Source organism: Nelumbo nucifera, chromosome 3, assembly GCF_055504915.1.
Source record: "Nelumbo nucifera cultivar China Antique chromosome 3, China Antique-T2T, whole genome shotgun sequence".
NCBI lineage: Eukaryota > Viridiplantae > Streptophyta > Magnoliopsida > Proteales > Nelumbonaceae > Nelumbo > Nelumbo nucifera.
The window spans coordinates 14,483,667-14,555,755 of NC_142651.1; the positions used below are offsets into that span (position 1 = coordinate 14,483,667).

Sequence of the window (72,089 nt, forward strand, 5' to 3'; positions counted from 1 at the left end):
TATTATTAAAAATTTAAATTTAAAATAAGAAATATGAAAAATTTCCCATTTTTATATAAAAAAATTAAATTTAAAATATAAAACATTATCATAAATATATATAATCGGATCATATCGATTATACATAATGTATGAATCGAAGCCGACTAAAAATAATTAAAAACCTAATAATTCGGGTCTTACGAACAATCCTAATTCCTAATTCAGGCAGAAACCTGATCAACTAACAAGTTGGCACCTGGCATGCTCATATATATAATCATAATATTAAACTGTTAGCACCCGTAAATGGTGGTCTGGAAATCAAACCATAAAGAAATGCGTCCAGTTGCTAAAGTTTTCCTGGTTGAACTGTACACAACTGCCACAAGACAAAACCACTCCAATACCTTAATCCAGTAAACCATTAAAGAAGGATAGTAAAAGCGTCGAGATGAAAATTGACTAGACTCATTATGGTCTATTAATACGAAAATGCCCTGTTCCATCATAATTTCGAATTTTAAATCTGGGGACCGCGATGTTGGGCGTTGAGAAATAATCCAAAAGAGTCATCGCGATTAGTGTGGCTCGTGTCATTGACTCATTTCAGAGGACTCCTTTAGTCCTTTTTTTTTATTGTGCTTCTTCCTGCAAAAGTTTTTCGTTCGGTGGGTGGGAGCCAAGAAAACTGACAGGGATATGCAACCTCACATGCCCTGAAACCGTACTCGCCATTAATAAGCAAACCCAAAAAGAAAAAAAAATAGTAATATTAGTTAGTGTTTACAGTGGGGAGAGTCAGTACTACTCACTACTCACTCAGTACTCAGTGGTGGTATTGTAATTGGTGGACCAAAAGTCATTGGCGTAACATCAGGATCAGGGGTTGGCGTTAGGGATTGATTGCTTTCGCGGTTACATCAATTCACTTTTCGGGATGGTCTTTTGCATGGAAAAAGATATTCTTGGATTTCTGCCGCTCGCTCAAACGCGCTCGCTGTAACTGCAGATGCGAGACGCCGAGAGGCCCGAGACCTTTGAAATCTATCTATACATACTTCGTTTATTTATCATGGCTGTCAAAATCAAATCAAATCACTTGATCATCCCCACCGCCACCTTAGCGTACGCTTCGTTCAGAAATCATATCACTCGGATCAGAATTATATAATATCAGTTTTTACCTCCTCCCTTCAATTTTTTCAGACTGATAACCGATTTGGGCGCGTCTCGTTCTATATGTTTAAAATGACAGAAATACGCTTTCAAAAAGAAACTGACAGAAAATACTCCATGCCTTATAGATTTTTACCCATAGCTGTCAATGGGTTGCGTCTGCTTCGGTACAGGGTGCATCGGTCCCAACCCGATTATTAATGGGTCGAAACAGGATAATCGGGTTTGACCCATAACACCTGATTATACTTAAGCGTCGTTCGTTTCTCAAGAGGTTATTTACCTGGATAAGTGCATTTATCACTTACTTGGGTAGTCATAGCAAGGTCTGCCCCGTGTTATATTAAAATATTAATATACTTAATATTTCACATATTGGTGTTGGGTCAATACTATACAATACACCACAATATGTGGGAAAATTTTGAACATTGAATATAACTTTAATAAAATCATCAACAGAAAATAAAAAATTGTTTATATATTGATAAAACAAGTGTTTTTAATCAAAATTATCTTATATATATTATATAATAGATTGCTTATATATTGATAAAACAAGAAACAAGTGTTTCTTGTAAATTTTAATTTACAAGAAAACCCAGAGACTTTTCATATATTATTAATTATATAATAAATTCAGGTCTTAATTGGCTCAAAACAACAAAAACCAGTTCCAATCAAATTATTAATCAAGACAAAACCACAGAACTAAAACCAACATAATGGTCGGTTGGTTCGATTATGTATGGTAGACCCGGCCCATGCATTGACAACCCTTTTACCATCACGGAACAGTGGCTTCATTGTCCTATAAACTCATGGATGTGCCCCAATCACTCCCTTTTTCTTTTATTTTTTGTCCAATTGTACAAATGCATCATCTTTCATGGATGGAAATTATGGAAAAAATGATGTTAGGCACCTTGAGGAAACCATCATTCATGGATGGTTATGGGTCTTCTAGGCACTTTCCATGATAGTTTTATTGTGAATTATTGTCCTAGTGCTAAAATTAAATATTGTGTGTGTCAATTAGGCTATATTTTCTCCTTTCCGCCTTTTAATATCTTCCATTACTTTTCCCTTCAAAGTACCTAAATGGTTAAAGACTTAAAAAAATGGTATGGCTGGTGGCCTCTTCATTGGAAGGATGACAATTATAGGTTTAATTTTCTTAGGTTAAATTCATAGGGTTGTATTGTTTTTTGGTTTATCAATCATAGGATAAAGATTAAGGCTTCATAGTTAACATTGGAGAGAAAATTTTAAAACTGGTGATACATGATCTAGTGTTCCTTGCTAGCAGACAACTCCAATGCCGGGCTGATGAGGTTGTCTAATTGAGTTGCAAAAAGATAAAACCGGAGTGTCTGGTTTGCTTTATTCGGGGTAGACACTCTAATGCTTAAGTCAGAGAAGAGTGTTTGGAGAGATAAAAAGCAAGTAAGCTTGAGAATAGTGAGAACTAAATTATGCTTACCTTTCTTAAAGAATGGGGGCTCCTTTATATAGGTGCAACTTACTGTGGGCTTCACGTAGCACGTCTAGATTATCGGCCCATCTAATTTTGAGGTGGTTTTATGCCCGGAAACAGACTTTGCATAAAGCAAGAATACTTATTTGGTTGCCTCCAAAGCGGGTGAGACATGAGTCAGTTCCGCTGATGTGGCGACATGAGCTCAGAAGAATCGGAGATGATAACCCGTTTGTGAGGTTGCTAGGCATGTCATGCAGGTTGCTAACCGGGCCACAGTCAAGTTGACGGAAGCAGGTCACCACTTACGCCAACCTAACACTATTCGGGGCGTTCACAGATTGGCCTGCCAAGGTGGGGTCGAAGAGGTCGAGACGGATGCAATGTGTCGAAGGTTCGTCGAAGTTAATGTTTACATAGCACTGAGGTGTCACTTGACTGTTCTATACTGCTACATGTCACGATGTCATTAAAAGGCAAAATCATCCCTCATAAAAAAATCATTTGCTTATTACAATCATCATACATATAAGGAAAGTAAATCTTCTTGTTTACTGGCCTATGACCCTCACATACCATTTGCTTCTCTCTGTCCATCCTCTAGTCATTATTATTTTAGAGTATAATTAGTGACTGATGTCAAATAGGCAAGTATTGATAACTTCAAAATGAAGTAAAGTTTTTCATACAGCTAAGCAACCTACAACATCAACAAGAGAAGAGAGACTACAATTATGCAGTACTAGTCCTCTCTAAATTGACATATAATGAGTGACCAAAAAATGGTTTCATTCACATTTATGCAGGTTTTGAGTTTAATTACTACGAGAATGGCATCATTAAGTTGGGACCCTCAAAGGAACCAAAGCCATTTGCATTGCAGATCAGGGTATCATGAGAGTGGTCCTAGCAAATTAAATAATGTATACTAGCGAGCATATACGTTATTCCTAGGGAACAAAATGTTTTCATCATCAATTATTAATGTAGACAAGTGAGCTTCTTTGACTTTGCCCATAAGATTATTTCCAATAGCTTGGTTAATTGAACTACTGAAGTACCTTCTTTATGGAGAAAAGAAGGAAAAACAATAAAAAGCAATATCTTCCCATATTAAAGAAACAATCTTTTCAAGAGAGCATATTGGTTCATGAGCTTCTAAGCACCCTGGTTGGAAGGAAAACTTTGTTTTTTATAACAAAAGTAAGTTTGTTCATAACCTCATACATAGGGGTGTCAATTGGACCAGGTTTGGTCCAATCCAATCCAGTCCAATGTAAGTCCATTATAAATGAATTAGGTCCAGTCCAATCCAATGAATATTTTGAACCGGTCCAATTCAATGTTGGGACTGTTCAGTAAGTTCAAATTCATTTTGATTTAGATTGGTTTTAACTCAAACCTAGTCCATTGACATTTATATTCTTATCTTATATCAATGGACCAAATATTGGCTTAATCTAACCCAATCTAATATAAATTTATTACAGACAGACCAGGTCTAATCCAATCTAATAAATATTTTAGACCATATTGGTCCAAGTAAATGTCTTATTAATCCATCCAATACATACAAATTGATTTTGGACTGCACAGGATCTAATCCAAAACTGGTCTATTGACACCCTTACTCAAACAGCTAATGAATGTTCACAATGATTTCCTTAGGCTCAATTTGGAAGGAGTACAAATACAAATATGTAGAGTGCAAAATCATATATTTTGTATGCATTTGCACTATACATATTTGTATTTATACTCTTTCCAAACTGAGCCTTGGTTTCAATTTCTACCACGCAAAGGGCTGAAAAAAGGCAGCCGGCCTTTGTCACCCTATCTCTATATATGCAACTGTTGGTAGAATCATGTACATTAATTTATAAGCTCCTCTAATATTTTACCAGAATAAAAGAAAAGCTAAAAACCAACACTTTACAACGCAACAAAAAGTACCCAGAAAAAACCAATACTTCTACTAGTGTTTTTTTTTCCTCCAAGGGGCTATACAACGGGGTTAGTCCATTTCAGATCCAAATTTTAAAACGCATCTGACCGCGTTCAGCACCTGGCTTATGTCTTATTAGTTCAGATGTGAAAATTTATTTCAGATCCAAATTCAAATGCATTTTTAAACAGCTTTGACATTTGAAAAGTAACGTTTTTAAACTTCAGACATTTAAAAAGTGTTATCAAACGTCACCAAAGACTCAGTTTGGGAGGAATACAAATACAAATATATAGAATGAAAAACCTTATATTTTATATGTATTTATACCATATATATTTGTTGTTGTACTCGTTCAAAATTGAGCCTAAAGGAAGAAAACTTGGAATAAAAAAATACGGAGAAAGAGTGGCACTATAAAATCCTTTATATATATAAAGGAGACATGCCCGTATCATTAGGCAAAAAGAACTCTATATATTGATTTCTATTATGAAATATAGGGATTTCTCTGTCTTCTCACTAGGGATGAAGCAAGTTTATTAGAAATTGAGGATGTGCCATCAGTCCCCTCTCTAAAGAATGATAAACCAAAGATATAAAATATTCTATATTTATATCAAATTATATACCACTATGTAACATTACATAATAAGATTATATAAGAAGTCTGATGCCGTACAATAATAATAAACAGGGCAAGAGTTCAGTCAGCAAGATAAGTAATTTGTGGAGAAGTCTAAATAATACAGGAATTATTTGCATGGCAACTTAGTTTGGAGTTTTGTTCCTCTCCAATTAAAGAGGGTGTTTGGTTCTGTTTATGTTTATGGGTAGTTGTTTATTTGTGCTTTTTCACTTTAAACGCTTATTTATATTTTTTAACTTTAAACATTTTTTATTCTCCACCTCAAATTAATACCCATTAAAGTGTGACACAACAGTATTTAGTTTCAAGAAACGTTGGGGCGTTGGGGAAAACAAGAATTTAACGTTTTCCCAAATGCCCCATGCACAAAAATCAAAGCGTTTTAGTTTTGTACCATTTATTTAATAAACGATGAAACCAAACAGTTGATTCATTTTGCTTCATATGCAATAAATGCTAACGCCTATGTGGCGTTGATGTGGCGGCATTTTTTCAATAAACGCCAATGGAACCAAGCACATATTTTATATTCATGAAACAAATTTCTGCTTGAAAGAACCTACCATGTGTTCAAAATAAACTCCTTTATTGTATCTCTTAAATTAAAAATAAATTTTGGTGGCTTTGTTAGCATGGCTGATCCAAAGAGGCAAAGACCAAAGAGTCCCCTATTAGATGAACAGTCTGTATTGGCCACAGACACCTCAGCAATCTGAAATTGTTTGGGTTGTCTAGGGAGCTTCTTTATTTTATTTTTTTGGGAGAGAGACTTTTTTTTTTTTGTTCATGGCCTCATCTATCTTTTTCCATTAGGCTCAATTTGAAAGGAGTATAAATATAAATTTATACAATACAAATACATACAAAATAATATAAAATATAAGGTTTTATAATCTACAAATTTGTATTTGTACTCCTTCCAAACTGAGCTTTAATAAGCAACAAACAACAATATGCAAACTCTGATACAAAAACACACCACTCAACTCTATACCAATACCATGATGAGCTATAAATGCCACAACAAGACATCGTGATGGTGCACCTCATGTATTTGCAATATTGATGTAACAGGTAAGGGTGTAACATCTATAGCATAAGGTGCATTTCATAGTACCACTACAGAAAAACATGTTACTGTACCATACAACTGTTAATGATTAATAATGATGAAGGTAGTATTTTTTTTAAATGCATTATTAGTGCATTTTCTGAATTTGGATTAGTTGAAGGCTTTAACTGTTCAGCAGGCTGTGGAACCAATGATGAGGTTCTACGTCAGTAAAATATTTATGGGCCCAATGGAAAAAGATGCGAGCCTTATGTATTTTAAATCTGACATGAAACAGCCCGCTGAACAGCTAAAGCATTCAGCTAAACTTTGTTTGCATTTTCTATGCCGGGAAGGATATGATACTCCAGAAGTTTGACCAATCAAAACATCCCATGAATTTTGATGAATACCATGAAGTTTGACCAATCAAAACATACCAGTTGATTCCATATCAGACTCCCATTATTAAAGGAGTTCAGATCTGCCCCACAAAGCATGCCTCACACCATTCTCACAGTGCATCGTAGTGATGCATTGGGAACATCTTCCCATAAATGATAACATCATGTGTGCAAAAGATGATATCAACACACTGCTTCGATGGACTGTGAGGTTGATGCAAAGCGCGCGCTCTATGAGGAGCAAATCCAATCTCTTTTTAAGGGTGATGGGGGAAGAAAATCCAGTCTTGGAGAAGTTAAAAAAAAAAAAAAAAGACTTGAAGCCCTAGCATTCCCTAGTAGAGAGGACATGATCTAAGATCAGTTCCAAAGATGCAAAGCTTCCCAATGTAAACAAAAAATTAGTTAAAAGTGAAATTAATGATGCTGCCCAGGATCGAACTGGAGACCTTTAGTGTGTAAGACTACCGTGATAACCACTACACCACAGCATCACATGTGACAGTAGGGGAGTATCGGTTAATATTCTCAGCTCTCAAGATAATACATGTCATTAAGTCCACGGTCAACAAAAAATGACGAAAATTATATTAAATGCATCCCAAAGAGCCAATCCTTCTATCCATTCAATCATATACTGTTGCAGTATTGGAAGGGCCTTCTTGAAGAAGGATTTTAGTTCGCCACAAAAGGATTTTCCTTAGTTTACCAAAAATAAAAAATTAAAAAAACGCCTGGATATCTCTAACTGGTTTACAACTAGGAAAGAGAATTATGGCTTTATAGCCAGATGAGTTGGTAAAAGGATCCAAAGCTTATGCACCTTCTTGGAGATAGATGAGTTGTAGTATGATAGCTTCCATGCTTTGCAGCTGGACAGTATTTAATTTGCACCTGGACGTTCAAAACAGTACTACTAATGGTAGTGACCATTTAGGCGAAGCAAAGGACTCCTTTGCCATGAAGCTGAGGGGTACTAAGCTGATATTTGCCACCTGGAAAAGATGGGGTTTTGCTAAAACAAAGTGTTCCCATTTTTGGCTGGCTACACTGCATGCATCTAAATTGTTTGTTAGTGGAATCTAAAACTTGTCTTGCATTTTTCTTTCAAAAATTCAAATCATACTGCATTTTGATGTGAAGTATTTGTTTGATAGGTATATGTGTACTCAATTTTTTCTCTTTTCTTTGTTCAGTTTACTCAAACTGTTTAATGGCTCCAAATATAAAGGTCGATGATATTGAACCATTATCTGTGAAACTTTAAAATACTAATGATTTTTATTAACTGTTTTTAGAATACTGTACTTTTGGTACTAATGGAAACATATTGCCTGCAATGCACATGCAAATTTTACAAGTGGAAGCCAAACAAATGAGAATAGGAAAGATGTCATAAATTTTGAAGAGTGAAACTTTTGTTTGATTAAGATACACAAATTTTTGAATTTGGGTGTGCTTTAATTATAAGGATAAAAATGTAATTTGAATAACCAATTTTTTCCTTATTCAAAGTCTCTCATTAAGTCATATACTTAAGATATTAACTCCCATTAACATTCATAGAATTTTGTTCTTGACTAGAATGCCCTCATTTTTGAATTCGATCCCTTTATAATTATGGCCATGCAAAATGTAAATTCAACTATTACATTTATTCACATTGATCAAGTCCCTCTCATTAACTTTATGGTATTGACTCTCATTCTTTCATTGAATCCTATATTAATTAACTATGTTAAAGAAAATTTAAGTATGATAAGGAATAAATGTTTTTATTAATGATAGAAATAAAAGACAAATTTAAAACCAACACAAAATGCAGTCATTTTCCCGTTTTGGTGGCTAGTCAACAATTCAACCTTTTGAGTCAAATGTATAAATCCTTGATGTCATAATTAAATAATAATAACAATAATAATTAAAAAATAAAAAACATATAAAAGTATAAAAAATATTTAAAAAATTATAGAAAACATTTGAGCACATCTCTAATATTGTATATTCATCATATTAAACTAAAATAAGTGTGACAAGTAAGAATAACTTTTATATACATAGAAATATAAAAAATTGTAGAAAATTTTAAAAACATATTATTTTCTATCATCATCATCATAAAAAATTGCCGCTATCAAAAATTTCCGCATACAAAATATGTACACACTTAATAGTTTATCTAAATGGTCAAATTAATGTTTCTCATACACATGCAGTTTTCAAATTAAAATGACAATTATATATGATGTGCCAGCATATATTTCTCATAAATTTTTATTAATAACCAAAAATGCAATGGCAACACAACACGAATGTTCCAACACCCCCCCCCCCCCACGTGTGTGTGGGGAGATAAGGGTTAATTGCTATTCCTTAGTAGAGGAACCAAATTTTAAGGAAAAGGTTTTTATATTTATTCAAAAACAAGGAAAAAGAAAGCATTTCTATAAAATAGAAGGAATACTAAAAGCAGGTACATATAAGATCCTTTTATGGAGTTGCAGTTTAGTACTAGAAATTTGCAGACATATAGAAATTAGCTATTCAATTTATAGGATTTATATGAATAAGATTAGTCTGCACTCTAACGTGGACACAATAAATTAGCTTCTTTGTTGGACGCCATGGATCTCTACACATGTAAAGCTAGTGGACTGACAAGATAATTTACACATCTAAAAGCTGGAATGCTCAGCGTAATTCAGATACCAAAAGTGGAGTTATACAAAGCTTTTGAGCTCATAAGCTCTGGAAACTTTGAGCTGTTAGGATAGATAGCTACCAGATCACTACTCATAAATCATGATAGGGTACTTTTGAATACAAAGTTGTAGCCCTACGGACAAAGGCAAGATGGTAATAAAAAGCTATAATTAAAGTGCATGGATAGTTTAATAGAGGTGCCAATAGATTGCATTTTAGGGTTTCGTACATATCGGCCAATACCCAACCTGGCCATATTTTATTATTTTTAACAAGAACCTGGACATATTGTATTGAGATATATAACCCAAATCATGAAATGGGATTAAACAACTCAAAGCAAACTAAACCACCTTGCAGAAAAATAAAAAAAAAGCAAACTAAACCACCAATATATTAAGCCCAATATAAATCTTATGACTTTGATTTTATGATAATTACAGCTAATTTGAGTAATATTAGGTACAAAGACAACAGAATTGTTTTCAAGAAAGATATAATACTTAAAAAATGAAGGCAAACCTGATTAATCACCAAAAATATAAACCTAATTTGTTATTTATGAATTTAAATTTGTTACATCTAATAATCAAAGTGATAGCTTCTTTTAATTTTTCAAAGTTGATGTTAACATAAAACAGAATTATAGTTTGATTTATATTAGGTAAAAATTAGAAATCAAAGCTTTCAATAAAGGGTGTTCAAGCTCCATTAATTAGTCTGAAAGAAAATCTTCATTTACCAACTTAATAATTAAAAACTTAGCCTTTTTTTCCTTGATCAGCAAGACAGCATTTTACCAAAAAAAAAGTGTATATGTAGACATTCTCTAACTAGAAATAAGTAAATAAAAGCACCAGAAACATTATAGTTATGGCATTTAAAATCTGGACCCACTATTCGGAAAAAAGCCAACTCACCCACTGAAATCCACCAAATCCTAACCATATTCAAATTTATTTCAAACATCTTATTTTTGTGAAACAAAGGGAAAATCTAGACAATATGGGGAAAAACTAAAGGGGGAATGATGGGATTCTGTAACACTATTATGCCTATAAATAATAGCAAGGTTCTTTAATATGGGATGCACATGCTTATTGATTTATATTGACCAGTTGATGGACCCAAGCTAAAGGATCTCCCTACTGAAAAATTTAGCAGAACTAGTTGGACCTAATCATCTAGTGGGTGTTTGTAAATGTTTAGGTTATTGTTTTTGAAAACAAAAACAACTGCCATATCAGCAAAATCATATTGTTTTTGATGATGTGGAAGTTGTATAAATTAACAAATAAAGCACTATTACACATTGGCAAACATCACCCTAATTAATGGCCATCATGTCTCCAATTCCTTGGGTTGGCACCTATATGTTTCTCGACCGTTTTGTCCAAACAACCTAATTGCATAGACGGTCAAGATCATCCATGGGATCTTATGAGTTGGGCCTTTCTGTTCAAAAGCTTACACCTAGAACCGCCCATAGCCATGTGGAGCAAATTATTCAAAGCATTACAATATTGTGTCAATCTGTAAAACTGAAACTAAACAAAAGAAAAGAACAATAACAACTTGATAAAAAGTTATTAGATATTTTACTCACCCGTCCAAATTATATATATGATTATGCCTAGCTATAGACACAACTCACATTCTAATACCCTCCAAAAAAAAGCAGTATCTAATCCTCTAGGTGCACTATGTTTATAATGATACTAATGCAACAATTATAACAAGAGTGAGTTTGCTTGTAAAAGCAATCCAGATAGCTTAACACTATAAATAAAGTCATGTATGTTCATCTTCAGAGAATGTAATATATTATATTCTCTGAAAAGAGGTACAGACTTGTAGTCCCTACAAGCTCATCAGAGTACAGGTATGTTGCAGAAAAACGCCCCCTTTGGAGACTACATATACTATTAAGGAAGGCTCAAAAGTTAGCATCCTTCCTCTTAAATGGACACATATATAAGAGAAGAAATAAAATATAAAATTGATATGATAGTTATAGAACTGTCAAAGAAGATGTGTATAAGCATATTTTATGTGTAGTATCCCGTCCAAGAGGAAGAATGCTCCTGATTGGTCAGATGGAGGACCATGTGGAGGGTCAAGAACAGCCACAACCGATCAAGTGTGCCATCAATCACCGTGTATAAAAAGGGAGGAATGATCCTCTTGTTAGTCAGTGACATTGTACATTGGTTTTGACAATAACTAGCAACTGGGGCTCACCATCCTGAGCAACACCTGAAACTGATAAGACGTGGTTCCCACCATCCTATAGTAAATAGACGGACCCACTACGACTCTGGTAGTACCTAAACCACAGCCACAGTAACGTGAGATGCATGGAAGAGATATAGCTAGAGAATCAAATAGGAAAGCAGTACTTGTATAATACAGTGCAATATAGTACTTTACATCTTTCACCCTCTATCTGAATTTCCCAGGTTCAGTGTTTCACCCACCCACACAAAAGCACGCAGGCACAGAGAGAGAGAGAGAGAGATTATCAACTTCTCTTATGTAATGTGCAGGCTAATTAAACTCGTGAAATAAACCCTAAAGCAAGTAAGAATAAGCCTGAAGCATTGCATGCATGTTGAATCATCGAAAGCTTACATTTAATTTGCAATTGCAAGAGTCGTAGAGTGACCTTAATGAAATATAATAAACAATAAATAGTGATAAGAAATTAATGCTGAATAACACCGCAATAGACCCTTAGAAAGAAAACAGCAGCCAATATCCCATTGTTAAATTCTGTCTTCTCATACCCTAGAATAAGCTAGCTAGCTAGAATCCTTACCAGTTACTACTCAAAAACACACACAACTAGAAGAAATAGAAAGGGGAATAGTGAATTCAAATTTCGAGCAATCAAACGGCACGTGTGTTGCAAGTGCATATTATATATTTAAAAAGAAAAAAAAATCAAGCCATACATGTGTAAGTGATCTAGGAATGGTGACCAGGCGTGTCATGTCGTTCACTCCCCCCGTGATGCTGTTGGGACCCACTCGCCTGAGATTCAGAAGCGCCGGTGCCCGGCAACGGCCGATAAGCATTGAGGGCGGCAAGCATGCCCAAGTGTCCCTCGGATGAGCCACCGCTACCACCGATGCCCGAAGGAGATAACTGTTGGCTTGGCAAGAGAGCCATTGGGGTAGGGAAATTCATGAAATGTAGCCCACTGGACATGGACCCTCTATACATAGTAGTATTACTAACCGAAGGGAATGTCCATATGGGATCACCACTCATCACTTGGTTGTTAGGGTTAGTAACCATCCAAAAATTCGCCGGAATCTGACCATGGCTGGCCGGAATTGGGCCTGCGCTTGATTGCAACAGGTAGTTTCCCATTTGATGTTGTTGAGACGAAGGATCCTGCTCTGGTCGACGCTTTCTCCCGCCAATACTAGTATCAGTATCTGACATGTCTAGACATGGGTCACGCAGCTCCTGCTTAGCTTGTATCATGGGGTTTACATTGTTGGTGTGAAAATTTAGCAGTGTAGAGGTGGAGGAGGTGGAGGAGGAGTTATCCGATGACAACCCAACGCCTGGGAATAGAATTCGACGTTGTTGAGACTCGTCCATGATGTTGCGTTCCCATTCGCTTCTCATCCTCAATTGTGGCGTTGTCGCGAAGTTTGGATTGAAGTACGTGGTCCTCAGCTGAGACGGGGCCGACATACTGGACCCCGAGCTACGGAGTGAAATGTTGAGGGACGTGAAATTGGCAGGAATTGTGCCCGTACCCGTGGCGGCAATCACCGCCGGCTCCGCCTGCTGTAGCAACCACTCGATAGTTTCGCCGTCGGACTTGTGGCCCAGTTCTCTGGTGAGCTGGAACACCCTAGCCGCACATGTAGCAGGCATACGGATGCGTCGTCCCCTTCCATCAACCTTGGTGTGTCGATCTTTGGTCGAAGTCCTCTTTGGAGGGGGTTTCTTCGCTGCTGGGTCGACCGTTTGTAGACTGGAATTGGATCGGATCATGCTTGTCTCGGCGGATATAGCTAGAGATGGGTAGCCTGAGCTTGAACAGATATCCTCGTCCTCCTTCTTCTCTAGTAATTGCAGTGGAAAGTTCGGCCTACGGATCTCATTTTCTCCTTCCATTTGATCGATTACATACAGATGAACTACTCCTGCTAATAATAATAACAAGAAGAGGAAGAAGAAGAAGAAGAATACATACAATGAATTAATAATCACCTGTGATTCTGTGACCTGTAGAAGGGATGATTCCCACTTAATTTAATCTCTTCTGGTTGTGGGTCTCTCTTACTCTCTCTCTCTCTCTCATCAACATCAAGTCAGCACTCAGCAGTGAGATGGGATTAGAGTAGTCGCTCTACCGTTAGCCTGCAACAGCTTTCATATTCGTTTGAGAGCTCGGTTGGGTCTCCCTCTAGACTCTAGAAGATAAGGGAGGAGGGCAAGCTTTAAGCAACAAATACAATGAGTGGGAATTATATGGTGGGCTTGAAAAGCAATGTTTTCTGAAAAAAAAAATGCTTTACTATAAGCTTTATTTTCCCCCTTTAAATTTTCATTTTTTTTTCGTAATTTTCAGTTTACACTATAAATTTTTTCCTCTCCCCTTTCTAAATCTTGCTTCCTTTTATTGTGGCTGGACAGGCCCTTGGTTCAGACTCCACGTGCGGTGCTCTTTATCATTCAATCCATAAAGACAGTGGTGGCCGAGGTGGGACCCGATCCCAAGTCAAAAAAAACGAGAGATTAGAAAGAAAAGATAATCAAGTGGGTCCCATCTCATTCAAGTAATCATTGCCTTTTGCCTTTGGCCTTTGCCTTTGTTCTTAACCATGGTTGAGATTAATAAAACACCCCCTTACACCCGTTGGGTGAGAGTATGGTTAGGGTTCAGGGTTTTTAACTTTTTGGTCTCTCCTCCTTGGACTTGGAGTTGGAGAGATGCCCTCTTAGTCTCAGTCCTCCATTTAGATTATTATTCTTACTTCATATTTTTTCTTCTTTCTCTCCCATTCTTATTTTTCCCTTTTTCCCTTTTCCCTGAATAGGTTGTAAATTTAACAGAAAGAGCTGCACCTGTTCATTGTGCAGCAAACTACTTTTCACTGGAGAGTCTGGAGTTAGATATATGGTGTAATTAGTTAACAAAAACTTAATTAAGCTCTTCTTCGATATGAACATAACAGTACTCTAGAGACGGAGGGGAGATGAGGGCCCATTTCACATGATTATTATTTATTTATTTTGCAATTAAGTTCATGCTACGGAATTAACTTGATCACATGATGCTCAGTCATATAACTCGTGGTGGATCGCCATCAACCTGTACTTCTCACCTCTGACAATAGAGTAATTGTCCAAACCTGTCGCATTTACGCGAAGGTATCTTTCTATCTTCTCTCTCTCCTTTTGGCCTTGGCAGATATGGATGGAAACTTGGAATCAAACAGCAGATTGATATATAATCTCATCAAGGCATCAGCACTAGCACCGTCCAAATGAGCCAACGACATAATCACATTCAGTTATAGATCTAATAGAGAAGTAAGAATAGTTGTGCATGAGAATGAGAACAAGGTGCAGGCCTATTAGGTGAAGGGAGCACCCACATATTTTCAGCTTAGATGCCTTTTTTATTGAGGGATAGAGGCAGATACATACCACATTTGTGTCTCTATAAACTCTAGGCAACATTACAACGTCATTGCATGGTACTACCGACGAAGCTGTTGCCCTCGGTGCGCTGTCCCACACCCATGACATTGAGAACCACCTATCAGAATTAAGGGACCCATGGTTTAGCCCAGTTCTGCTAATAGTGAAACCACGGCCTTTGCCGCCTTTTCCGGTGACTAAGATGGCTTACCATACACAAACACACTACATATATGCATATATATATATATACATACTTTTCTGCCCAATTCCAAATCAAATTTTGTTTGGATGCTGCTTCGAATTGGGCCTCAAAACCCTACTTCTTAAATGGTTGATTAAGCTGGTCTATTCTCGACAGAAGATTACAAACTTAACAACCATTTACCTAATCTAATCTGTCGAAATTAGCTAAAAGGGTGCAATGGTAATTGTACTTCTTTCTATTCTAGGAAACAAATAGTCCAAGTGACAATGACATGTACAAAGTAATGTTGTTAATCACAAAGTTAAAACCAGGGAGAATTCTATTTACAATTTTATAATTATTATATAAAGGGAGTTGTTTTATCTCTAAAGAAGGGAGTGTGGTATGTGGGTGTCATAGGGAACATGGATAGAGAGAGGAGAGAGAGGAGAGAGATGATGGGGATGGGGCCAGTAGAGGGTTGAAAAGAAGTTTAGGCGAGAGTTCTCATCAAAGGAGTCTTTCCTTGACAAAACAAAAGGAGGAGGATAATACAAGGAGACTCTCCTCATGAGGAACCCTACAAACATTCAATTAAATATATTTGTTCTGGCGTAGGCTTAATGCGATGTTTATTTAGATGCAGTAAAAATAATAAATAAAAAAAAAGTACACGTGCGGAAAACGGAAACCCTTTCACCGTTCCAAAACAGCCGTCTGATCTTAGTTCGAACTTTTATGCTGCCAGAATATGATGAAGGGATTAAGTAAAAGCTCTCACATTCCCATCATCTGATTCTCATAGTAGCCTAGTTGTTGACCTATAGCCTACAACCCTAGCAGATCTAGTAGGTGGGACTCATTACTTAGGGATTCTCCTTTCCTTCATGCCCGACACGTGTATGGCTACTCTCCGTCATACGGAAATTCCCTACCGTAGGGAAATCAACAAAGTAAAAAATAAGAAAGAGTAATAACAGGGTTGATTCCTCAAGGACGATTGTACCCTTAATGATTCAGTACTAATCACCATATCCAAGGAAAGGGATAAGGACAGTTTCGGCATTGAATGAGGTAAAGTAACTTTTAGTAGGTAGGGACTGAGATGGGAGAGCCGAGCCGGAGTTGGAGTAGGAGCCGTTCCGAGACAAAAGCGGGGGGGAGGGGGCTTGGGCTCCATTTATTCGGGGACAGAGAAGCAGTTAGGGGAGGGACCCACGGTCCAGCTCGCTAAAGGAATGTCCTTCTCGAGTCCCCTCTGGCGAGGATGGTGGGTGGGCTGACAACGCCACGTCGACTCGACAGTTGGAATCTTCTTGCCTGGGGGAACAACCAACCAACTCACACTCTTTAGGGCTTGCGTCATCTAGACTCTCCTCTTAGACTCTACTGCTTAGGGCTGACGTCACACGACTTTAAAACTGGCAGTTGGGTCACATCACTCCCCGACTTTGCCTGCCGCTATTCCGGACTCATATAAGCTGGCGGCCAGTCCCTCCTGCTATCTACTACTTACTTTTTTTTTCTTGTTTTAATCTTTTTTCTCCACATAATTCTATCCATTTCGATTAGTGGGTCGTCTCTGCTCTTGCCCCTCTATTTTTCCATAATTACCAAGCCTACCCAAAGCTTATCTTTAGTTAATCTAGATGCCAAAGATGAAAAGAACGGATTAATACGGACTACGGAGTTGGGAGAGTCAAGCGTGGGGCCACTGCAGAAATTATTAAGACTTGTTTTTCTTTGAAAAAATTTTATTATTATCTAGATTTAACAATTATTTGATAGGAATTGGGTACCACAAATTTCAATAGGAGTCAACATCATGGACATGGACAATTGTAATGGCTCTTTAGCTCTTGATGGGATATTATTATAATAATAATAACAATAAAATTTGGAAAAAATCACTGATACTTGAGGCAGTGGTCCCTCTGAGCAGTAAGCACTGCTATATTTCAAGTAGTAGACACAATTGACTGTCCATTTGATCAAAAGACTTTATGAGATGTCCACAGTGTAGTCGACAGCCAGTTCACCATTATTACTGCTAGTAGTATTCAAGTTGTATGTATTTTTTTCTAATAACTTTTTCAGAGGCCAAACATTTAAAAGAAAGAGAGCAAAAACAAGAAGGAACACAAATATCTCGGCCAAATCTTGTTGAATGATTAAAATTTCTGAGTTTAGAAAGAAATTTGGTGAGAAGGGTTGTATTTCTTTAGATGCCAAGAACAATTTTGGGTTTTTTTTTTCTTTGTAGGAGAATGTTTTATAAACACTGTAATTTTTGGCAGGCAGACATGAAGTGAGTTGTTACTAAGAAAACTGGAGTTGATATGTGTGTCTGTGTGTGTTAACATAACAGAGAAATTGGTTTATCGAAGGAAGAATTCAAGCAATTTTCTATCCAAAATTTTGCGTGAGCTTCATATTCTGTTTTGTGCTCTGAACACACAAGAAACGATTCTGGACAAATTAAAACTCCAAAAGGGTGCCCATGGTTCTCTGCTTCAGAAAGCTCTGAAGTGTACAATCACATGTGACGTTTCCTGTGTCAATTCCCAGATTCCTCTGATTTCTTCAAAAATTTTAAGTCACTAGATTAATATACGATTCTATCTTGTTTCTTTGACATAGTCGAGGAATAACAATAGTAGTAAGAAATTCCCTCTTGATGATGTAGTTTTGTCATGAATTACGCTATCCACTCCGTAGTTATCAGAACTGGATGACTGAACATCACATGGGGAATAGCTCCGGGCCGGGTTAGTTGGGTCTTGGCAAGTCAACCTGCGCTAATGTCATGACTGTCATATTAGTATATATTAAATAAGCTTTTGAAGACAGAACATACACTGTTCTAAGTTCTAACACTATTTAAACCTTGTACCATGACGCTTTAAATTGAACAGGCTGAAATAAACAATAAACATACTATAGCTCTTATTCTTATGGATCCAATGCGTCTACTTTTGGAATCTATCTGTAAGGTTTTAAAGATACTAAAGTGTCAACTCATTAGAAGGCAATGCTATCCAAGAAAACATACTATAGCTCTTATTGCTAACCAAGTGACCAAACTCTTACAAGTTACAATCAAGGTTAAAAATATCGATGCACATAATTCCAAAAACAAAATGACTATAAAAATTGAGTATCATATGTATCAATTGCTATATACTCTTTTTTTTTTTAATTTGATCCTTGAAAACTAGTTTGCTATTATCTCCCAACTCTGAATATTTTTTACATCAATGACATTCGAAATCAATATGATATGTCTCATATCAGGTGTATCCAATGTTTTCAACTCGCCATTGCCCCAGTCAGTCGAACCGTTCGAACTGTCACCCACCCAGCTAGGATTTCAAGTCTAGTTTAGTCAAAACCTGTCATACAGTCAAAAACCATTAACTTAGTCAATATATATTGATGTGGCACAATCTAAACTGTTCGATCCAGCCAGTCAAACCGGTGACCCACGACCCAGAGGCAAAAACGGTTTGATCTCCGGGTCAGTTTTGAAAACATTAGCTGTATCATGTTAATACTTTAATTCTTGGTTACATCTACTTAACAAACAAATCGGAAGGAATTCTTTCAAATTCAACCATTTGTCAAGTAGTCATACAGTTCCATAGCAACCAATTTTCTTGCATAAGCGAAGCAGTGTAATCTGACCAGAATATACCTAAGGCAATGGCATAATTATTGCAAATTAAAAGAGTTTTTTTTCTTTCTTTTTTAGATAAAACTGCAATATTTTGCATTAAGAGAGCTCAGAATACATCTCTTTATGGATTACATCCTTTAAGAACTCCATGACCCAGGACCAAGATTGGATTCTAAGACAACACATAACAGAGCAAAGAACTAGAGCAATAAAATGATAACCCAGATTATCCATTCTTAAGGCTAAGGCTCAGTTTGGAAGAAGTATAAAATCAAATATGTAGAGTGCAAAACCTTGTATGTAACCATGTATTTGTATTACTTTGTATTCTGTTATTTTTAAACTGAGCCCAAGTAAACGTCATTTTTATGGCACATTCACGTACAACCCCCAATGAACCAGACAACTCAGCAATGGAAATAAATTTAAAACATCACATTAACTACTTTCTAATTCTCATCTCGGGCATGTCCATGTTTCATGGGAGAATAGTAAATTAATTAGCAAAGGAGTACTGGGACACTAGGATCGAGTGGCAGATGTAAATTCCAACTTTTTTATAGTGGTGAGTTTCTTCTATCCCTTTAAAGTCTAATCTCCCCAGATCACCGAGGAAGACAATGGCATAGGATAAGATTCGAAATCTAGGATAGAATAAAAATATGTTGGCACGAAGTGATGAATTCACGTCAAGGTAAACAAATGAATTCACTATTATTCAAGGGAAACTATTTATAAAAGGGCCCTATAGAAAAGAGACCTCGGAATCCCCCCATCCTTTTTTTCTCAGCTGTATGAGGAGACGACATGGCCAATCCAAACAGCCCTCTGACAAAAAACCCTCTGGATAGGTTGTTTGTAAGATACCCTCTTCAACAGTTGTGTCCTGTGTTTTTGGCTTTTCTACCACTAAGGCACAAACTGATGTTCTTGGTTTTCTTTTCTTTCCTTTTTTTTACATTTAATAAACAATGAAAATGAGCTCCTTTTCCACCACATGGTGGAGGGTTAATTGGTTTATAGTTGATTAGTTGATACTTGCCATATGCCAGGGTTATGAGGTGGCAAAGACTCAACACTATAAACTTGCCACTTCAGTTGACACGTAGAAGACTAAAAGGGTTAAAATCCCAATGGCGACCATAAAAGATATCCCCAGCTTCGAGTGGTTCGTGCCGAATAAAATAAACCATAATAGACAAATAAATAGATAAGGTGCTCACAGCCTCAGAACAGAAGAGGGCCTGCAGGCTGCAACTGAATTTGCTGCTGCATGCTTAGTACAAAAAACTGAAATAATGGGTTATCAGTTGTCACTGACAGTACTTAAAAATTTTAGTTAAAAAGGAGGTTAGAACTTCAAGAACAGTTGTTAATTAGCCCATGTTTTCAAATGATATAATACTTCAAAAAAACATATATATAAGCAACTTAGGTTTATCTAATTAAACTTATCGAGTTTATATTTGCATGATTTGTGTGATTTGCTTCCTTAAAATACCTATAAAAAAGTCGGCAACTATTACTTTAATAAGAGGTAGACCATTGAAATTCCCTCACCACTTAGAGGGGCTAGTCAATGATTGTCAAGCACCACCACGATTAAGGCTATCAAAAGAAGTTTCCATATGCTATTATTCTACATGTAAAATATAATAATGCAACATGAGCTAAAAAAGCATCAACCATAGTGTTCCAATACGGGAAAGTATTGTCTTAATACCAATGGTAAATTGTCTGGACACCCCTTTATGGAGTCAAGAACAATGCATGATACCATCTCTCTCATACTCGTGTGTACACACATATAAACGAGCATTATATCAGATGCCGTTTTGCCTAATCATATTTTGGCTGAAATGAAGTAGTCCTGGGCAAAGTAGGAGAAGTACTTTCTTACTTTTATAAGCAAAAGATATACAGATTGCACCCAAATGAGAACGATAAAATCCCTATCTTTATATTGTACTTTTTGGTGCTAAGATTTGGTTTGAAAACGATGTCACTTCTATATACGCGGTCTTGGGTGCTTTCCATAAAATATATAAAAATAATAAAAAAAAAAGAATTCTCAATTCTACTTTCTCCAGCCTTATACCCTACACACCTCTGCATAATGCTTTCCCCTACAAAAGTGCCCTGTTTTCTGGGCAAAAATAAACATCATGGACACTTGCAATAAGATGTGCCCCCAATCCCCTAAAGGAGAGAGAGATCAGTAGTATTTGGCATCGCATATATGGCAGAGGCATGTAACCAATATGCAATTGGGGAATCTTTGGTGGGGTATGTCCAAATTCCAACAATCGGACAATTTTAACCATCTGATGTATGAATTTTCTGGGGTCCAATTCTTCTTAGGTATCAAGCTAATGAGAGGACTATGACCATGCGACCTGCATAAAGGTGGAGAGGTGGCCCGTCAAGGAATGACCACACTATGCTACACGGTCGATCTTCATTAAGGACATGAAGGTTAAATGTTCAGCACACATCCATGTAAAGCTGAGGCCCCTCTGCAGAATATGCCAAGTTTTCTCTAGTCAATCATATGAAGCCATTTGGTTGCTTGTTAACCACCCATATTGGCCACTTACGTCAACACGGTTCAAGCGCCAGGGATTGTGGGATCCAGTGTTGGAAAACGTGAGACAGTTTGCTATAATTGCAGTTGAGCTCTTGGGTATTTTCAGTAGTAACAAATAGGAACAGGAAAAGGGGAATAATTCTAATAATTGGAGAACATAAATCAGAGGTACTGGCTCAGCAGCGTAATAACATACTTGCAGAGTTGATATATAAGAACAAAACTGTCAATAAGTTAAGTCATGGTAACAAGCAACTAGTGTATTTTTCAGTTAAATTGTTACCAATCCCCATCACCCAGCATGCTTGATTCCCCAATTCCTAACCTCCTTATTCTCCTTCCATCAAGCATGTCAAGTGTAAGAAAACAAACTGAGAATCACAAGAGACTCGGAACTGTAAATCAAAGTATGCAGTAAATCAGGAAGGTGAAAGACATACACCCATGTGAATTTTGTGGACATGCAAACAAGAAATACTCAACTTGACACCGTCGTTTACATCATGGACAAGTGAAGCACCAAATAGAAAGCAGTATTTCTTTTTCTGTTTTTGTTTCTTCTGCGTGTGTACCCTGTTCATTGGCATACGCCAAGCCCCGGCACCAAAAAGATTCCACTCATTGACCTTGAAGCTTGAGACAGTAAGTTTCAAGACATCAGCCATTAGCATGCATCCAGATTGCATTGCAAGGACAGCTAAACCAGCTCCCACTACGGTAGAGCTTTTTTTGCTCAAAAACCAAAATTGAAAATCAAATGATTACAGGCTTAACCTTCAAAAAATGTTCTACTTTGTTTCTCTCCAACCCCATTAAAGGCATAAAGGTATCTGGCTAAATCCCTGATGCTAGATTTCATTAGCAAGAAAAAGGAGCAGAGCGTATCTTTTTTTCCTATTTTCTTCCCTAGGATATGAAAAAAAAATTTGCTAGCATGAAACTTAAACTTGTTTGGTGCAACTTTCCATGGAAGTTGTCCTTCAAGATGCAATTTGAACTTTGTGAGAAGAATAACAAAAGAATTTACAAGAGTTCTTTAGCCATTTATCTTTTTCTATAATAGATTGTCGGGACTACAATACTATATGTACCTGCATGACATCAGTGGGCCATCACTAAATATACCCTATGATCTGCACCTCTCTAATTTTAACCAAAAAAAAATCATTGCTCCTACCACTGGGCAGCTTAGACTGTTACATTCCCACTATTTTCACCCTAATATTTCCTTCCAGGGCTGTGAAATTTCACTAAAGTGAAACAAGTATCTTCTTTGGAATATATTTTCAGGAAAAATTGGCTTTAAGAATGAATTGATTTTCCTGAAAAAGAAATATCAACTTAAAAACTTTATAGAAGATTGCCATAAGCTATTTATCTTATGAGTATAATAGTTGCTAAAGTATCCATGCATGTTTAAGCCATTAGTACATCATGTAAACCGGGTTGCTCCTACAACTTGACAGCTTAAAATTGGTACATGATCAGTAGTAAACTGCCAAACCAATCACCACCATATATGAGAATATAATCATATGCGTGCAAGTGGGATTGATTAGATCTGAGGGAGTTCCATATGAATGAAGAGGGTGGATGCACAAATGAAGACTAGGGAAATTAGTACCAACTGTGGAAAGCTCCCATGATATCAAATTCTCTGAAAGATGCATGTTCTAGAAAGTTCCAACATCTTACAAATGTTACTCAGTCTATTGTCTACAATTAGTTCGTGATACTTAGCTACTTTTACTAAAAAAAATTCGCTCATATGTAGTGATTAGCAGACAATGTTGACTACTTTAAGGCACAAGTTTGCCAAATAAACCTGCAGAAGCCAATTAAGTTCAGCCAATTTATTTGCAGTAAGTTCACTGACACAATGTTGAAGAAATAAACTTACCCTAACATTTGCGTTTCCCTTGAGTTTCTTTTAGAAATCGCCTATGGACAAGTGGTAATAGGAGCCAATTATTGACTGGTTATTAATGTAAGAAGATGCAGAAGATAGTACCATTACAAAATACCAAGTTTGCAGAAAAATGTGCAAGTCATCCAAAATGCCCCTAGAATTGCTGTTATGTTAGGGCACAGATGACAAAACACCTATTTCTTATAAATAAATTGTTTGCGATTGGACCTCCCCAAATTCCTTTTATTTTAAGCCTACACGTGGGGCTTAAGCTTACATCTTTACTACTAGACTTCACATTAATACAACAAATTCATAGTTAACAATCCCAAGAAAAAAAAAAGTTCTATAAATTAGAAGTGAAAATATGAGCCTTAAGGGCCCGTTGCTTGGCATGACAATATAGGTGTTTGAATAAACCCCAAGGAAGTGTTTTATATTTTCGTGTGTATTGACATACTACATCTACGTTTTCTATACAGAACTATTTTAAAATTAAAGTTTGGCAGAAGAGGTTTTCCATACAGGTCACCTTTTTATTTTTGCAGGAAGACCTATCATCTCTTGCAGCTATATGGAAAGATGATATAGCATATCCAGATTGCATCACATAAGCAATTCTCTAGATTGGCAACATGTTCAGCACCCCAGTCCACATTAGTTCTAATCACTGTAAAATAGTTTCTTTTCCATGTAACTAGAAACTGAATTCCTAAATTTCTACTCAAATGAAATGATAAAAGACGATTGAGTTCTTTTGCATCCTGATAAATCAGGCGGCGCTTGGCTTCTCCAGGGCAAGCAAGGGGTTATATTTATAGTTTCGGAGTGAAGGAACCAGGTGCCTATTTTGGATTTTTTTCTGTTGTCCTCTTTCTCGTTCTCATAATTTAATCAGAAGGGTGTGAAAATGAAATTGGTATTTGATCAGAGGGTGGCATGGTAAAACAGAGGCCTATTGGATGTCACATGCACAATTTTCACATAATTTGTGTAACTCTAACCCAGTCCTCATATCATAAATTATATGAATGAGTTCCTGAAATAAGCAAATATGATTAGGTGATGGATGTATTTGTAAGAGTTCCAAGAGTTACATGTCAATTTTCAGAGATAAAAAAGTGGAATGATGTGAAGGAATCATTGCAGGATCAAAGTGCTGAAGTTTCAAGGACTACACTAACGAAAGCAATAAAATATGTACATTACAGAGTATAGACTGTGAAAATACGATTATATTGATTAGCTTTCAAAAAAATAAAATAATTTGAGATTAGAGAAATTCTGTAACTAAATCAGAAAATGAAATTCAAGAATCCTAGAATATTTCAAGAACTAGAAGCAGGAGATAGGGCTCTAATTGAGGCTTGATAGTTTTGGGTTAGGGAGGCTTTTTTATAGCAACAGCTTTATTCCAGAAGGGTTATCACTTCTATTAGGATTCGGCCTGCCCTTGAATCCTATTAAGCTGATAACAGTCAAGAAGGAAGAGAAAGAGAGAGAGAAAGAAGAAGAGAAGAGAAGAAAGAGAGAGAAAAAACTGGCTCGAATGAGAGAAAGAGATCACTCTCCCATTCAGCCAGAATTGATTTATATTACTTATATTGTGGAAAAGACAAATGTGCCCCTACTTAAGGGACACTAAATCTAACATAATCTTACACATCAGCACATAAACATAAGTATAAAGACAGAACTACCCCTACACATTCGACACTAACACTCCCCCTCAAGCTGGAGAATATATATCATATAATCCCAACTTGTTACATATGTAGTTCACTCTTCCCCGACTCAACCCCTTAGTAAACAAGTCTGCCCACTAGTTCCCTGTGTTTAACATATGAAGTATCTGTCACTCCACTCAGCACCTTCTCTCTCACAAAGTGACAAACAATCAACCTCTATGTGTTTGGTTCTCTCATGAAACACTGGATTAGAAGAAATATGAATTGCAGCTTGATCGTCATAGTAGAGCTTCATTGGAGTGTCAACAGTGTATCTCATCTCCTGTAGGAGGTTCTTCAGCCACACTAATTCACAAATAGTATGTGCATAGCTCTATATTCTGCCTCTGCACTGCTTCTTACCACAACTGTTTGCTTCTTACTTTTCCATGTCACCAGATTACCACCAAGAAAAGTGCAATAGCCTATGGTAGATCTCCTATACGACATAGAACCGACCCAGTCAACATCAGTATATCCTTCTATTTCAAGTTTTCCACCACTCTTGTATATCAAACCACGACCAAGAGCCCCCTTTAAATACCTCACAATTCTTAGAACCGCATCCCAATGTGGAACTAGAGGATTTTGCATGAACTGACTTACCACACTAACCACAAATGAAATATCTGGCCGAGTAATGGTTAGATAGTTCAGTTTACCTACAAGCCGCCGGTATCTACCAGGATCTTCAAACACTTCACCCATATCGCTGCTCAACTTAGTGTTAGTTTCCATAGGTGTTTCAACTTGTTTAGCACCTAACAAACATGTTTCTTCCAGCAAATCAATGACATATTTCCTCTGACACAAGTTAATACCATGCTTAGACCTTGCTACTTCTATCCCCAAGAAATATTTCAATTTACCAAGGTCCTTTGTTTGAAAATGTTCCTGTAGAAAAGTTTTCAACCTGTCAATGCCCATTTTATCATTCCCGATAATAACAATATCATCTACATACACCACCAATAGGATTTTTCCTGCCTGAGAGTCATGACTAAAGACTGAATGATCAACTTGGCACTATTTCATACCAAACTTCTTTACCACCTCATTAAACCTACCAAACCATGCTCGAGGAGACTGTTTAAGCCCATAAAGAGCCTTCTTTAGTTTGCATACCTTACCATCCTCCCCCTAAGCAACAAACCCCAATGGTTGCTCCATATAAACCTCCTCGAGCAAATCACCATGCAAGAAAGCATTCTTGATATCAAGCTGATAGAGGGGCCAGTCATACATAGCAACAAGAGAGATCACAACACGAACCAAACCTATCTTAGCAACTAGGGAGAAGGTCTCTGTGTAGTCAATACCATAGGTTTGGGAGTACCCTTTAACCAATCTAACTTTCAATCGCTCTACACTACCATCAAGAAAACACTTAACAGTATAAACCCACTTACAACCGACAGACTGCTTCCTAGGAGGAAGAGTGGTGAGGTCCCAAGTATGATTATGAATTAGAGCTGAGAGTTCTTCTCCCATTGCACAGCGCCATCCTGGAGAGGCAAGGGCTTCTTAGACATCCTTAAGGACAACAACAGAGGATAACAAAGAGATAAACCGGCGATGGGAAGCGGAAAGGTGAGTGAGTGAAACATAATTAGAAATAGGATGAAGGGTACAAGTGTGTTTACCTTTCCGCAAGGCAATGGGAAGATCAAAATCAGATACTAGGTTCGAGGCTAGTGTGGGGACAACTGCCGGATCTGTCAACGTTGATGGAGCTGGAGGAGGAGCAACCGGTGCATGTGGGCAATGTGTATACACTTGACGGATGGGTGGTCGTTCAACAGGTGGTGGCACAAGAGGCAAGGACTTGGTCACAACTGGAACAAGAGGAACAAAATCCACAACTGGAAGAGGAAGAGGAGGAGGTGATGAAGAGGAATAAACATCATCGGACCCCAAGAAAAACGGAGTAGATTCAAAGAAAGTAACATCAGCACACACAAAGGAACGTCGAGAACTAGGATGATAACACTTATACCCTTTCTGGGTCTGGGAATAGCCAAAGAAGATGCATTTAATGGATCGTGCATCTAACTTGTCCTTCCCAGTGCCCAGATTATAAACGAAGCAGACACACCCAAAAAGCAAGGAGAAAGAGGAAACGGAGACAAGGTGGGAAACAAGGTAGTGAATGGGGAATGACCATCAAGGATAGACGTGGGCATCCGGTTAATCAAGAAGCAAGAAGTAAGCATCGCATCACTCCAAAAGGGTTTGGGAACATTCATGTGATGCATGAGGAATCGAGTTGTTTCCAAAAGATGATGATTCTTTCTCTCAACCACCCCATTTTGTTGTGGGGTATAGGTACATGAGGTTTGATGTATAATGCCATGTTGGTCCAAGTATTCTTGAAATGATGAAGAGAAATATTCGCGGCTATTATCAGAACGAAAAATTTTAATGTGAACACCAAATTGGTTGCAAATCTCAACATAAAATTTTTGGAAAATGGTAAACAATTCACTCATTTCTTTCATTAAATAGAGCCACGTCATCCTTGAATAGTCATCGACAAAAATGACAAAATATCTATATCCATTGTATGACATCACTTTATAAGGACCCCAAACATCTGAATGAACCAAAGAAAAAGGACTCGACACACGGTTATCAACCCTAGGACTAAAGGGAACACAATGATGGTTCCCCAACTGACACGACTCACAATCCAAAATAGAAAGATGACTCAACGATGGAACCAAAGATTTCAAAACTTTCAGTGAAGGATGACCAAATCGACAATGCCACTGGAGAGGAGAAAGAGATGATTGGAGAGTTGTTGACATTCTTTCACCACCGTCAAGATAATACAATCCACCGGCTTCATTCCCTCCACCAATCTTCATCCCCGTCTTGAGATCATGAAAAACACAGGAAGGGTAAAAACTAATAGAGCAATTAAGTGACTTGGTCAACTTACTAACAAACATAAGGTTAAACGGAAATTTAGGGACATACAAAACTAAGGATAAAGATAAGGGGGTCATGTTAACACTGCCAACACCACAAATGGAGGATGTGGAACCATTAGCAAGGGTAACAGATTGTGATGTTGAGCAATGAGAGAAGGAAGAAAACACAACTGGAGTTCTAGTCATGTGATTGAGGCTCCAGAGTCAATAATCCAAGGAGTGAGTGTAGATGCCAGACAAGCCATACTTGAGTGTGCGAGAGTGGTTGTGTTCTACTGAGTTGTGGCCTGAACAAACCTCTCATACTCAGCACGGGGAACACTCATCATCTCCTTCTCGGAAACATCTGTGGATGTAGGAAGCATCTGATCAAATGAACGACTCTCTTGTCTGAAGCTACTGTCACTAGTCATGGCATGATTGGTCCAAGTTAAAGGTGGACCATGCAAGCCATAGCAATAATTAATGGTATGTCCATCCATACCATAGTGTGTACACCTCCTCGGACCCGAACTACGTCCTCGGCCATGGGCTCCCCCTGAATCTCTACCTCCAGCATGACCACCACCACGGTTATAGGTAGGTCCACCACCACGGTTATAGGTAGGTCCACCACCACCACTCCGGCCATATACCGGTCCACTGCTACCACTACGGCCAGACTGAGCTCCCCGAGCTCCACTTCTAACACCACGGCCCTCGAAACTGCAAAGGCTGATCTATCGAAAACACTAGTGTTCTCGATAGATCCAATGGAAATCCTCCTAAGTCAAGCAAACACTTCTTCTAGGGAAGGGAGAGCTAATCCTCCTAGTATCTAGGCCCGCACTAGTTCATACTCAGACTTCAACCCCACCAAAAATCGAGTTACATCAAGTTGTTCTCTCTGTTGTTGCTGAATTTTAACATCAGAAGTGAGGGGGTGATAAACATTCAACTCATTATGGATGTTTCTCATATTGGCATAGTACTCCTCAAGACAAAGATTACCCTGTTGTAAATTAAAGTATTCCTGATACAGCTGATATACTCTGGTAGTATTGTCTTGACCCGAATACAACTTCTTAGCATGATCCCACACTTCTTTAGCAGTGTCAAGAAACATGAAGTTTACACTAATCTTGGGTTCCATACTATTCCATAACCATGTGATAATCTATGCATCTTCTTGTTCCCAGTCATCATACTCATGAAAATCTGTAGAGGGTTTTTTCTTCTCTTATGTGTTTCACCTTCTTCTTTGCCTTAAGAAAAACTTCTATAGATTTAGCCCAGGGTACATAATTTTCTCCATTCAGTTTAATATGGGTAATTTGGACATTCAGGTAGTCAGTAGGGACCATCACATTAGTCTTGCTATCACTGCTGTCTCCCATAGCTGAATTCTGATATTGCTGAATTCGGCACACTGCACACTAGACCACACCACACACTGAACACACTGGTTTCAGCACTTAGTACTGCTGAAAATTGCACTCTCTACACCACAAACCCTACCCCACAACTACCTAAACACTCACCACACTGTTTGAGGACCACTCCCCTTTCGAATCATACTAAAAGAAAACATAAACCCTAGCACACTAAAATCTGAAATCCTACCATACAATCTGAAATAGACTTATGATTTGATTCACAGCACGAAATTGCATAGAAATCTCTTACCTAATCACCAGAAAATCAGACCACACGAGATATCCACTGCACCACACAAATCAGCCCTCTTCTCTTCATCGATTAGGGGAGGGCTTCTTAGAAACCACAGCAACCAACCACAAACAACACAACTGGAGGCATAGAAACCTCCAAGGGAAGAGGGCGGCCACTCCTTTTCAGCCATTTCCCTTATCTCCAACAGATGGCGAAGAAACCATGAGAAAACCCTAGACTGGGTGCGCAGATAACAGAATTCTGGGCAGGTCTGATTTGCTCAGTTTGGCTCTGATACCATATTAGGATTCGGCCTGCCCTTGAATCCTATTAAGCTGATAACAGTCAAGAAGGAAGAGAAAGAGAGAGAGAGAGAGAGAGAAAGATATCACTCTCTCATTCAGCCAGAATTGATTTATATTACTTATATTGTGGAAAAGACACATGTGCCCCTACTTAAGTAAGGGACACTAAATCTAACATAATCTTACACATCAGCACATAAACATAAGTATAAAGACAGAACTACCCCTACATATTCGACACTAACAATTTCAACCCCCCGCCTTCATTTTCTAACATTCTCTTAAGCTTATCCCGACTTTTGGATACCTCCAGTTATTTATAACATGTATAGCTTCTGTCAAGTCAATTTGGAATGTGATTTGTTATCGGGCAGAAACCTGTATGTTCTTCCAAACCTGACTGTGTCATTTGGAAGCCAATTCTGATAGAAGTGGGACATTTCTAGTGCATGTTGGAAGTGTTTCATGGCACCACATGTCATATAGACTCTTAAAACATCTCAAAGAGTTTTGGAGTTATGTCTAGTTTGGGTATACTACCATGGTAAAACTAGATAAAAAGAACTATCCTGAATGGACTTAGTTGGCTTAGGTATATATTGAAAGCCAAAGCAAATTTAGTAATATACTTGTATGAATGGAAAAACTAAAGAAACCAATGAAAATGAACCCATGCATGAGAAATTGGAGGTTAAAAACTTGGCTTCTCAACCCAATGCTTCCACATATCAGTAGAGCTTCTTTTTCTTAAGACTGCTAAGGAGACATGGAATGTCACAGCAGACTTGTTCTCAAAAACAGAACATTGCACACATTTATCAGTTGCATCAAGAGATGCTGTTTGAACTAGAGTGTGTAGTTGATGAAGTATAAGAAAAAAATGAAGCAGAACCAAATCTTTGAGTTCCTTGCAAGACTGTATTTTGATTTCAAGTTGGTGAAGATATAGATCTCAAGACATGATACTTTACCAACCTTAGGTCAAATGCACGCAAAAGTCCAGAATGAAGAGAGTATAAGATAGGCCTTGCAAGAAAGGTCCAAAGTATTGGTATCCCAAAGAATATCCAAATGGCAATTTTAAGCAATGCATTGACTCATTGAGATACACTTTGGAAATGTATGGATAAGGTGGAAAAATCAAGATACACATGGATATGCTATGGAAACTCAAATAAATGTCGAAGATCCATCAATAACACACAATCTAAGTTTTAAATGGCCATATATAAGGTATTTACACAAAGAAATACAGTTTATTTGAAGTGTGAACTAACATCAAATTTGAAATATGAAGGTATATGCTGATTTGTAACAGTTGACTATAGGTTTGTAACAACTGAATTTTGGTTTGTAGCATGTATAACTATTGAGTATCAATTTATAACAGTCAAGTATTGATCAATGCTGCTGCACATCAGCTGGCACCCAAGGATACAGGTGCTTTGACCCTGAAACAGGGCCATTCTACACATGCAACCAAGCCACACAGTCAGAGATATCCTTGTCTAACTTTGTTTATTCAGGTACACACGTTGCTAATCATACCTCGGTTTCATCTTTAGGTGATAATTGGGTTATTGAGTTAGGGGCATATGGTACACGCCCATAAAGGCTACTTTGTTTCCTTCCTTTTCCTTATGTTGTGAGACATAACATTGTGGGCTTGGGCTTTTTAGTTTCCGTTATGATATTGTACTTAATAGGTTAAATGGGCCTGAGCTATTATAATTTTTAATCCTTCTTGCTGCCACCTAATGAGGGGCAGTTTTGTCTCTTTATGTTTTTTTAAACCCTCTAATAAATATCATTTTAGGGCTAGTTAGAAAGAGGTTGCTGCCCTATGCATCTATTCTTCCACCTCCTTTTCTCAGTTATGTCTTTTAATCCTGAACCCGAATGTAAGCATGGCATCAAAAAACTAAGTGATTCTCTTCAATTTTGTGAAGACTAGGAGAAACCCTAGTTCTGTTTGTAGTTAACTAAAGATTGTTCCTAGGGAACCCAGAACAGTTTATGTTATACCCTACTAGGGCAAGAGGAAGAGCAGTAGTCATTTGGACTACTAGAGAGACCTCTTTTCAGGTCTGGCTGCAGCACTGTTGAAGGTGTATAGTCTAGGAGGCTCATGTGGGCACTTGGAGGGAGTTTCTAAGTCCAAGCAGTAAGTATTGCTGCCGCCACCTATCAAAAAAAAAGGTGTTGCTGTTGATCATTACTATTTCATTCGGTTATCAGTTGTGACTGTTCAGAATGTCTTCAGCACAAGTGAAGTTACATATAGGGATTCCAAGGCTGGTAATGGTGATGTAAACATTGAGAAACCTAATCTTCAGATTACTAGTGTAAAATCGGATGAGTTTAATTATAGGGAATGGCCATTTGAACAAAGTTGTTCATTATAGGTCATGAACTTCAAGGATATATTAATGGGAAGGTTAAAGAACCCAGAGATGAGAAACAAAGTTATAGGATTTGGTGCAGAGAAAATGCAACTGTAATGTCATGGTTGCTGTCTTCTATGACACCTAAAATTGCAAGGGCATTCCAAAACTACCCTTCAGCTCACAAGATATGGGAAAAATTGTTCAACACTTACAGTCAACGGAAGAATAATGCAAGGGTCTATAGGCTGAATCAAGACATTGCAACATTGACTCAAGGAGACATGACAGTTTGCAACTTATTTTGCTACACTAGAAAGATTATGGGAGGAGCTTGACCATTATTTGATTCTTAAGTGGGATGGCACCAAGGACAAAGAAATATATGACAAGAAGGTTGAAGAAGGGAGGATTTTTTAAGTTTCTTGTTGGTCTTGATGAGAACATTAAAACACAGATTGTAGGAATGGATGAACTTCTAGATTTGCATCATGTGTATTACCTGATTGGGAATGAAGAAATAAGGAGGAAAGAGATGGGACTCGAAGTTTCTTTTCAGCCTAGTGAGCAATCCTCCTTCATCTCAGCTACCTTAAAGGGTGGAAAACAGATAGATAAAGAAGAATTTCAAGTGTACTCACTGTGGAGTGAGAAACACACTAAAGATACTTGTTGGATTCTACATCCACATATAAAACTAGAAGCTTTAAGGAAGGATTAGAAGCCTCACAAGGGCTCCAACACTTTTGGGCATATTGCAAGTCCTGATGTTGCAAATAGTGCTCCAAAGAGTACTCACACCAATTCTTCTCACTTGGGATAGATCACCACTTCTACTAGTAGCTTCCCAGATTTCACAGCCAAAAGGTAAATGTCCTCAATCTATCCATACTCAAATGAAACAATCCTCCATTGATTCCTTCTCTTTTACAAAGACAACAGGTATTACTTCTGCACTTAGCGCAATTCAATCATCTTCATCTTGCACTTGGATTATTGACTCAAGAGCTTATGAGCATATAACCAATGCATCTTTCATTATTTACATCCTATCATCTCACTTCTAGGAAAGACAAGGTGAAAATTGCTTATGGTTATCTTTCCAATGTTTCTGGAAGAGGAGACATTCAGCTTGAGAAAAATCTTCTACTTAAATCAGCCCTACATCTTCTAGACTTCACTACTAACTTACTTTCTATTTCCAAAATAAACAAAACCCTAGATTGCATTGTGATATTCTTTCCTACACATTGTGTTTTCAAGCCCAGCTAGCAAGACAAAAAGAAATTGGGAACATCTCTGATGTTATATATTCATCATATTAAATAAAAATGATTTTCATTAATGATGGAAATAGAAACAAAATTTAACAAAATGTTAATAATAATAATAATAATAATTGTTATTATAATTCAAAATTTCCACATGCAATGCATGTGCACATTAACTAGTAGACAAAAATAAAATATGAGAGAAATAAGGAATATCCTAGAAACTACAACTAACTGTTTAACAGGGATGCTTGAGAAGCTGGAATATAGGAGGCAGCTAAACTAAACATGGATTTTCACCAAGTCTATGGTAGGCCAATTGAGAGAAATTTCTTTCTCTTGAGAACAGGTATCGAAGTTAGAAACTGAAAGGATCAGCTAAAGAACTTAGCCAGGATCAATTTCAGTGAAGTGATGACACTATTTGATGATGCTTCTGAAGTTCTCTGATAACTGGTCAATTGCAATTGCAGTAATCTTGAAGTTGAAGATGTGAGAGAAAGAGAGAAGAGAGGAAAAGAACCTCAAAATTACTCCAAGAAGAAACCTGCCTAGGCAACAAAAAATGACAAGGTGGGCACCTGATGTTGGACCAGCTCAGTTCTAGTCCTTAGAGAATGTTGAATGGTCTTCTTCGATCAGAATTCTAGGGCTGTTGATGGTTGTAATGGCTTCATGAAGGAATAAGAGAGAAAATAGGGAGAGAAAGAAGAGAGAAAATACCTGGGATCACTCACGGGATGCCTAGAATCACTCTAGGGCATGGGAACCACTCACCATAGTTAGCATAAGCTAAAGAAAACCCAATAAACTTCATTCCTCTGTGTGTAAAACGCCCATACATATTTATAAACTCTAAACTCATAATAATCCTAGGAGTCAAACTGTTAAACTCATAATAGTCCTAGGAGACAAACTGTTAGACTCAATAATCCTATTAGGACTCAAACTAAGTTGCCATATCCTATTTCAATTCAAAGAAGACTCAATAACTCTAATCCTACTTATGCAATGACTCTGGAATTTTAAACATAAACAAACTATAACTAGACAATCAATCCCTATTATTGGACCCTACAGAAAAATTATAAAATGGCAAAAATTCCCCTGGTGTTCAATTCAGTCCAAATCCCAAGTACCATCACTATGCCATATCAGGGCCTGTTGTAAGGCCTTCTTCTTTCTATAATAAGACTTCAAGGGTGCTGATTGATTCCTATCATTATGAGAGAAACATGATTACAACAAGAAGTTGTGAAATGAACCAGCTATAGAAGCTGCCCCAGTTCAGTACTACATTTGAGCCCAACTTGAAAAAACTTGACCCTGGCAAGTTAAAAGCATGATACCTTTCATAAATATTTGGGTTGAGAAACTTGAGATGATGAAAGTCTTCAACAGTGATCCAAGAACTCTCAAACATAGGCTTGCCTTTCCACTTGACGAGGAATTTTTTATACCCTCCCATAGCAATAGATATTATTTCCTCATCTGAAACATCCTCTGGAATGTCATTTGGAGCTGCAATAGTTGGCAGCTTAGGTATAGGAGTCTTAAAAGAATCCACATGTCCATGATAAGGAATTAAGTCATCAATGTTGAAGATAGGACTAATTCCCATGTCATTTGGCAACTACAGAACATAGGCATTAGAACTTACCTTCTTGATGATTTTGTAAGGACCTGCACTCTTTGAGTGGAGCTTCTTGTACACACACCTTTAGGAAGATGCTCTAGTCGTATACGTACCATAACCATGTCTCCCTCTTGATCATTTGCCAACCGTTGATGAATATCAGCTCTATCCTTGTATAAATCATTGCTCAATGCAATTTTTCTCCTAACATCATCATGTATCTCTCTTATGTAACTAGCAAAAGCTTCTGCTTCAATGCTAGTACGTGTATCTAATGGCAAGGTAACTAAGTCAATTGGACACTTAGGCCGAATACCATTCACCACTTCAAATAGAGTTCTTCCTATGGATCTATTTACTAAGTTGTTATAAGCAAACTCAGCTATTGGAAGCACTAGACCCCATCTATAAGTATGATCCCCAACTAGACACCATAAAAGATCTCCCAAGCTTCTATTTACTACCTCAGTCTGACCATTTGTTTGGGGGTGAAACAATGTAGAGAATTTCAGCTGAGTATTAAATAGTTTCCAAAGTGTTCCAAAAATAACTCATAAGCTTGGTGTCTTGATCTGATACAATAGTAGAAGGCACTCCATGAAGTCTAACCACTTCTTTGAAAAATATAGTAGCAATATGTGAAGCATCGTGTGCTTTGTTGCAAGATAAGAAATGAGCCATCTTGGAGAAACGGTCCACCACAACATAGACTGTATCATGACCCCAAATAGTCTTGGGCAATCCAAGGACAAAATCCATGGGTAAATCTTCCATGGTTCATGAGGAATAGGTAGAGATGTATATAACCCAATGCTCTGCTTTCGTCCTTTGGCAAGTTGGCATGTCCTGCATTGTTTTATTATACGAGCAACATCATTCTTCAAACTAGGCCAATAAAAGCTATCTTCTACCATAGTAATGGTCTTATCTCTACCAAAATGGCATGCTACACCTCCAACATGTAACTCCCAAATAACAAAGTCTCATAAAGAGGTATTTGGTAGACATAAGCGGGTACCATAAAACAGATAACCATTATGTAGTGAAAAGAAAGGATACTTATCTTGCTTCCCAACTTGTAAGTCAGTATAGATGATGTTGAAATCCTTACAACCAGCATAGTCTTGTTTTAATTGATCAAAACCAACGACTTTGACATTCATGGCATGAAGTATGTAAGCCATCCGACTTAGTGCATCTGCCATTTTATTCTCATTTCTTGCTTGGTGCTTAAGAATAAAGGTGTATTCTTCTAGGAACGAAACCCACTTCCCATGCTTATAGTTTAGTTTCTTTTGGGAATTCAAGTACTTTAAAGCTTCATGATCTAAATAGAGCACAAACTCCTTAAATATTAAGTAGTGTCGTCAATGCCATAAAATTTGCACTACTACATATAACTCATTGTTGTAAGTTGAATATTTCTACTTTACTTCATTTAGTTTCTCACCATGAAATGCAATGGGATGGCCTTCTTGCATGAGAACCCCTGCAATTCCTACACCGGATGCATCACATGGCACTTCAAAGACTTTAGAGAAGCCTGGAAGTTGTAAAATAGGTGCCCCTGTCATTTTCTTCTTGATAGTCTCAAACACTTTTGTTGCTGCCTTGGTCCAATTAAATTCCCCCTTTTACATTGCATCAGTAATTGGAGTCATAATAATGTTGAACCCCTTAATAAATCTTCTATAAAAAGTTGCTAGGCCATGAAATCTAACGTACCTTCCTCAACTCCATTCAATTTGGTGTGGGACAACGCAATAAAATTCATTTCTGGGAAGATCTTTGGGTGGGAGAAATCCCACATAAATATAATTTCCCTAATCTCTATATTGTATCAAACCTTAAGGGGGAAACTTTGTGTAATTTGGGAACACCTGGTCCAAAAGTGTTAATTGGAATCTGGGTTTCAAAAGGGGTCTTAGGGAAAATGAATGTGAGTCCTTAGTTCATTTGTTGGATCTACTAGGACAAGTTTACTTTGACCCATCCTTGGAAGATTCCAAAATTTGGATAAGCTCTTCAAATGGCCTCTTTATTTGCTCTTCTTTCTTCAACATTCTTGCCTAGCCTAGCATCTTAGTTGGGGAATTCCCTATAAAAGAAATTTGGAGTAAGCCTATCCCCCCAAAAATTCAATCTTTCTATTGGGAAATTTTCCTTGGCAAGGTAAATACTTGTGGTATGTTGTGAGAAGACCTTTTGCCTGCCTTTCTCCTCACATGTGCTCCCTTCGTAAGGAAAGTGGTGAGACACTATAAAGGTTAAAGTAGCACATTGGGTAAAGTAGCTATGCAAGGATTTGCTAGGTGGTATGGGAAGAAAGGAATAACAAAATTTTCTTGGAGAAAAGTAGAACAGTAGAGGAAGTGATAGACACTATAAAGGTTAAAGTAGTTCATTGGGTAAAATCCTTGCATAGCTTCCAAGATTTCTCAATCACAAACATTCTAAGAACCTAAACAAAAGTAGTACAATCTTTAAGAGTGAAAGAGAAAGTAAGGATGGAACTGAAACCTCCGAAAGGCAATGGGATTAAATTGAATTTTGATGGGAGCTCCCTTGGAAATCCGAGACTATCAGGTATAGGAGGAGCAATCAAAAATTCTAAAAGGAGGATATTGGCTTTGTTCTCAGGACCAATTGGCATTGGCAACTCATTAAAGGTTGAGTTATTGGCACTGCTACAAGGGCTAAAGCTAGCTAAGCAGCTAGGACTTATGCATATTAAGGTAGAGAGGGACTCAAAAGTGATCACCTCTTGGGCTACAAACAACAGAATTACTTCATGGACCTCCAAATATGTGATTAGGGAAGTGGAAAAGATTGCAAAGGAAGTAGAGGGTGATTTCAAATGGGTCAGAAGGAGTGAAAATGGCTAGTTGATTATCTTGCCAAACAAGGGGCACTAAGGCAACAATTGTTTTGGGTTGCGCTGTAAAGTGGGACAAAAATATGTACTAATTTGGGATTTTAAACTATTTTAAATAAAACTCTCTTTTACTGATCAAAAAAAGCACTTATGCCTTTAGCAAAAACAACAAACCCCAAAAATATAACTTTGGGTGTCACAAAAGAGCATTTCTTAAGTTGATGTAAAGTTTCTCTTGGCATAAAACTCTCATCACTTGACGTAGATGACCAATATGCTCTTCTGGACTATGACTATATATAAGAATATCATCAAAATAAACAACTAGGAAACGACCAATGAAGGATCAAAGTACTTGGGTCATCATCCTCATGAAAGTACTAGGGACACTAGTCAGTCCAAATGGCATAACTAACCATTCGTATAAGCCATCTTTTGTCTTACATGTTGTCTTCCTCTCACCACCAAGCCCAACCTGTATTTGATGATAGTCACTCCTTAGATCGATCTTAGAAAAAATAGTCGCTCCAGTCATCATATCAAGCATGTCATCAAACCTAGGCATTGGGAACCTATGCTTGATAGTAATCTTGTTGATTGCTCTACTATCAATGCACATATACCAACAACCATATTTCTTTGGAGTGAGAAGAGTTGGAACAATATATGGACTAAGGCTTTCTCTAATAAAACCTTTCTTTAGGAGGTCATCAACTTGTCGTTTAAGTTCAGTTTGCTCTATAGCATTCATACGATAAGCTGGTAAGTTGGGCAATTGTGACCCTGGCTGCAAGTCAATAGCATGTTGAATGTCTCTCATGGGAGGTAACTCAATAGGTAGCTCTTCTGATGCCAAATCTAAAAAACTCATCCAACACTTGGACCACTTCTTCAGGCATTTTAGTAGGTATATCTGGTTGCTTTTCCTCCTTGGATATACAACATATACAACCCATATTCCTTGCTTTCTAGAAACAACGGGCCTTTGGGATTTTTTGGAGAGCAAATGCAATGATTTTTTCTTAGATTCAGCAATGGGCCTTTGGGTTGTAGTCTCCTTTTGAGGTGGTTTGGCATGCCTTTCAACAACTTCTAGTGGCATTGGCTTCATGATAACTCGCTTCCCATTAAATAGGAAGTGATATCCCTATCATACAACCAAGGCCTTCCAAGCAATATGTGTTTAGCATTCATAGGAATAATGTCACACCAAAAAGAATTAGAATAACCACCATAAGAAATAGTAACAACGACTCATTTAGTTACTGGAATTGCCGCCTTATCAACCCAAGCAATCTTGTATGATTGTGGATGTAGGGGTGTAAACGAATTGAATTCAAGTAGAATCAGGCAATATCCGAATTCAAATTCGATTTGAAAATCCAATATTCAAATTCAATTTGATATACAACGGGTATTGAAAATTAATATTCGAATTCGAATCCGATTAAATATTCAAATATTTGATTTGATTCGAATTCAACCGATTAATTATTTTAGGTAATTAATAAATATATAAAATAAATAATTTATTTATATAAAGTATATAAAGCATTTAAATATTTTATATGTTACATATAACAATTAAATAATCGGTTGAATTCTGATATTTATCGAATCGAATCAGGTCATATCTGAATTCAAATCCGATTAGTTATTCAATATGAATTGATATCCGAATTCGATCGATTAGAGATTCGAATTATCCAAATACGATTTGATTATGTCCAATCTCAAATTCAAAATCGAATTTTCAAATACCATTGACACCCCTATGTGGATCTGGTTGTGCTATCAACTTCTGCCGATCTACAGTACCTTCAGAAATCACATTCATACTATTGCCATCATCTATGATAAGCTTACAAGTCTTGTCTCACTCTTCACTATAGTTTGAAATATTGTTGTATGAGGCCAATCTTCCTTGATTTCTTCCTTTGGGGATGCAAGAATGCGTCAAACTACACCAACATAGTTGTTATCTTCATCTAAAGCATCATTATCAATGAAGGAATAATCCTCTTCTTTAGCTAAATCATCATATGGGTCATCTACCGCTTCAATGCCTTCTTCATAAATGATATTAAGGCTTTTGGTAGGACATTGGTATATGGCCCTTTCCTCCACATCTAAAGCAACTAGTATTAGGCTGTTTTTTTCTGAGTAACACTAGTAGCAGCTGATTTACTCTTATAGTCAACCCCTTGATAAGGTCTAGACCCACTAGGCTTATTAGAGTTGGCATTAGAATATGCTAACCTAGAAGTCTTTCCCCCATCAGCTTGCTTATGAGCTGCATACTCCCCAGCTTGTGATACAAATTGCCTCATGTTTGTTTGCTTTAAACTCTTCTCAATTTTGACAGTAACTTGGTAAGCATCCTCCAAGTCAAAGACTCAAGCAGTTACCATCTCTTTCTTGATTTCAGCTCTTAGTCCATTCTTGAATCGAGCCAACGCTTGCCTCTAACTTACAGCAATAGCACATCTAATAGATAATTCATCAAATTTACGCATGTATTCAACTACAGATAACATACCTTGCTTTAGGTTGGTCAGTTCCTCATATAACTCATCTTGGAAGTCCATTGGGAGGTACTTGTCCCTCAAATATTTCTTCATTTATGACCATGTAGAAATAGGACCATCACCTTTGTTCTCCAATCATCGCTCCATGCTTGTCCACCATACTTTAGCATATTTCAGGCTCGATTAGCTTGTGTAGTTTGTAGCTCTTTGTCATCATCTAAGATTTAACAGATCCTTCATCTTTACCATTATCATCTTCATGGGCAGCTCCCTTGTTTCATCCTCCATCCCTTTCATTGATTAGGGGTGCTTCTTGTTGGATTTCTTCTTCTTTAGCTTCTTTAAGTTATTTTTACTTGTGCTTCAAGGGTTTCAACTTTCTTGCAAAGGGTAGAAATCAATGAATCTCTTTGTGTATTAGTCTGCCGACCCCTGTACTGCTTGCCACTACATGTAGCCATAATGATAACAGCCTATAACCTTGGCTTTGATACCAAACTGATGTAGGACCAGCTCAGCTTTAGTCCTTAGAGAATCTTGAATGGTCTTCTTTGATCAGAATTTTATGGTTGTTGATGGTTGTAACAGCTTCTTCAGGTAATAAGAGAGAAAATACCTGGAACCACTCACAAGGTGCCTAAAATCACTCTAGGGCATGGGAATCACTCACCATAGTTAGCATAAGATGAAGAAAACTCAATAAACTTCATTGCTCTTTGTGTAAAACGTCCATACATATTTATGGACTCTAAACTCGTAATAATCCTATCAAACTGTTAGACTCATAATAGTCCTGGGAGTCAAATTGTTAGACTCAATAATCCTAGTAGAACTCAAACTAAGTTGTCATGTCCTATTTCAATTCAAAGAAGACTCAATAACTCTAATCCTACTTATGCAATGACTCTGAAATTTTAAACATAAACAAACTATAAATAGATAATCAAACCCAATTATTGGACCATACCAAAAAAATTGTAAAATGGCAAAAATACCCTTGGTGTTCAATTCAGTCCAAACCCCAAGTACCATCACTATGTCATATCAGGACCTATTGTAAGTCCTTTTCTTTCTAAAACAAGTCTTCAAGGGTGTTGATTGATTCCTATCAGCACCTTATTATAATATCATTGATATTGCTACATCTTACTAATATGTGTGTTAATACATTATATTGTACACTAAATATATCATTTATACTTTGTTTTGAAGTTTTAGTATTGAAATTTAAAAGACCAAAGGTTTTTGAGAAGAGAAAAGGAAAAAAAGAAAAAATATAAGTACAAGGAGGTTCCTATACATTAAATAAAATAGTGGCTCCACTCATATTCCTATTCTCTTTTACTTTCTATCTTAAATTTTTATCATATAAAATTATAACCTTTTTTAGCTGCTAATTGGTATAAAATCACTCTATCAAATACTTATTATATTAAAATTATTTTTGAAAATGTTGAAATAATATATCTAAAATACTTTTTATCCTTTAGATGTGATGATTTGCCATATTTTGAGAGGAAATTTAATGTTCTTAATAAAGAGAATTGACATTCTTTCAATTAATATGCATGCTGAATGATATATAAAACCAGAGAACTAGCCAAATTTTAGTTCTTTATTTTATATTACTGCTCATGTGACTAGGAGCCCCACCATCACCCAGAATTGCTCAGATGTCTTGACAACTTTGATGTCAAATTCATTGATTGCTGAAAATGTCTAAGACATATTACATATGTATACTGTAGATATTAGCCACTCATAAAATTACAACTTCACATTATATACTTCAACTCAGTAAAAAACTGAGCAGTTTGAAACATAAACTCTAAAAACTAAAAACAAGTAAAACTATGAAAACACAGAAGTGCACATGCATGGACAAAACAAGATTTTAGTGTGGTTCAGTATTGGTTGCCTACATCCACAAATGAACCCATATGAAAAACTTCACTAATCTTCTCGATTGGAATTAAAACCCTAGCTTCCTAAAATACCCCTGTATGGACATTGTATGGACCCCCTCCCATTTATAAGTATTTGGATTTAACCCTCGGAAAACAAGACATCTGCATAGAATAAACTATAACTGAACAAGCAAAACTCTAGTCTTTAAGGCCACTCCCACAGGGAAATAGCAAATAGCAAAATAACCAAAATATGACCAGTGATTTACATCTCTAAACTCCTTGTAGACCACCAGCCAATAGCGGAGAGTCACAATTATCTTTTCAATCACATTGTCCCTTGAAGAAACTACTCCTTCAGATTTTTTTGATTTATTTCCCTCCAAAAAAAAGACCAAATGACCACCATAGGTACCATACTGCACAAGTCTTTTCTTCTCTTGTTTGGCCCCTCAATGCCATTCAATCACCAAGTCCCTTACAGTCCTTGGGGAACAGCATTTGATGTTCAACAAATTGCTTAAATATGCCCATATACTTGCAACAAACTAACAGTGAATGAAGATGTGATCCACTGATTCCAGATCATGATCAAGGAAAATACAAGCCATGAAGGGGATGCTCAGACCCCAGGATATGAGTTTGCCTCTTGTTAGACATTTACCCAGTACCGCAAGCTAAACCATGAAAGCCGCTTTTAGGCACAGGGATTATCCGGATCCCTTTGTGTGGAAATGATTCTTTTTTTTTCCTTTTGACAAGTAGTGTGGAAATGATTCTTCAATCAAGGAGATCAATGCCTATAAAAGAACCTAACTGAAAATATCCCAGAGTTGTCACACTTCCACACTAGAGTCCTCTTTTCCTGGCTGTGGAGGACAGTCATTTAATTTCTGCAAAAGATGCACCAGGCCTACCACTTCCCAATCATTCAAACTTGTACAAAAAGATGGGGCCCAAATTATTTCTTCTCCCCTTATCTCATAGAAATCAGCTACTAGAGCTTCTTTATCTGCTGCCATCCAAAACAGGGTAACAATTTTCTCACTAAGATTTTTCATGCTCTAAACCTTGACCACTTCGTGTGTCTCCATGTTATCTATGAAATAGTCTTGCAAAATCAGAGGTTCCAACCTCCAATTAGGCAAAAAAAAGATGTGTTTTCCAACAAGGTCCCCAAGCATGTTTTCATTGTCCAGTATTTATTCTCTTATCCAATGAAGACCTTCTATGCCTCTAAGGGTCTAACCCATGCTTGCAGGAAATAATAATTAATGTACATCAAGGCTTTAAATAGAAGCTCTCCAAAATTTTGACAATAACTTAAAAAAATTGGACAAAGTTCCAAGTTAAATTAAACTAAGCTAGTTTTTTTTTCCTTCACAATTAATTGTAATCCCCTCTACTTTCTACTACCTGTTTATCTTCCTACATCTTTTATACCTATTTATTGTTAACCTTTCTCATCAAAGCTTCTAAGTACTTGTTCTGCGTAGATTTTTGGTCCACTGACCTTCAAACCTGGAAGAACATCAAAATTCCAAAATATCCTTCACAATTTAAAGTCTTGCTTTAGTGCAGTCAATTCATTAACGATATATTTGCAGCTATGAGCATTCTCAGGAAAGTATCATATCTACAGTGTCATGAAATGTATACATGGTAAAGCAGCCTTTTTACTGCATTGTATGATTATCAAAAGGATGAAGATATATTCCCATTTCTTCTGAGAAAATGGCAAGGTTGAAAGATGCACGATACCGCATCTCTAAATCCATAGAAAATTCGAAACTTAAGACGTAAGTTTACCATGCTTCCTTCATCATCTTGTTCCGCTGCAAATCTTGAAGAAGCTAGGAAGCACTTCAACTGTTCAATATTGTGTTTCAGATCTAGAAGCTCAATGATCAGGCTCCCATCACAAGCAAGATCTACAAAAACCTCCTTTAATCCACAAAAATGTTTAACGAACAATCATGATATCAAGGCATTAGAACCCAAAAGAGATGGTGATATAAAACGAAAAAATCGTATGTAGAAACAATACTATCTGCATCGGTAAACTCAAAACAAAAAAAAAAATCAAGTTATTAAAAAACAATGTAATGATCGGAAACCTTTTGCCTATTGTTCACATTCCACAATTCAGAAAACAGTCAAATTCCTCTGCCTCACTTCGAATTCAAACATTTCAGATAAGATTTACATGTGTGTTTGTATATGTGTACGTACATACGTCAAAAGGACAACTGACCTGGAATCTAAAGAGGGAAGAAACTAGATAACAACCTACCAAACAGAAAGCGCTCAACATAGTCATATCCAGGCATGCTACGGCCGCCTGCTTTCTCCTTGAACCTCTTTAATAATAATAGTGGATGTCGGAATAGGAGGAAAACTGGAAAAGTATTAGTCCATCAACACGCAACAGCGAAATCATTTTTCTTCGGGGGGAAAATAACATAATTCAGAATTGTCCCTACTTGGCGATGCGTAAATGCGTAACAAATAATAAGCACCCGTTCGCAATGCAATATGTAACAATAACCTGGAAATATCGAACTAGTACCAAATTTTTCATGAAAAATTAACAGAAAAAATTTGATGGAAGATAAAAGCGGAAATAGGAAACGCTGTATAAAACCCTAATAAATTAATAAACTCGACGAACTAACAAATTTAACATGACCATTCTCTGAACACTCTAGGCTTCGATGCATCATCGTTTAAGTGATTTTCTTTTCTCGTTTTTAAATTACGCGGGTGCGGCAAAACACGTAATCGGTAATTCAAGGAAAACCCATTTTTTTCGAACCTGGGAATTGCGGGAAAAGAAGCTACCAAACGACGACTTCGGCTTCGGTCAGTGCAACGCCTGTTCCGAATATCCTCGTACTTGTGCTTTATTTGATGGAGATATTCCCAATGCAAGGTTAGAAGTTATGTGGTTATATTTCATGAATAGAGATACTCAATGCAAAAGGTTGCAACTTGCAAGAGGTTGTATGGAGGCAAACTCCCGTACGACTGCCTTTGATGTATTATTGTTAGGACCCCACCCTCTACTGTGAATTTACCCACTTAGGTCCACAACAATTCATATCATTTATTAGAACACCTTTATAGTTTTATAGATTTACTTAAATTTACTGTTTGTGTTTTATTAAAACACTTCTTATAGTTTGCAATTTATTTATTTAATCTATTTTTCATTAAGAATTATTGGCTTAGTCATAAGAAAATAGTAATACGATCACCTAAGCTAAGTGAAAAATGTTCAAAGGGTGTTGACCCATAGTTATGTATTGCAAAAGTATCTCTAAACTGAGTAGAAAATGTCCAATGGTATGGATTATTATTTATTTTAAAAATATCCCTAACACTTTTGTATGGAAAACGAAATTGAGCAAATAGAGGAAAATGAAATTCACAATCATGATAGAATAGTAAACATAGCCAAATTCTTTCTATCCTATTTTCTCTCTATATTTCTTGCTAATTTCATTCATTGTTCTCTAGATCTGTTCTCCCCTCTTTTAGATGAATTTGTAGTGTTCCCATCGTTTCTCTCTATTATCTCTTTGTCTAAAGCAATTCACCACAAATCATTATATGTGTGTACCTTCTTCTCTATCCCACCTTTCTATTTACATTATTAGTCGTTCAAATGTCCTCTCTCTCTCTCTCTCTCTCTCTCTGGGAAGGTAGATGAATGAATAGATTCAATCAATCACAGATCGATATTTTTGAGAACAAGTCATTTTGAAATTTCATAACACTAGCCTATAGCTCAGGTCCACACTTAGCATGTGAATAATGACTAAGGGGTCAATTTTGGGCATGTCAGCGGCAAACCAAGCAAATAAGTCGGCATTAGATTGGACCTGATGCTTACTAGTTCGGAAATGGTGTATGAAGGAAGATTGGACCTGATGCGCACCGTTTCCTCGGGCTCGACCTCGTCTACGGGAACCGAGATGAAGTCCTCAGTTGGCTAGCCTCGGCTCGCTAGTTCGTCCCTGGGGTCAAACCCTTCAAACAGCAAAGCTTCTTTATTTTTGCCCTTTAGTGCTGCCACGTAACACTGTCTGGCAACTTGTTGGTTCCCTCAAATGACTCTAACGCTGTGCTTGGTTGGGAACTTCATGGTGAGGTTGTAGGAGGAGATGGCTGTCTTGAGTGCATGAAGGGCCAGCCTCCCAATGATGGCGTTGTAGGGAGAGTCGATCTTCACGACCAAGAGCTCGGTCATCCTGGTCACCTGTCGAGGCTCTATCCCTACTGTGACTGGTAGGGTAATTCTTCCTTTCGGCTTGATGACTGCCCCGAAGAAGTAGATGAGTGGCACATCGATCGGATGCAATCGATATGGGGACAACTTCATCTTATCAAAGGTGTCGTACAAGAGGATGTTGGCTAATGATCCACTGTTGACGAGGATCCTCTTCATCATGAAGTTGGCGATGGTCATCAATACCACCAATGCGTCGTCATGGGGGACTAAGACCCCCTTCAAGTCATTGCCCGGAAAAAAAAAGGAGATGACCTCATATTTCTTCAGCTTCTTGGGATTTGGTCCCTGGATGTTGAGTTACCTGATGTAGGCCTTTCTAGTCAAGGCCAAGGCTCCACCCAAGGCCATGCCCCCAGCAATGACGTCAATGACTAAGGCCAGGTTGTTGCTACTGGAAGGATGAGGCACCGACGTCGCCCCCCCCCCTCACGTACTCCTTTAGGTGACAATGGCGGATGAGGAACTCAATCTCGTTTTTAAGGTCATACCAATCATCGGTGTCATGGCCAGTGTCGCGGTGGTAGTTATAGTACTTCTTCGGATCACCCCTCTTGGGGTTCCTCTTCATATTTGTTGGCCACTTCATGTAATCATCTTTCCCTACTTGCATGAGGATATGTGTTCAGGTGGAGTTAAGTGGTGCATATTTGTTGAAATATGGGGCTGGTGGCTTCTTATCAGTGTCTTTGTTGTTGTTGTTGTGGCCATGGTTGTGGCAGTCTTGATCCTTTCTCTTCTTATTTGATGCCCCTCGACTGAGGTCGGCCTCACCCTCCTGGCACTCATCGACCGAAGCCTCCTCACGGAAATGTGCTTATGTGCTTTCTTTAAAAACTCCGCCTTGTTCTTGGGCGGTGTCTTGGTGAAGAACAATTTGAGAGGTTCAGGTTGGAGGCTGTTGATTGCTGCATGCATTGATAGTGAGGGGTCGAGGTCTTAGACCTCGAGCTCTTCTTTCTTGAAGCAGTCGATGTAGGACCACAAACTCTCTCTGTGCTTTTGTCAGATGGATATGAAGGAGATGACAGTCTTCTAGCATTACCAGATGCTGATGAAGTGGGAGAGGAAAAGATTGGTGAACTGCTCCCACAAGTTGATGAAGCAAGGGGGGAGTCCTAAGAACCATCGCCACGCTGCCCCCTTGAACGTCGCACAGAACGCTCAGCACATCAAGGCGTCAGAGTACCCATAGAGGAGCATAAGGGCTCTAAAGCTTTCCAGGTGGTCATCCGGTTTGGTGGTTTCATCTTACATCTCCATTGTGGGAGCCTTGATGTGAGGTGGTAAAGGCTTCGAGGTGATGGAGTTAGTGAAAGTGTCCATTATGTTAGATGAGGGGTTATGACTGGTGGAGTTATCACCTCGACCCTCCTTTACTTGTCGAAGTTCATCTTTCATGGCGTCGAATATGCCTATAGGTCACCACTTCTTTTGTTGATGGGAACCTAGGCCTTGTCCTAGTCCTCTCAAACACATAATGGGTCAGACGGGTTCCTAAAATTCTCTAATGCGGGCACATCCTGGTTCCTTTGGGCCCGTCAGTTGTTGAGGAGGTCGCAAAGGTTCGATATGAACGAGGTAGAGGCATGGTGTCGGCCTCCAGCCCTCAGAGGAGGACTATAGTGGCCAGAGCGCCCACCTTTTCCCCGAGGGATCTCTACTCAGTACTAGCGTTCATGGTCCCAACGGTTGTTATGGGACCCAACTAGATCACCCCCTGTCAATTGGGGAGGCAGAAAGTCTTCGACGGCTTACCGGCACGTCGACTGCTGCTATTGGACACTGAGGGATCAGCTTTCTTAGGTCTGACGAGGCATTGGACCAGTGGAGCATCCATTGTAATGCCCCTGGCTCCCAGCGAGGCAGCTACCTTATGGGTGGCCTCATGTCGGGCGCCCCACCTCATCTAGTCTTTGAGTGATGTTGTCAAGCCTGTCGAGGACCATCCTAAATTGATCCATGGTGTCCAGGTTCTAAGCATTTGGGATGTTATCTTGATTATCATCCATCGTTGGAAGCTTAGTAGTTCTTTGAATTAAGTGTTCACTTGGGGAGAAGTCTTAGTTGTGGTTCCCATAGATGGCACCAATTGTTGTTGCCAAGGATGGGCCGAGGGCAACAAGGTAGTTTCACTTCCTTAGTCGATGGCTAGTACGTCCGAGGGCTTTAGTGTCTAACATGGGGATCAAAGAGCACGTCAGAGACCGCTGTGTTATTCCAGGGGCAGAGACTCCAACGGTTAAGTTAGTCAAGTGCGTAATAAGGGGTCGGACGAGGCCTAAGATGAGGAACTCAAACGAGGTCACTCGAATGTTATAGAGCTTGAGAGTAGAAAAAGACAAGATAGCTTACACAGGGAGTGACACACCTATTTATACTTGAGCTCGCCTGGGAATTGGTTGAGGTTGTTAGCAACAGATAGCCAGGATTCGATCTAGACGATGCCACATGGTGCCATCCTAGCCCTTCCATGTGCGCCTACATCAATTTCTAAGAAATATACGATAATTGAAACCTGATTATCTCTTTTAATCAGTTCGTTCTTTGAAGAAAATCATCGTATTAATGGGGGAGGGATGATTGGGCAGCTTATGGCTTTTGAAAACAGCCAAAGTCGCTGAACTGACTGATATTTTCTTATCTCTTTCAGTAATTGTTGAAAGAAGGGACGACACCTAGCAAACTTTTGAACTATACATGTAGCATAGTGGTGTGAGGATGGGTAGACTAAAGGTCAGCAAGTTATGCATATACATTTTAAAACATTAGTTCTTTGTTAGTGGTCCGAAACTGCATGGCTTCATCCAAAGAAAGATCGACGTAGTTAATTTAAAATTCATAAAAAGGGAAAAAGGACTTTATATTTTTGATATAGGTGATTATCAAACCTCAGATTTATATTTCGAATCTTAAATTATTCCATCATTTAGTAATTATGGAATTTAACTTTTATATATCAAAAGTTTAGGGCTGACTCTAATTATGTCATGCCTATTAGGAATGGCAACGGGTGGGGATCATATTCCCCGTCCCCGACCCTAATTCTGAAATTAACCCCATTTCCATCTCCGATCTTCGATGGGGATGGGTTCCCGTGAGGACCCTAGTCCCTTGATTTTTTTAGATAACAATATTTGTTCAAAAAATAAATTTATTTAAAATAAATAAAAATTTCAAATTATAAATAATGTTTAGATATGTTTTGATATACATATAATATAAATAACATTTAATACTACCCCCGTGAATTGGGAACATCTCCCCCTGTATAATACCATTTAGGAGGATGATATGTTCTCCATGTGTGGCTGTGGTGTTATGTGTGTAGATGTGGGAAGAGTTTGCGTGGGCAGGAGATCTGGACTCAAATTATATAAAACAAAGAGAGACATTCATATCAATGAATTGAAACAATAATTTAAAGGAACTTGTTTTTCCACATCAGTGAAATGACTATTGTTATTTTAGCTAGTTTTGTTTGCAAAAAATTAAAGTATTTTTGGGTCAATTAGGGTTTAAGAGAAAAGGGCGAGGAAAATAAAATAAGAAAAAGTCAAGGTGAATATTTTAGTAAGTTAACACATTCTATGTCTGACTTAACGGCCAAGGGTATTTATCGCAAAGTGAAAGTTTAGGGGTTATTGTCATTTACCCTATAGTAAACGGGGGTTTTGTAATTTATCCATAAATGTTCAATTACGAAATAAAAAAAAAATCCTATCATTAAGTTCAATATTTTACAAATATTAATCAAATTAACTAATGATATATAAAATGATCAATTGAATCCATTAATCCATATCTATGACACAAAATGTTTTTATACTCCTGGTAATTTACAGAAATAAAATTAATAAAAATATAATAATTATTTTAGTAATTAAAATTTATGAATTGCTTAGGACTTGTATCCCAAAAATTCTAATGGATTTTATTTTTAATTTAAGACAGTAGTCTCCTTAAATCTTATTTTGTAAGTTGTTTCAAAGTGAGAGCAAAGTCTCACATCGAATAAATAGAGTCCAATCACCGGTCATTTTTTTTGGAGAAGGTCATTGTTTCCAGTTTTCAAAACTTCCGGTCATGTCTTTCACAATTTTTTGTCTTCTACTGGCAATTTTGTTGGAATTTTTGGGTGTCTGACCCGTTCCCACCCTAATAGAACCCGTTTATCAAAATCCTATAATGTTTGAGACGGGTTTGAGATTTTAGATTAAAATCCTATAGGATTTGGGATGAGTTTGAGTTTTGACTTTAGGGTATCCGATATCCAATACCCGGGATGCATAAGTATAAACCTATTAATCTACTATATTATATATCATGCACAAATTTATAAATTTTAAGTACTAAGATAATTATTATATTATTAATATTTTATTTGTATAAATTTATTGAGATTAAAATCATCATTTAATGTAAAAATGGATTTGATAGATTGTTTATTTCATTTAGTTATATAAAATGCTAATTTTAAATATTATTTCTTTTAATTTTTAGTTAGAATGGTTAATCATATACATGTATTGATGAACACAAAAGGTTAATAAAATCTATTATATTCATTAAATAAAATAAAAGGTGAGATGGCTTAGTGGCTTAAAGTAGTGTCAGGAGATTTGGTGCTATCATTAATTGATCTAATTTCAAGTCATGCTATAAGCATGAAGAGTCTTTTTTTAATAGAAAACCTTTGCTTAAGGGGTTTAACGGGTTTGGAAAATTGAGAGAAAAAGTTATGCAGATTTGGAATCAGGGATACATAGGCGGGTTTTGGAATGGGTAGGGCCATTTGCACGAGTATTTTACCCGTTGCCATTCCTAATATTACATGCAAGGGAAATCAAGGAGGTAATCAACAAGATCATAACATCCATCAACTTGGAAAAAACTGAGCCCAAGTGACTCGTTATCTTCTCCCTCTCTCTCCCCCATCCACCTAGTGGCAACTTGGCATCCATTATTACCGACAACTATCACCGGCAGACGGATCAACCTCAGGTATTGTCTTCTTTGCATCTCTTCTTCTTCTACCATGAATGCCTACATCTGGGTGCAGAGAGCCCACTCAAGGTAGAGAACGAGTCACTAACGGCGTGAAGCATCCCTCAAATGCTTCAACCGTTTACACGAATTAGAGGACACGTGGCGCATCCTCCAATTGTGCAAACGGTGCTTGATTGAGGGTGCTTGGACTGAAGCTGAACTCAATGTATACTACAGCCATAATTGACCTTAGAGATACCTCAAATTCATGAGAGTGGCTTCCGTTAGGGCAGAGATGTGGTCTCCATGAAATAAAGCACATAAGTACGAAAATATTCTTGATGCTATGCTGTAAAGGCCGCTCGAACAGACTTTGTCTTGACCGAAGCTGAACTCCAAATTTACCAAGTATAGGATAGAGAAGGCATTGTTGGGTCGGTTTGCTTAGAGGGACATCCTACTTCACATTCAATGCAATCTCTGACATTATATTAGTTTTTGGAGTCCGAATCTCCTGCCCACACGAACTCTGCCCACATTTATCGCAGCCACACATGGAGAACATCTCAACCTCTATTTAGTATTATACAGGGGGAGATGTTCCTAATTCACAGGGGGTAGTGTATTGTGGGTAAACGTGGGTAGAATTTGTGTGGACAGGAGATCCGAAGTCTAATTTTTGGTCCATATGGCCGAGACCGAATCTGCTCCTCACATAGGGCGCCTCACACCGACCTTACATGCACATCCTATGGTGGATGGGCCTGTGAGGCGCCCATGTGTGAGGAGCAGATCCCGTTCCCCTATGGGCCCAATTCCAGCGGAGCGCAAAGACAAGACAGGCGATAAAGAAGAAATTGTTCACGGTGGGAAGCGTTTTCTATTGCCCTCATTTTACTTTATTTCAGCTGTTATTTTATTATGTTTGGAAAGACAAATCAAAACCTACAATTATTTTCGTTGCAAGCATTTTACAATGAAGTGGAGAACCAACTTCGCATTACTACTTCCCTCGTAGATTTGACATATTAATAGGTTAAAAGGGCAGTTATCTTTCTTATAGATTCCATGCTTAGGTTCATGTTGGAATGGCCCAAACAGAAGTGGTAACACTGATTGGATTTGAGGATTTCATGTAACCTGATTCCCCTGGTTGGGTAAATAAGACGAATGAAAACCGGTAGTTATAGGGTATCCATTTACCACTGTCTTCAAAATCGGACCGGACCGGACGGTTGGGCCGGAAAAATCAGGAACCAATCACTTAATTGGTTTTGTTTTCTTCCAAAACTGTTTTTTCCTCAAAATTGTTGATTTTGATCAATAAACCGCTGAACCGGCTGATTAACTGTTCGAACGGTTTTGACCATTTTCTAATTTTTTAATTTTTTTATCAAAACGAGCTGATCGTTGAATCGGTGACTGAACCGTACCCCTGACCGGTTCAGTCACCGATTCATTTTTAAAAACCATGCCATTTACTATGTCCACTTTTTTTTTACTATACCATTTTTACCCTACCCGTTTTTGTCTAATCTGTGCGCACTTATTAAATGAATACTCATTTTAAGATTTACACCTTAAATGGGTTCATGGTACCCAATTATTAATTTATTATGTTGTTTAATATAATAATATTATTATATTATTTAATATAATAATAATATTATTATTATATTAGTAATAATAAATAAATATATTAATTATTAAATACTAATAAAATAATAAATAGGTTATTACAAAATTGAAAAATTTTAATTAATTTTGATTCCAACTTCAAATAAACCAAACAACAATAATTGGAATTTGATTCCGATTCTTAACTAGACTAATTAAGTGTCAACAATAGGTGATTCTGATTCCAGTTCTTAGGGATTCCGATTCTGATCCTGTCTACAAATCAAAGGGAACCTCAAAGCTCATGAAGCCACTAATAAGAGGGGAAAGAGTCAAAGAGGTTATAAGTTGTATAAGGGTGTAGAGTCAACAATCAAGTGCTAGGAAAAAAAAACTACAATGTCTGGTCTGTTGAACTTTTCATGATCAATAATTAGGTTGGTTGGTTGTACAGCCCACAAAAAAAAAGATCCACTGAGGAAGATGGACCGGTGATCCACCATTTTCATACATAGGAATTCATAGATAAACTTTTGTCATTCCCCAACTATAAAACAAACTATTGGCGAAGGCTTACATATTTTGTTCCTTCGACTTTTACCAACCATTTATCCAAAAATCCTTCAATCAATTAATTATTAAAAATTAATAAAATAAATAAATAATATTAAATATTTATATATCTATTGTTATATATTAATACAAAAATCACCATGTTAGTTGTCTCTCCGTTATCCCCTTGCCCAACTCAATGACCAAAAATTCAATCCTAGCCTCTGTAAATTTATGGATTGGGTTAATCCGGACTCGGGTTGAGTTCACCCAAGTTGCACCCCTAGACGTCGTTTTTGAGTTTAGACCCATACCACATATGTGTCCTTTAGTTTGATGCCAATATGGTTCCATACGTTTTACAACTGGTAAGTGCAATTTATTTAACAAGCTCGTGTTTTAAGTTAGCTATTTAATTAGGTGACTTATTTATGTGGTTAAACAATACTAATTAACTTAATTAGATAGCATAATTATTAATTGTTATTACCAAAAAAGCTACAAAAGTTACACTTTTAATCCAATTATATCATATAAAAAAATGTAAAAATTAACACAAAACTGTTACACTTTTAATTCTGCTATTTTTTATTTTAAAACTAATTTTATTAATTTAAATTTCATTTAAATAATTACATTAATAAAGATTTATAGTCGACCTATAGCCTAACTTCGCCCATGGTCACACCTAATTAAGAATGTAGGGCTCTTTCTACGACCTTTCTTTTTTCTATAAAAACTCCATACCAAGAAAAATAAAGCATAGGAGAATAAGGATGTCAACCAAATAAACCCATAAATCAATCTCCAACTTAAATTTATGGCTCCTTAGTTTTCGAGATATGTTGTAAAAAATATAATTGAAATATTGTAACACGGATTGGGTTGGTTTCGAGTTTAACCCTATAGGGTTGGCACAGGTCTAGCTCAACCCTCCCATGCATCCACTCAAATCCAACTTGACTCAAATACTATATAGTTTTTTAACCTGGCTTGACATATAGGGTTCGACTCGATATTAACCCAACCCATCAAGTAGTATTTAATCTTTTTTTTTGGTGATATCTTTCGAAAACTCAAGAGATATTAATTTAAGTTGAAATTTGGTTTATGGTCAACAATATTCAAAAAATTAGTTTCGAATACAATATTTGATATAATTGAATTGAATTCGGATATAACATAATTCGATTTCTACTTTAATTTCTTGTAACAAGGCTCATGCATCACATGCCCCCCCCGACTAATATATAATAAAACATGGAGTGCCATGTAAGCATGGCTCTCCTTTCTCCCCTACTATTTATCTACTATGTGTGTGAGTATGTGTATTTTTTATTTTATTTTATTTATAAGCTTAACAAACTATTCAACTAGCGAATCAATTTTAAGTGTTTAAAACTTTCATTTCTCCCCATTAATTCACCATGAACCATTTATTCTTTCCCATTAACTCATCTGATTCTCTCTCCTCACGATCATTCTATTAACTTTTCTCTCATATGACAACTCACTCCATTAATTATCTTTCCCAAAGTTTTAATGACCGACTTGGAGGCCCAACCGTTTTTGCCTCAAAGTCGTGGGCCATCAGTTTAATCAACCGGGTTGAATAGATTAGATCGTGCCACAACAGCGTATATGTGTGTGTATATTTATTTATTTCTATACACATATACATGTATATATGTATATATACGTGTCTATGAATATATATTTTAGTAATAAATAATGTATAAATATGTTATATGTATTAGTTTATATTTAATATGTATATTTATTTTTTTATTTATAAAAACATTAAAAGTTGCAATGTTAGGCAAAAAATGGGTTTTTTTTTCACGAAAAATGGTGAGGCAAGGCGCCTATGGAGCTTTGGGATATATAGATCTCGAAAAGTTACCCAAAATAATAATTAAAAAAAGGCATTGGGGTGCAAAGTTATGGCATCTGAAAATTTGCATATATTTAGCGTGCAACCTGCGACCTGGTCACCAGGTCGAACGGGCCAACGATCAAACCGGCTAGGTCAAACGGTTTTTTACCGTCTGATGGGTCTTGATTGAACCTGACCTGGATTTTGGCCATGTGATGGTTCAAATGGTTCAACCAATCGGGTCAATGACAAGTTTAAAACATTGATTTCTCCTATCAATTTTCTCCATTAAATTGCCATTTTTCATTTTTTCATTTTACTCCATCTCATGTATTCATTAATCTAATAAACTACAACAATTTGCTTAGGGATGATAACTTCAGCTTGGCCCGGGCTCGGGCCCCACTAGGCCCACAAATTTCAAGGCCAAAGGTAGACCTAATGCTTGAAGGCCAACGTGGGCCAGAACCAGATTGCAAACAAATAACAATTAAAAAAAATAACTAATAAAATTATCATAAATATTTAAATCACCTAAAAATGATGAGAGATAGAAGGAGAATTCTACTCTCATCCAAATTTCTATTTCATACTCAATTTCTATTTAATTGGCTACTTGTTAGAAAATTATAATTTGAAACATAATAACTAAGATTAATACAAATTACTAAAGTTAATACAAAAAATAAATTTCATAAAGTTTTTATCATTTGAATTCTATTTAACAATAATTAATATAAATAGTAAAACTAATAATGGTTCCATTAGAAATGTCATAAGACTCATTTTACTTATAGATGAACATTTATAACTTATCCTATAAATTTATATGCTCAAGCAACTATTTTATTTAGAGTCAGGTATAGCTTGGACTTGCACCAAGCCCAAACCTAATGCAAGTAGCAGGGCTATAAATGGATAGAATTTGGATCAGATCTAACTGCATCCACATATGCATTCGATTACGCGATGTATAGATCTGCATCCACACTTGATTATTGTGTTAGATTTCAGATTTAATCCAATAACCATCTTATTGTGTTTATAGTGACCAAAAAATTTATAATGTTAAAAAATATTTTTAAAGTATTCATGTATAATAAATGCATATAAATATAAAATATTTAATTTATCAATTATAAACTTCATATAATTATACATAATCTCCATATGTATACATGATTATACTATGCATATACATAAAATAATATTTTTTTTATTAGACTTGGATTTTAATCGAACCAAATGAGGTTAAATATGCATATAATCAGTGTTGGACTTCTTACCCATAAGTTGTTTTGACATACCTACCCATAAATAGGGGTGTCAATGGACCAGTTTTGGGTTGGACTCCATCCACATCAAAATCCATTTGGACGGATTGGACAAACCAATAAGACATGTTGAATTTGGATGGACTGGACGGACTAGTATGACATATTGGATTGGACCTAGTCCATCCATACTGAATTTATATTGGATTAAGCCAATATATGATCCATTGATATAAGATAATAACATAATTGTCAATGGATCAGGTTTGAGTTGAAACCAATATAAATTAACAGGAATTTGAACAGATTGATAGTCTCTAGACCAATCCAAAATGGTCCAAAATATTCATTGGACTAGATTGGACCAAGTCCATTTGTAATGGACTCGCATTGGACTGGACCGGATTAGACCAAATCCAATCCAATTTACACCCCTGCCATAAAGTATCACCACCGTGTATTAGGGAACATCTCCCCATAAATGATAAGGGAGATATTCCTAATGCACAACTATAATGTCTCATGGGAAAAGATGTGGGAACAACTCGTGCAAGCGAGTTTTATATATTTATTCCCAATGCACAACTATAATGGGCAACAATTTGCTCTCCGAAATCCTTGGGTGGTTTGGGAATAATAAAAGTCTCCTTGTTGAACAAAGCTCTTATGCTAAAATCAATTTGTAAACTTCTAAATTCAAGGAGCAGTTTTTGGTCTTAGCAACTGGAAGCAAACTATTTAAGGGGAAAAATGTTTATTTGAGTTAAAGGCAAAAGCCTCAGACTCCCCTTGGTGGAAATGCATTATTAAATTAAAAAATGAACTAAAAAACACTTTTTTCTGGAAGATTGGAGATGGCGGATCTATCTCAACATTTATGGACCCATGGGTGCCTCAACTTAAGAGCAACATTCCGGGCAAAATAACTGAGAATCCTAATTCCCTCAACAATAAAGTTTGTTAGCTAATCACATATCACCATACCTGGAATGCTAATCTCCTCAATAGCCTTTTTGAAGAAAGAAGTGTCGAAGCAATACTAAGTATCCCTTTGACAAACTTGCAACAACTTGATAGACTTATTTGGAAGAACATAAGCAATGGAGAATTTACAGTAAACTCAACTTATCACTCTCTCTAGAAACTCCACTCTAAACACAAATAAGCCCTTTAAGTTGGTCCAAAATTTGGAAAATCCCATGCTCCCATAGATGCCAAATCTTTATGTAGAAGTTTCTCCATAGTTGTTCGAACCAAGACAGAAATATGGTGTTGTAGGAGAAAAGAATAAACCAGGTGTACTTTTTGTAAATAAACTTCTGAAACCCAATAGCATCTTTTCCTGCAGTGCCCTCTCTCAAGGGCGGTCTGGATTTAGGCTTAGGTTGGTTTGGTTACAGAACTCTATTTGAATTATGGCCAAGTGGACCTAATCCAGTGGTGGTGGCAGCACAATTCCCACTTGGAAAATAAAGTGAAAAAGTATAATTACATTGCAAAGGTGTGTGCCATCTTCATAAGCCTTTGGGATGCAAGAAATTATCAGATTTTTAACAATGTCAACCCAGACTCCCTTCAAATACTAAGAAAGGTTGAAAGCTACTGCAATTACAAAGAACCAGGGCTTAAACTCCTCAATCCATCAGATTCTCAATCAAAATGGGATCTACAACAAGTTTTCTCCTCAGACATTCTGATCACCCTAGTTGATGGCTCATGGAATCCATTCACACAAACTGCATCTATAAAGGTATGTTCATTCACAAGTCTCATATTATCATTGCAAAAGGAGGATCATGCTTGGTAAGATCCCCATCAACAACTGAGCTATGGGTAGTGATTAGAGGACTAATAAAATTTTTTTGTATGGATGTAAAGACAGTTTTTTTGTTTTCAGATGCTAAAGTAATGATAACAAAGCTAAAAGGAACAGATAAGCAGATACCGTGGGATTAGCAAGCACTTTATGATCATATTCTGAAACTTCTATCTTTTTTTGATAATATTAAAATCATGTATATAAGCAGAAATGTCATTCTGCCAGCCATGATATGGCAAAGAGAGCTCGCCATATGAACTCATTTATAAATAACTATGCCAGCTCCATAAACCTAACTCCCCTTTTTGTGAATTCATGTATAGGGATCCAACTGTTCCCTTAACTTTCTCTTAATGAATCCAGTTTTTATCTTTGCTGAAAAAAAACTATAATGTCTCAAGTTGAAAACATTAATTACGACTAAATTTTCAAAAAAAAAATTACGACTAAACCTAGTTTTATATATTTATTAACATTTAAGTATTTTAAGTATTTTAAATATTTAATTAATATTTACAATAATTCGTAGCACTTAATTACTAATAAAATAAAATAGAATAAAAAAACAACAAACAATATAGACAAATAATTATTTTATTAAGTAATTATTATTTTGTTAAAATTTATGAATATAAATAATCAAAATTACTAAATTATTAAATAAATTTCTGTAAAATATTAATTATTGTAAACAAAATTACGTTCTTCCTTATGATCAGTTTCTATTTTTTGTTCTTACTTTTTTGCCATTCGATGCCAAAGATTCGATTCCGTGTCAACGCTTGAAGAAATCAGCGAACACACGAACGAACCAGCCCTCGGTCTATCATTCCACATTTTCACTCAGCTTGGTATTTTAAGAAAAAAGTAAAAACATATTTATCTTAGTTGCCTCAAAAAACCTCGAGTACAACATTCCAGGGTTTTCTTTTTTGATTGACGATTTTGGGCGTATTGGCATCTGTTTATATTTTCTCACTCATTTTCAACAAAGCCTTTTGATTTCAGACCAAAATCTCTGGCTTTCGCCATTCGTAAGTCCGCTTTTCTATAGCTCACATATACCCAAGGTGGTTTTCATTCTCTCTGATTCGTGGAGAAGAGTCGGTTCAAGCTACGGCTTTCAGATTGCTCTGCCAATTTCGTGGCAGATCTATTATTTCCTTTCTATGGGTTTTGGAAACTCCAATACGACTTAGCGTGTGTAATTTCTGTGATCAGAAAACCATTTTAATTGCATGGTTCTGGGGGAAAGCACTTTCCTTTCTTGTAGAAATCACAGTTGATCGAATTTTTCTTGTCAAGGTCCTCCGATGGACTTTTAGTTGTTTGTCACGCAACATTTAATCCGATTCTCGGGTTCATCTTTTGGAGATTGTGAATATAACATCAATATCTCGTATACTCAACAATTAATCGTGTTATAGGGTTTCTCCTGGGGATTCCGGGGCACTTTCATCGACTCGTAGTATTTGGGCAGTAAGTTGAGGGTAAAAGATGAGTACTCCTAAAAGAAGGAACTTCCAGATAGAGGCCTTTAAACATCGGGTGGTGGTGGATCCTAAGTACGCAGAGAAGACATGGAAAATACTAGAGCATGCAATCCACGAGATATATAATCACAATGCCAGCGGGCTCAGTTTCGAAGAGCTTTACAGGTCTTGTTTATATATTTGTGATCCTTGATCTTGTTTTGGATGAATATTACATAATTCAGACTTGTGATTCGCATCTGAGAGTTTACTTCATTATTTTGTCTTCATGATATCTATCTGTTATTACTGCTAATAATTCTAGCTTGTTAGCATAAATTGTTGCATGTATGCTCTTATACTTTTCCTTTAACGAACTTCGTAAAATTTGTTTCAGTGGAATTGAAGGTAGGAGGGTATACGTGTTGTTTAACCCGATTATTTTTTAGCCTTGTAGTTTGCCTCACAAATTATTTTTTACTCTATCGGGTTGTTATTTTTGCATGGACTTTTTATGGTTTTGGAGGGAAATCTTTATGCACACTTCATTTCCTTCATTCATCTGGTCAGTAAATCATCTTGTTAGAGGTTTCTTTCCTCAACCTTATGTAGTTAGTAGGTGCCACTGCACAATAGTCCCTTCTCTACTTTCATTTGGTTAGTAAGATAACAAAGCATTTATCCTTCGGGCTATGTGGTCGTGGGGGCTATTAAGTTTATTCATGGAATTATAAGTTTTAGATTATTTTTGGAATCAATTTCCTTATTTTTTTAGTGTGGTGTTGTTATTTAGGCTGCATTTGGCAAGAGTTCAAATGCAAATTTGTTCATTACAAATGCACAACAAAACGGTTCAGTACATTTAACCTCTATCTGCTTTGTACTGAACAAATTTGTGTTTGCACTGTTGCCAAACACAGCCTTATGGTAAAATTTCTTGAAGGTCATTGACTGAAAGAAACTTAAGAATTTTTGAGAACAAAGGATAGATGGTGGATCTTTTAATTGGTAAATTAAAAGCAAGGTTTATTTATTGGGTTGGTGACTTGGTGTCCAGTGTCCACAATCTTTTCACGGTGAAGTATGTTGACTCTGTTTTTGACTAATTTTTATAATCATTGGTTCTTTTATCTGCATATTCCCAGTGTACAGGTCCTTGGTATACATGGGGTTGCTATGCCTTCTCCTTCTGTTTTTTGAATGGATATACTTAATCTTTCTCCAATAATAAAAGAAAATCTAGAAGGTTATGCATATGAGTCGTCTCTTTATTGATTCCTCAAGTCAAATGTGGCAGAAATGTTTCCCATCATTGTTCTAGAAAGGATCAAGTTTCACTAGATTTTAATAGACTAGTTGCTCTATTTGGAGTATAGAGATAATGCTAGGACTGTGGACGAGATATTAGGTCTATCACCCGTCACATCACTTAAAATCTTTCAGTTTGTTCATATTAGGCCCAAGTTGAGTGATGGATTTCACCAAATATGATTGATTACAAGATTTTGCCTATGGTTGAAGTAGAAGTTTTGAGTGGGAAAAGTACTTGAAATGGATACAATTCTGTTGCGAACATGATATGATATTTTTAATAGTAATAAGAAAATTTCATTAAATAGAATTAAGAGGTTACACTTACAATGCAGTGGTGAAAGGGTTTCACTCTATATCAAAACGAAGCAGGACAATTTTTTTTTGTGAAGGACATTATAGGATCATCCATACCTGTGAACAAGGTTCAAAGTATTGGTACTTTTTTTTAGGTTTTATTTATTTATTTATTTCGAAACCGGTTCAGAGGGGTTGGTTTAAGGCCCAGCCACCCTCTGAACCAGTGTTTGACCCAATACAACCCCTGGAGGGGCGTATCGGGAAGCCATTGGCATGATATGTATTGATACTTTGAATCTTGCCTGCAAAAAGTATATTGGTAGTTTTGAGTTGGCCTCAGTACTGATTACCGAGAAGATGGAATGTGACTAAATTTGCTACGTAAATGCTAACCAGAGTAAAACTTAAAAGTTTTAGGCCATTGTTCGAGGTTCAAAATTTTGATACGAGATGCCCCCTACTGGGTGTATTGTATTGCATTGGAAGGTGGCCGATACAGCTTTCTTATGGATTTTCCCTGCAGGGGTTGGTTTAAATGTTAAACAACATCTAAACTCACCCCAAAGCCTATTTTTGAAAAAAGAAACTAAAAAAACACACATGTGCAAGGTTCAAAGGGATGATAGACCCCTTCTGGCATATCAGGGTGTATTGATACTTTGTGTAATCTGAAGAGCTATACTCAAAGTAGCAAGGAAGAGAAGAGAACCACAGAACTGAAGAGAATGTCGAACTGTATTAGCCAGTCGACCAGTCCTTTATTTATAGATGAATATAGTACAAGGTACAAGAAATTACTGGGATGCCCCTGATTAGTGATGGGACACCCAGATGACTTAAATCATTAAATAGGATTAGGCCCATTAACACAAGCCCAGTTACAAGATAAGTTAAACATAAGAATGGGCTAATAAGAACTCTTATCAGCCAAACATAACTCTAACATTCTAACACTCCCCCTCAAGCTAAGCATGGATATCAATCATGTTTAGCTTGCCAAGTATGTCCCTGAACTTCGTTGATGCTAGCCCTTTAGTTAATACATCTGCAATTTGCATCTCTGATGGAGTATAAGGCACACAGAGTTCTCCTGAAATAATTCTCTCTGACAAAGTGTCGATCAATTTCAATATGTTTTGTCCTGTCATGCTGCACAGGATTGTTGGCAATGTTGATAGCAGCTTTATTATCACAGTACAACTTGAGAGGACCCTCAGTCTTGATACCAAGCTCATTAAGGAGAGTCCTGAGCCATAAGAGTTCAGCAACCCCGTGTGCCATAGCCTGGTATTCTGCTTCTGCACTTGATCTAGCCACAACATTCTGCTTCTTATTGCGCCATGTGACTAGGTTTCCTCCCAAGAATGTACAATAACCTGGGGTTGATTTTTTGTCTCCAACAGATCCAGCCCAATCCGCATCAGTGTAGGCTTCAATTTCAAGTCAGCAGTTTTTTCTGAATAGAATTCCTTTCCCTGGGCAAGTCTTCAAGTATCTGAGGATTCTTTCCACTGCTCTCATATGAGGGGTCTTTGGTGAGTGCATGAATTGACTGACAACATGCACTGCATAGGCAATGTCTGACCGAGTAAGGGATAAGTATATCGGTTTTCCTACCAACTTTTGGTACATTTTCTTATCACAGTATTCCTCACCCATTGATTCTTGTAATCCATGGCTTGGTTCTATTGGAGTGTCTGCTGGCCTACACCCCATCATGCCTGTTTCCTCTAGGAGATTTAGCACATACTTTCTTTGACATATGTAGATTTCTTCTCTTGATCTAGCAACTTCAATTCCAAGAAAGTATCTCAGATTTCTCAGGTCTTTGATCTCAAATTCTGAAGCTAAGAACTCCTTCAGCCTCTTCATCTCTTTCACATCATTTCCAGTAATCACCATATCATCCACATACACAATGAGTGCTGTAAGTTTGTCATCCTGTCTCTTTGTAAACAATGTATGATCTGCACTGCTCTGAGTGTACCCTACTTTCTTCATGGCCAAACAAAGTCTCTCAAACCATGCCCGAGGAGATTGCTTCAAACCATATAATGCTTTCCTTAGTTTACATACCTTCTTTCCAACATTATATCCAGGTGGGGGTTCCATGAATACCTCTTCATGAAGATCACCATTTAGGAAGGCATTATTCACATCCAGCTGATGAAGTTCCCAAGAGAATTTTGCTGCTAGTGACAGTAGAACCCTGATTGTGTTGAGCTTTGCTACTGGGGCAAAGGTTTCCTTGTAGTCAATTCCTTCCTTTTGTGTAAATCCCTTTGCCACAAGTCTGTCCTTGTACCTCTCAATTGACCCATCTTCCCTGTGCTTTACTGTGAATACCCACTTGCACCCAACAATGCCTTTCCCCTCTGGCAGGTCCACCAATTCCCATGTCCTTGCTTTCATTAGGGCTTTCATCTCCTCATTCATGGCTTCTTTCCACCTTGGATCAGATGCCGCCTCTGAATACCTGGAAGGGACACATACAGAGGAAAGAGCAGACACAAAGGAATGATAGGCAGGGGATAAGTGTGAGTAAGAAACATAATTAGCTATGGGATGCCGAGTGATACAAGAACGAACAGGCTTACGGAGAGCAATAGGAAGATCCAAATCTGAATTGAGTGAGTCAGAATTACCTTGGATTGCAGAGACAGATTGATCTGAGTTCAACTGGTTGCAATCATGAGGTTGAGGGGCCTTCTTCCTTCTACTGTATATAAGTATCTCTTTCTCTTATTTACTAGAACTTTCAGAAGCATCAGCCGAATCTGGAGAAGCAACTGGCACAGTGGAAGTCTCACTAGGTTGACCTGGAATGTTACAGCTAGTAGTAGTGGAAGGTGATGAAATGGGAACAAAAAAGAAGGGAGAATGAGAATCCTCTTCCAACCCACTACTCTCCCCCTGAAGAGGATTCTGAGAAGACTGGAAATAGGGTTGAGACTCAAAAAAAACTACATCCCTGGTGACATTTTTTCTTGGAGAAAGGATCATAACACTTATACCCCTTCTGCGTAGGAGAGTACCCAAAAAATATTCCCTTTGTAGCCTTAGGATCCAGTTTGGTCTTCTTTGGATCCTTACATGTATGAAGCATGTACAACCAAAAACCCGCGGGGGAAGAGGAAATTTTGGAAGAGTGGGACACAAAACAGAGAAAGGGGTCTTCATACCCAGTACCTTAGATGGCATCCGATTTATCAGGTATGATGCAGTGAGAACAGCTTGAGACCAATATTGCTTGGGCACATTGTGCTGGAAAAGAAGGGCTCGAGCTGTCTCCAATAGATGCCTGTTCTTGCGCTCAGCGACCCCATTTTGCTGAGGGGTGTAAGTACATGATGATTGATGTAACATGCCTGCATCTTCCATGAATGAGTTCAGGGATCTTTCAAAGTATTCAACTGCATTGTCTAAATGGAATTGCTTGATCTTTTTATCAAATTGTGTTTCAACCATCTTGCAAAACATCATAGTTATCCGGGGAACTTCTTCACGTCTTTTCAACAGATAAATCCAAGTGCACCGAGAATAATGGTCAATAAAACTGATAAAGTAACGAAAGCCATCAATGGAAACAATGGGTGAAGGACCCCAAACATCAGAATGAACCAAATCAAAAGGGGCTTGAATTTCATTACTAGAAATTGGATACATTGATCTACTGGTCGAAGTGGTCACAGTGTTCACAGTGCTGGTAGAAGTGTTCACAGTTCGGGTACTGTGCAGTGCTATTTAGGACTGGCTGAAGTAGCAAGTAAGGGGCTGTAACTGAACCAGTTCACAGTGCTAGCAACTGAAGTTACTTCAGTTAGGGCTTGTTCTGTGACCTGAAGTAACTGTGCAGTGCAGTAACTGAAGTTCACAAAGTAGGACTGATAACCGACCTAAAGAAAATCTGTTACTGAAGTTACCACAGTTCTGCCCAAGTCTTGTTGGGGCACGAAGCTGCAACTGTAGAGAAGGCTAAGTCTTTACCACTTGTTCTGCGCAAGTCTTGCTGGAGCATGAAGCTGCAACTGTAGAGGAAGCTCTCCCCCTTTCGGTTAGTGCTAGGACTGCTAAAATCAGTCCTCAACTAGGTCTTTCCTATACAGACCTCTCTTAGTAGCCCAATAGCTACTATTTGCTGGAGATAATCTAGTAGGACATCTACTTCTGGGTCTTACTTCCCTTGAGTCCTACAACCAAGAGAAACCCTAGGTTCGAACTTGCTTTACTCTCTTACACTCCTAGGTCTTCACTGCAGCAACCCAGAAAAGGAAGAGAGAAGATGAAAAGACAGCAAGAGAAGAGAGTGCGCCTGCTGAAACCAGGAAGGAGCTAATGCTCTGATACCATGTAATCTGAAGAGCTATACTCGAAGTAGCAAGGAAGAGAAGAGAACCACAGAATTGAAGAGAATGTTGAACTGTACTAGCCAGTCGACCAGTCCTTTATTTATAGATGAATATAGTACAAGGTACAAGAAATTACTGGGATGCCCCTGATTAGTGATGGGACACCCAGATGACTTAAATCATTAAACAGGATTAGGCCCATTAACACAAGCTCAGTTACAAGATAAGTTAAACATAAGAATGGGCTAATAAGAACTCTTATCAGCCGAACATAACTCTAACATTCTAACACTTTGAACCTTGGTTGAAATGTTGGGTTATCACATGAAAATTGTGACATAAGATCTTGGTTTCACATGGTCACTGACTTTAGGTCTTTTTTTGATCAATAACCATGAATCACTGGCTTTAGGTCTATGGATTCCTGGATCTAATTGTGGATAAAATGGTAAGAAGTAGGCGGCTTGGAAGCAAAACTAAGCTAAACTAAATGAACCTTGGTCAAATGGGAAAAATTGGTGAAATTGAAAACAGAAGGTGGGTTGGGAATTAGTAATGTTAAGATGAAGAATTAGGCTTTACTCAACAAATGGGGAGGTTTCCTAAAGAAAATGAGAAGTTATGGGCGGCACAAGGTTGTGGCGAGTATTCTTGGCATATCAAGCAATGGATAGGATGTTGGATATCTTCGTAGAGCTACCTTGGCTTCCCCATGGAAGGCCGTCCATGACCTTCTTCCTGCCTTCTTACATCATATCAGGTATGACTTGGCCTTTGGTAAAAAAAATCAGGTTTTGGGAGGATGTGTGGATTGGGGATACCCCTTTGGGTATTAAATTCCCTTCTCTTTTTGATATTTCCAGGTTTAAGGGTAGTTCCATTTTGACTTCCTTACTTAGAATCCCTTATCTGCAAGATTGAATTGGAATTTTGGCTTCATTAGGAACCTTAGAGAATCTGAACTCTCTATGGTGACTGATCTTTTGAGCTTGCTGAATTCAGTTTTCTTGTGTGAATGTGGCTCGGATTCTAGAGTATGGGGTCCTAATTCTGATGGGAAGTTCTCTTGTAAGTCCTTCTTTTGTTCTCTGGTTACCACCTCTTCTTCCTCTTCTTTCCCGGTCAAGGAAATTTGGTGTTCTCCCATTCCCCCTAAAATCAGTGCCTCCTGTTGGGAAGTGTTTCATGGAAGCACTAATACATTTGATCTACTTCAATGGAAGAGGCCAAATTGATGTTTGTCCCCCCAACTGGTGTGTTCTTTGTAAGTTGAATGGTGAGACTGTGTTTCATCTTCGTATCTCTTGCCCTTTTATTAGCTTTCTTTGGGATTGGTTTACTTCTCTCTTTGGATGCAGTTGGTCTTCTTTTGATAGGTTGGAGGGTTTGTTTAGCCCTACTAGCATTAGCTGTATAAAAAAGAGGGGTAGGACCGTGTGGAGATGCACTAAAGCTGTGCACTAATTTGGACTGTGTGGGAGGAAAGAAATGCAAGAACATTTGAAGAGAAGGAACATAGCAAGGAAGCCTTGGTTGGAACTATAACATTCAAGATTGAAAATTTCTTCAGAGCTAGGGGTATCATTGCTGCATCCTTAACTACAAGTCAAAGATCTGCTGAGGTTTGGTCTCCCCCAATAAATGGTTGGAAGAAACTGAATTTTGATGGGAGCTGGAGCTGTTTGGGTTGCACAGGCCCCTCAGGTATTGGGGGAGTCATTAGGGATGAAGAGGGGAACATAATTGCTTTATACTCTGGCCCATTGTGGCAAGATCAGAGCTTTTGGGGTTGAGAAGGCAAAAGAACTGAGTATTAGTAAGCTGATTATTGAGGGAGATTCTAAAACTGTGATTAAGTGGCTGGTAAAAAGGGAGAGGGTGGCATGGCATTTGAGGAATGATTTCAGAAAGTTCAAATGGTTGTCATAGGACATGTTAATCTGAGTGAAATGGGTGGGGACTGCTAATAGCTTAGCAGATAGCCAAGCAAGGGGTACATAGAACACATGTTTTGGACTCAAATGTAGTACTGAACCGGGACAGCTTCTATAGCTGGTTCATTTTGCAACTTCTTGTTGCAATCATGTTTCTCTCATAATGATACTTAATACTTTTGTTTTTTTGGTCAACATTGATCAATATTGATACTTAATACTTCATTGATATAAGTGGTACATTACAACTAAATACAGTGATGACTCTATGGTGGTCCTTTAGGAACTGTGGTTTGTGTTCTATTCCTTTTACTTAAACACAAAAAAGAAAGCAAAATATGATTTGCAAGTTACAACTGTGGTTTGATTCATGTGATATATTGTTTTGTATTTCTGTTCAGGGTTGATAATGACAAAATGTTAATGCATCCATGACTGAAGTAACTCTATAAAGACTATTTGTCCCCCGCCCCCCAATATGTGGCTCACAACTTTATCTGGACTATTGGATTTATTCTTTGTTTGGAGAACCATTCAGCACTTCTATTAAGTATGGGAGTACACAACTTGTAGACTGAACGTGGATATTCTAGACCAAAACAGCTTCTTTGGATGCGTCTAACCATCAAATAAATGGATTACTTTCCAAGCAATACAGCCCTTGTTTGCTTGGACTTGTAATTGGTGGGTTCATCCAATTGGATTGATTTTTGTAGCAAAAAAAAAAAAACTTTAGTTTATACATTACAAACTGAACATGTTGGATTACTGAATATGTTCATTTATTTTATGTTACTATTGGTGGTGTCTTAATTGTAGGCTATTGTTATCCAAGAGATGTCTATTGCATGCCCTTTTTTGTTTTTACTTTTTCCCCCCTTTTTTTCATCTGCATGCCTTTGTATTTGGGGTTTGATTAATCTGATTTGTTCTAGATTTCCTCAGCATGATGGCCTTGACAGGAGCGCCACTCTCCTTATGACCCACAAATCTTAGACCTTCATCCTTGTTCTGGTTTTGAGGGGTTGGTGTTTTCTTTCTAGGTATAAAATATATGCAAGAGAGAAGAAAAGGGCAGCAGAAAATTTGAAGGCACTTTTCATTCTCTTCATAGTATGTCCCTTTACCCTCTATGTCTTTTCAACTCCATGTAGACGTTGGGAGACGATATGTAAGGAGTTTCAATTTGTTTCGGGTCCCAGGTAGAGCGTAAGATTTGAAGGTTTCGAGGTTGGAGTATGAAGATCTGAAGAAATTATAAGGACAATAGGCAGGGGCTTAAACAGTTGTTAGAGTTCAGGCAGCTTCATGTGAAACAATTCAACATGTACCTGAAGGATGAGCTTTCAAGGATGTTGTAGTGAGGAGTGGTTGGAACTGGAAGTTTTTCAGGAGGTGTTGTTTTAAATCCTTTGAGGTGCTGGTGGCTTTGATTGGGCATTGCGTTTCTGATCGGATTCTAGCGTCCTCAGAGTTTGAATAGAGTTGATGTCCAGTTTTGGGGAAGCCTTGGTGGATTGTGTTCATTCTGCAGATTTCTATTCAGTATTCTGCTTGTTTGTATTGGTGTTTTGTTGTTATTGTAGTGCTGAGGTCCTTTCTTGTCACCTCCTACTCTGTAACCTTTTTCTTTCAATAATTTTTTTTTTTTTTTATTTACTCTTTAAAAAAATGTAATGGCCATGTTCAGGCAAACAATTCCATGTACTATCCATTGTTTCGGCAGCACATATTGTAGATGAAGGACCATCAAATTGATTATTCTTTGATCAGTCACAATGCTGGTTCTTTGACAAAGAAAGCAAGGAAAAGCTTCTTAAGCTTTTGTTATAAATAGTAGTGGCTGTAAAGAGCCCAGTTCTTTGTGGATAGGTTCTCACTTATAACTTATTGATCGTATTGGTTCTTCAGTTGGGTGACTTGAGACTACTGCCTACTGGTACTGTCAGCAATACAGAACTTTGCAGCTCGTGTTCTTCTTGCCAATACAAGCCTTTTTGAGCCTCACCTTCTCAGTGTTACATCTTTGTTTGTTGCTTCAGCACATAGTTCTGAAATATACTTCTTGAATTCTTCATAGGAGCTGATTTCTTCTGGCAAGTTCCATGAAATCAAGGTTTGATTGACAAGCAAGATAACTGTTCCTCTTTATCTGATTTTCTGCATCCCCTCTTTAAACCATTTGGATTGCTGATTCTTACCTGTTGTTATCTCGTCTTGAGTTAAATGGAAGCTTGATAAAGTATGATAAGATTTCTTCATCAACCCTTTAAACAATGTCGTTAATCTGAGTTTTAAATTACAGGCTTGAAGATCTATGCAAGTATGGATTATAACAGCTGTTCACAGTTCACCCATCTGAGTATACGTCTCTTTATATTCCCCATCTGCCTTTTATCTCTGTATTTTCTTGATCAAATCCTTTTTTGTTGTACTCTGGCCATATTGACCAAGTGGCCATCACAAAGCCCCTGATTCATCTTCCATGTCTGAGATAGCCAAGGTGCTAGCAGAGAAGGTAGAATAGAACTCTCAGCATCACCATCTTCACCCTGAATAACTGCAAGAAAGACACCATATTTGATGTGTCACTGGTAGGGGTGCATTTTAGGTTGGGTTAGGTTGGAAATTTATTATATTTTTAATGGGCCTGAACCCTAACCTAAGCCCAATGTAGTTGAAATTCTTTAAGTTGGCTGGCCCAACTTACAGCCCTAGATACTAGGCATCATTCCAGTAAATGAGATACATCTTCAACTTCTCTCTAGCACAGGGAACAATGGTTTGCATCTGTTATGGGAATTCTGCTAAGGATTGCAGACCATAAGAAAGAATATCACCTTCAGAGGCCATTTTGACTATTACCCAATGATCTAAAGAAAGATTTTGTAGTAAAACTACCGGAGGCTTCCAAAGTGAACCACATGCTGTCTTGGATAGAGGGGCTAATCTGGGACTGCTGCAGCATTTGGAGCAATCTTAAAAAGTCCATCAATATCAATTGTCAGTTGTTGAGATTTCCTCTCATTTCTGGCATCCACACTAGATTTCCCAATATTTCATATTATTCTTGAAGTACAACATCCTTATTCTGAGCCAGCCTGTAAAGTGATGGGAAAAGTTCACAGTAGCTAATTTTGTAGCTACTGATCGTTCCAAAATGCTGTTTGATCTGCATTCTCTAGTTTGAACTTAATATTATTCCAAACAGCTGCTTCAACTTAATTATCCCTTTTCAGATGCTTACCCCATAAGATAGGCGTGTATCTCCTCTCGATCTTAATTCTCCTCTATATTTGCCTTGAATTACTTCACTCCATTAAGACCCATTTTTCCAAAGCCACCTATCCATTAACTGCCTTATTAACAGATTGTAATGGTCTGATTTCCAAGTCACCTTTTATTTTAGGCAGACTCACTAAATTCCATGCCACTAAATGCATACATGTTTTCTGTCCCATACTTTCCCAGAGGAAATCCCTTTTCATTTTCTCAAGCGTTCGAAGCACCAACTCTGGTACAGTAAACATTGAGAACTAATATAGGGGCAGGTTGTTCAATACACTATTAGTCAAAGTTACCTGTGCTCCTTAGATAAATGTTGCTTCTTCCTCCCTGCCATTTTTTTGCTAAATCTTTCAACCACCAGATCCCACAGCTCTCTGGATCTGTA

The 72,089-nt window shown here is 37.4% G+C and overlaps 2 protein-coding genes, 1 long non-coding RNA gene and 1 other non-coding gene across 12 annotated transcripts in view; 1 reads left to right on the forward strand and 3 right to left on the reverse strand.

Annotated features, from left to right (window-relative positions):
- Nucleotides 1-7,105: 7,105 nt before the first annotated feature.
- Nucleotides 7,106-7,178, reverse strand: TRNAV-UAC (transfer RNA valine (anticodon UAC)). The gene has a single exon. It is a non-coding gene; the product is annotated as a tRNA-Val (tRNA).
- A 4,013-nt stretch (nucleotides 7,179-11,191) lies between these two features.
- LOC104597313 (transcription factor TCP15-like) lies at nucleotides 11,192-13,963 on the reverse strand. Of its 2 annotated transcripts, none has more exons than XM_010258787.3 (2): nucleotides 12,342-13,963; nucleotides 11,192-11,714 (listed from the first exon to the last, which is right to left on the reverse strand). In XM_010258787.3, the coding sequence occupies exon 1, from the start codon at nucleotides 13,522-13,524 to the stop codon at nucleotides 12,355-12,357; it is 1,170 nt and encodes a 389-aa protein (XP_010257089.1). In that variant the 5' UTR covers nucleotides 13,525-13,963; the 3' UTR covers nucleotides 11,192-11,714; nucleotides 12,342-12,354. The 2 variants fall into 2 exon arrangements, with proteins under 2 accessions (XP_010257089.1, XP_010257098.1); XM_010258796.3 differs by lacking the exon at nucleotides 11,192-11,714 and having other exon boundaries at nucleotides 12,239-13,517; nucleotides 13,621-13,963.
- Nucleotides 13,964-17,512: 3,549 nt separating this feature from the next.
- Nucleotides 17,513-45,662, reverse strand: LOC148800967 (uncharacterized). 6 transcript variants are annotated; one of them, XR_016084646.1, is made up of 3 exons: nucleotides 44,887-45,620; nucleotides 44,442-44,563; nucleotides 17,536-18,037 (listed from the first exon to the last, which is right to left on the reverse strand). It is a non-coding gene; the product is annotated as an uncharacterized LOC148800967 (long non-coding RNA). The 6 variants fall into 6 exon arrangements; XR_016084641.1 differs by lacking the exon at nucleotides 17,536-18,037 and adding an exon at nucleotides 18,056-18,636 and having other exon boundaries at nucleotides 44,442-44,576; nucleotides 44,887-45,622; XR_016084642.1 differs by having other exon boundaries at nucleotides 17,513-18,037; nucleotides 44,442-45,662.
- A 14,277-nt stretch (nucleotides 45,663-59,939) lies between these two features.
- LOC104597343 (cullin-3A-like) overlaps nucleotides 59,940-72,089 on the forward strand; it is a 16,726-nt gene continuing 4,576 nt past the window's right edge. The window contains exons 1-2 of one of the 3 annotated variants that reach the window (XM_088900542.1): nucleotides 59,943-60,708; nucleotides 69,352-70,532. In XM_088900542.1, coding sequence (XP_088756668.1) covers nucleotides 70,522-70,532 — 11 coding nt within the window. In that variant the 5' untranslated portion in view covers nucleotides 59,943-60,708; nucleotides 69,352-70,521. Of the gene's footprint in view, nucleotides 60,709-69,351; nucleotides 70,533-72,089 lie in introns of all 3 variants that reach the window. The other 2 variants (XM_010258823.2, XM_010258816.3) reach the window with 2 other exon arrangements.

Excerpts from the sequence above, each read along its gene's own strand:
- LOC104597313 (XM_010258787.3), bottom strand. The coding sequence starts at position 13,524 with ATGGAAGGAGAAAATGAGATCCGTAGGCCGAACTTTCCACTGCAATTA.